This window comes from Aplidium turbinatum, chromosome 5 (assembly GCF_918807975.1).
Source record: "Aplidium turbinatum chromosome 5, kaAplTurb1.1, whole genome shotgun sequence".
NCBI lineage: Eukaryota > Metazoa > Chordata > Ascidiacea > Aplousobranchia > Polyclinidae > Aplidium > Aplidium turbinatum.
In genome coordinates this window covers 38,061,698-38,133,786 of record NC_137476.1, presented here as the reverse complement: position 1 = coordinate 38,133,786, position 72,089 = coordinate 38,061,698, and the positions used below count along the sequence as shown (strand labels likewise).

The 72,089-nt window shown below is 39.4% G+C and overlaps 2 protein-coding genes and 1 pseudogene across 2 annotated transcripts; 1 reads left to right on the top strand and 2 right to left on the bottom strand.

Annotated features, from left to right (window-relative positions):
* Positions 1-11,980: 11,980 nt before the first annotated feature.
* On the top strand, positions 11,981-34,695 carry LOC145770010 (ATP-dependent translocase ABCB1-like). Its single transcript, XM_082581590.1, has 26 exons — positions 11,981-12,059; positions 16,403-16,529; positions 17,237-17,436; positions 17,853-17,996; positions 18,648-18,752; positions 19,876-20,047; positions 21,467-21,591; positions 22,119-22,332; positions 23,461-23,643; positions 23,827-23,943; positions 24,418-24,630; positions 24,873-25,053; positions 25,138-25,368; positions 26,080-26,307; positions 26,547-26,725; positions 27,307-27,517; positions 27,737-27,886; positions 27,974-28,079; positions 28,443-28,583; positions 29,634-29,790; positions 30,410-30,607; positions 31,040-31,152; positions 31,264-31,357; positions 32,111-32,257; positions 32,476-32,645; positions 33,905-34,695. The coding sequence occupies exons 1-26, from the start codon at positions 11,998-12,000 to the stop codon at positions 33,942-33,944; spliced, it is 4,008 nt and encodes a 1,335-aa protein (XP_082437716.1). The 5' UTR covers positions 11,981-11,997; the 3' UTR covers positions 33,945-34,695.
* A 2,665-nt stretch (positions 34,696-37,360) lies between these two features.
* On the bottom strand, positions 37,361-55,632 carry LOC145771247 (phosphatidylcholine translocator ABCB4-like; annotated as a pseudogene).
* A 5,517-nt stretch (positions 55,633-61,149) lies between these two features.
* Positions 61,150-67,911, bottom strand: LOC145770795 (glutathione S-transferase 1-like). The gene is made up of 4 exons (XM_082582518.1): positions 67,679-67,911; positions 67,015-67,153; positions 62,491-62,626; positions 61,150-61,422 (listed from the first exon to the last, which is right to left on the bottom strand). Exons 1-4 carry the CDS (start codon positions 67,894-67,896, stop codon positions 61,238-61,240), a joined length of 678 nt encoding a protein of 225 aa, XP_082438644.1. The 5' UTR covers positions 67,897-67,911; the 3' UTR covers positions 61,150-61,237.
* Positions 67,912-72,089: the final 4,178 nt, after the last annotated feature.

Genomic DNA, 72,089 nt, shown 5'->3' with positions numbered 1-72,089 from the left:
CACTGCCTACTCAGCACTCGCATGGGCCGCATGTGCAACTTTGAGAAGTTTTTGGCTCTCCTTTCAAAACGTTTGCAACTGCTGAGTTGCACCGTACTAGTGTTGTTCTGTTATTAAATAATTTATATTTATTGATCACATGGACAAATTTATTTATTCTGTAAATACTATAATATTAGACAGTACCAGAGCTGCCCGACCCTCACTCTGAAATGTTAGACATTAAAGTATCATATACTTTGGTTTAGCAGTCTCCTACTCTCAACGCAATGCAGTTTTTCACGCTTACTTGCAGAGTTTATTAATCTGGTCCCTTGCTGCAATTAAAAAATGGTGAATATTTATAAAAAATGATAACAAATGGAATAGAAACCTTGAAATGTCTGGATCTTAGTCGCCCGCGATCCGCTCTGTCAGCTTTAATGTGGTTGCACTGAATTACGTCAGTTATGGGTTAATGAATTACGTCAGTTATGTACATTCTGAGGTAATAATGACATATTATGACTGGCCTGAATGTCATCAAATTAATGACTTGTTTGCTGATATAATAAAATCGAAGATAACTTGGCTGTAAAGTCGACGGTCGAATTGTGAGCTCACAGTTGCCCTGTTGCAGGTAGGACTGATTGTTATAGCAACTAGTTTGCTATTCGAATTATTCGAGCAAGTAAACCAAATAACGAATACCGAATAGTTTAGGGTTCATCGTTCTAGCACTGGTTGCAACGTTCATCTGATGAATGCGAAAGTAAAAGCATAAACATATACAGTCAGCTGTTCTGTGGCTTCACAAACGTTTTGCGCACCATGACAATAGGCATCTTCTGAGCGAATAACATACAAAACAAAACCTGCAAAGTTATATGGAGTATGAAAAAGTATGTCCTGGGCATTGTTACATAAACAACGTATTGTGATTTATTTACAAATGCTTCATCTATTCATCAGCATAACACAAGATATCAAACAAGCAACAATTATTTTATAAACAGATCAAACACAGAATTTGGCAAGAAGTCCATGCAGGTATTGGGACCAATGCTCTGGTCAGAGGTTCCAAGTAGGCTAAAAAACTTATCATTTCATTGTTTCAAAAAAGAGATCAACACGTTAATTTTACAAAGCTACAGTGCATCGTAAGTGATATGTTATGGAAACCAACTTGTCAGTTTCTTCGGAAACTTGATTATTATCTGCTTGCTTCATGGAATTTTGTGTTTTGGCCTACGTTATCATCAATATGTTTTTTTTTGTGCGTATGCTGTTGTTGAAGCGCGGGAACGTTTCAATTATTATTTTTCTCTTGTAAGCTTATTTTAAATGGCAAAATCGTAATTTCCGTAGGGTGGCAATTGACTAGTAAACCGTATGGTCGTCTCGTTGTCTCCCTGTCGGTATGGGAACTTGTGTAACTTTTGTACTGTGTATATTGCATATTTCAAACATGTACCTATGTTCCTGTTACTGACAAATAAAACATTGATTGATTGATTGATTAAACAAAGGTGAAAACTTTGGACAAAATGTTTTAAATTTTACTGCCGCTTGAAAATCATGAAAAATACAAATAAAAGTTTAAACGTTTTGTAAAACCATTGCGAAAACAAAATTTGAGCCTCGACTTCTTCCAGGCTTGGAGAGTGTTATATACGTCATCGCTTGAGGCTTTCGAGTGGACAAAATTAAAAGATGTCTGAAGATTTTCAAATTTTCATTAAAATAACAAAAAAATATTAAAAAAATAGTCATTTGGAACAATTGTAAGATCGTAAATTCCCTTCTGTTGAAAACACGCGCGATGTGACGCGTTTCCTGTTCTATTACTCACCGTGAAATGTCGTAATGATGATGTACAACATTTGAATAAAAGCTTTTAAAAAGAAATAGGCTACTGCAATAGCAAGAAAGTAACAACAGTATTTATGACTGCTCAAAAGTCGCAAAAGTAAAAATAAATTTATTGTTAGAGCAAGTTTTTTATTGAACTTTGAAAAATCTTGATCCCCCTTGACCTTGTACAAAATAATTTCTACCAAGCGAAACGATCTTTGGCGCTTGAGTTTTATGACGTAACAAAGCAACCTCGCTGACACATGCGGTTGGTACCACATGGATGTAAAGTTACTCATGCGTGGTTCGTGTTGTTACCACGTGGGATGTCGTAACTAACAACAATGAGGTATCGTTGAACTACTGCAAATCATTTAACGTAAAAGTAACGTTCTTTTGACGTCATAAACCTGGCATTGTTATGCAACAACTACACGGACGCGTATTTTTGACCCGCAGGTCGCTGCAGCAGAGGAGGTTTATGAACCAATCAGAAGACAAGATTCAAATCAGCTGATCGCAGTCATGCGCCTTAGAAAGTAAATGAATTGCACGTTTCGCCTTCGCCAGCGTGGCACGGAAGGTTAGGGACATGGAACAGTCATTTCGATGACGTGGGTTCGATTCCCACCCCTGTCATTACTCTTTTTTTCTTCTGTTATTACCAAACAAAGTTCAAAGCAAGAACCAATTCTCTGGCTGAGTGCTAGAAGGCTCACAATGCTGCAATCAGCTGGTTCATAGAGAAAATTGTCTTGTGTTAAAGTGTCTACCGGCCAATACACTCCATCTGTTGCAACGACCTACAGATTACAAATACGTGTACGGACATTCTTTTACTTTGGCGGCGGTGGCTTCTTGATTGTAGCTGATGAGATTCGGACAAACTAAAATTTGTGGCTATGCCAAGTACAGACGTGAACCTTGCTACTCAAACAAACTTTCTCAAACTACTCAAACAACTTTCCATGCTCGTTTAAAGCTATTCCTTCCATCGGTTGTTGCAGCTGGTTTTTAGCTTTTTAGCCTTGAAACCATCAACACACAAACTGAAAATATGGTGATTGCTCAAATGATCAAACACATTAAACCGCCATATGCATGTAAATAAGATGCTGATAATGTTGTGCTTACGTCTTGCCAACATAAGTTATTGGCCTGCTCAATTTAAAGAAGCGCGCGACGCCTCTGGCACTGAAGCAGCCTTCCCCTTTAACTGCCAGAGCGTCGCTGTCGTATGTGTGGAACTGTGTTAAGAACTTTGTTTTGTAGGCCTATGTTACCTATTGCCATTAGTTTATCGTTACTACTTATTGTTTTGTGTTTTTGTATTTCAGTGAATAAAATCCTCAACGTTTCAAAGTTTACCACAGGTAACGTTGCTACAACGCCAAGAAAACGTTACTGAGTCGCAACCATGTCAGGTCTATTGCCACGGTCAGTCCTGTCAGGGAATCACGTGACTTCAAGTTATAGTTCTTGAGAGAATCTTTTTGGATCAAAAATTTGTTTGTCTGGAGACTCAAGAACAAAACATTCCCGCTGCAAAAGATCGTCGTTCTATTGGGAAAATAGGATTTGTGACGTCACGCAACCAACTAAGTGGCGCGCATTGTTGTGATACAATAGCATAGCGCGATAACAAAAGCTTTTCATCACTGTAATGTCAGTTCACGTTTGCAAATGGAAATATTATTTCAATAATTTATATTATGTTGTGGATAGATATTATCACCGATGCGGGGAAATATCCTCGAAAGAAACGTGCACAAGCGTTCTTGTTACGTCATAACTACAAGCGACTTCTAGACTAGAGTTTGATGAAAGGACAACGCGCACAATGACACGCGTTGTCGAGCGAGTAATTGCATGATAGAGATTCACACGGTCACAATAGCTTGGTTGAAATGGGCAACAGATGTCTTCGTGTATGGTACTTGGGCATGGTTGGTAGTTCAAAGGGCAACCCTGCACAGTGGAGCCGACGAAAGGAAAAGTTTGAAAGTCACAACCAGCAGTAGATGTACAAAGATTTTTGTTAGAGTGATCACTGCAAGAAAACAAGTAGCGGTAACAGTGTACTCCAAAGGACAGACAGAGGAAGTGTGAGGTATGTTTGGTTTGTTTTGGTGCTTTCAATGGGATTTTGGGTTAGGGAGTGGACGTCGCTATAATCAAGATTAAGGTTTAGACTTGAAAGTTCCTCTTTTTGAAGAGAAGAGTTTTATATTTAAACATGAAATCAACAAAAGATGTTTGTTTTGACATTTAAAACTTTTGGTTGAAATCCATCGAGCTCCATACCAGAAAGTTCTCTCTATATGTTTTTTTATATTTTGATTCTAGACCGAGTCATATCAAAGAGTAGAAGCCGATTTTGTTATGTTTTGATAACTTTTGTTCTACAGCATTTGAGTGTGGAAGAGTTTTTCCCCAGCTGCTATACTAGCTGAAATGTTGGTAGCTGCGTCTTAATATTTTGAGGATTTCTGGAAGGTTTCTTTTTCAAAAACATTAGTTTTGCAGAAGATTTCATTGCCAGACAGAGTTGCGAGTTATTCCGCGGGATAGAGCTGCTCGTTTTGTTTCGGAAACGGGAAATTTTAGCACTCACAGTTTGTGCTGATTGATTTCGTTTAAAACTAAACTTTGCAAATTCAATTCCACTTTTAGCTAAAAGTTTTGTTTCTTTTACTTCAGTTAAAAACTTTCAGATTTTTGGCTATTTTGAGTTTGTTTCAACTGGTGAATGATTGGTGCAGCTACTGCTAGTCGTTATTGGGGCTGGGCTGAAAACACGCAAAAAAATCTGGCAACCTTGGTTGCAAGAGAGAGCAGCAAGACATGTAGAACAAATGCTGCGCACAATGCACAAATCAACATGGTCGATAAATCATTCATAACTTTGTGCGACAAGTAAGTCGTGAGACCACTCGGCATGCTACAACTCAGAATATGCTTCAACTCGGCAATTACATTTCAGCTACTGCCCAAGTCCGCAAATAAACTTTTCGCGTAGCATTGGACTTGCTTGGTTATCGCTTGCTAAACTGAATTTGCTGATTTGTGACATGCAAGGTTTTAGCTTGCTCAATTGTCACTTGCTGAGTTTCACCATTTTTCAGCCACTTGCTGAAATATTGCTAGCTCAATTGCTAGCACTGCTGACTTGTAGGAAACTCGGACAAGAAAGAAATGAAATGAAACGTAGAAATGAAAACGAGAAATGAAAATGAATAGAAATAAAAGCTCAGAAATGAAACGTAGCTTCTTGGTTTGAGACGTAACCACGGGGAGGGGGGAGCTTGAGAGAGCAATCCTTTTTCAAAATTTTATCATTACCGCCTAAAGAAGATGTTACTATTACGACGTATTACGACGTTTTATTAACATTGTATGGCTTGTTGAATAACCTTTTTTTTCTGGTGATGTCGATGTTCTGGTGGATGTTGTCAGTGTTTTGTTGCTTGGTCGCCAATCCTGCGCAGGTGCCTTCAATTTATTTCGTTTCCTTTTGGGATAGAAGCTAAAATAAGATATAGACCGAAGAAGTTGATGCTATGCTAGTGAGGTGATGCTATCCTACGCTGATAAACATCTGCTTGCATCAATAAGGAACATATTCGGGTTAGGACTTACTATGAATTCATTGTATTTGTGACAAGGGTCTGTTTGACCTTCAAACCAATTCTTTGTTTGAAGACCATCTAAGCAGTGGCGGCTGACCCGAAGCTCCTGACCTGAGACCCATTTGGCATGGTAGACTGAAAAGTTGTAGGCTACTCAGCGCGAGGCGACATAAGTTATCATGCTCTTAGTTCAAGCGCGAATATCCGATATTCGTAAGCAGTTTGTGTTTCATTATTTTATTGTAACAGTGTTTTACAAACAGTCAACATCTCTCTCAAGTGAAAAAAGCGATTGATTAATATGTTTCCGAGCGAAGACAAAGCCAATATTTCTCGTCGTAGTTTTGTTTGTGGTCGCAGAACAGAAACAATTGAGTCGCGAACAAAAGGCGTTGCAACAATGACTATTATCAGTAGACTAATAAAGAAGTGGAAGAAGCCAACTGCTGTTTCTAAGAGTTGTCATACTTTTAGACAATGTAGAGGTTCTTGTGGTTGCTCGGTTCAGTTGTAAAAAATCAGCGAAAATATGCAGAAGTTCGGACACATGTTCAGCTGGTGGATGCATTGTTGCAAGAGCAGGCGGCCAGGCCGTCATTATGACATCACCTTTCAAGATGAAAAGATACTTAATTCGCCTCGCCACGGCTGTAGATCAGATCTGTTGCTACTTTCCAACGCGAGGGATTTTACCTCGTCCTCTGCGTGAAGATTTTGGACAAATTATGACGCTCAAGAATTAGTCGCAGAAATGTTGGTAGCTTTTGTTTATATAAATTATGGCAGCCCTGCGAGTTTGCGGGAAGAGCATGGTGTGAGGTCAGAGGTCACGCTTTTCTCTGACTTGGTTTAATCCTCACAAACCACAACAGAGGGAACCATGGCTTCATGTTGTTGATTGTTTAACTTAATTGATTTTTAATCAAACTCACGGTCCCCACACTTTTATGAGTCGCACTTAAAATGAGATAAAAAGTAAACGACAGCAACAGAAGCGAAATAAAGCAACAAAGCTTTCAAACTGAAATAAATATTATAAAAAAAATGATTTACAAATAAAGCCAGAAGAAAAAGAAGAATTTACAAATCACTTGCAGAAAGACATATCGTCAAAGGTGTCAAGAGCAATTCCAGCAAATAAGTGGTTATTTAAACGTAAAACGTTTTACAGACGTTGAATCAACGTAAACAACGATTGATGTATTGTCTGGATAGGTTATTGTGGCCTGATGTTTGGTGTCCCTACTTCGCTCGTTGCGTATCAATAGAAGAAACAAAGAGATGAACGATCAGGATGAAAATTGGTTTCTTTCATTCTCTGGGGACGAAAGGTTGACCCTTGCTGGTAGGTAGGTGGCTGACGTTACAGTCGAAGCGCGAGCGAGCAGCGGCAGGTGCTGGTCCCTTCCATGCAGCGCCAGGTCGGGCAGGGGAAGCCGATAAAAGTTTTTATTGTCTGCCAACGTGAAGCGAGTTTCGCGATGGTTGCGCAACCACAAAGCGTGCCACATATTTGCTTGGTCATCGCTTTGATGACGTCACAGTGAGCACGAGTGCTGAGCAGAAGCGGAGTGACGAGGGCAAACAACACATGCCGGCGAATTGTGAACGGTTTGAGGTAGATTAGAACTAAGACGATTTTAAACACCAATCTAGAATCCGCTTGTAGAAATTGTCCTGGTGCTTTCTGGTCACGTCATCAGGTAGCCTACATGCGATTTATCTTTCCAAGGGCCAGTTGCGATGTCTTGGCAGTGAAGGACCTTAGCACAGAAGCGGTGAGTTACTATCTGATGTTATGCTTTCTCAATTGCTGCTTACCTTATCTTGCATCAGCCACAATGCGGGTAAGTGTCGGGTCGCTCGATAGATTGCACTCTTCAGGTGAATTGTTGGTTGCAACTTGTACTTAAGTGAAATTTAGAAAACATGAACAACACCAACTACAAGTCTAGCAGTGGATGTCTGGTACGCAATGCTTACCCAGACAGCAAATCAGTCGTTTTTTACATTAATTTAACGTCTGCAAACGTTCAATTAATGTATAAAATGATTGATGTGGCCGTGATGCGTGCAGACCGCTGTACCATCATTTTAGATTTTGTGGGAAGGTTTTTAAGCTGAAAAAACAGTTCGCCTAGAAATCTTTACAAAAAAAAAAAATATTTTTTTGACTTAAACAATTTCATTTAACAACCTCGTGACATTCAAACTATGCAGCCTCGCGCTATATTTAAGGAACTACGATGCTGATCAGTATCAAAACTGTTTCTGAAACAACACTCGACCCTGGACAAAACAAGGTCCGGTGAGGTTTGAATTAATATTTGAAAACGTTGCTGTTGCTGAAAGAGTTAAGATTTTGTGAGAACCAAATACAAAAATGTGTCACAATAATGAAAGGATTAATGTTGTGATACTTACTCTGCTGCCCCTCTATACACTCTGTTACAGTATAGAGTTGAGAATTAAAATAAAGTTCAACCAGCCTCATGTTTAAAAAGAATATATATTTTGCCACATAGTAATGAGCATCTTCAGTTCTGCAAACAAACAAACAAACAAATTACTGCAATGAATGCTGCATAAAGGGAAACTATGCTGTATCTATAATCAAAATTAAATGATGAGCAAAATTACTTCAACATTTACACATTAAAAATATTATTTACGTCATGGGATATAAAACCAATGTTCAAAGTGAAGAATAAAAACCAAGAATGGATTCGGCAAATCTTCTCTCGTCGGTAAATGGCAGTTCTTCCTAAGAGCTATCAACAGGTTAAGTAAATTGGTATCAAGAAATGCAAATCATTCAAAAGCAGCAGTTCAGTTTGTAAAATGAAAAATCAATTGAAATTGTTGATGTGGTTGCCAAGGAACAAATTGGTTTGCGAAATTAGTCTGCGAGCAGTAATAATGAAGCATATTTATGCGAATTATAAAGGTAATTAGGTCATACATTATAAAGGCGAAGTGAACATTAGGGAGGGGTTCGGTTCATTTAAAACAAGCGTTAATTACAAGAAATAGTAGCAACAGTGGATAAATTAAAAGCGTAGAAAACAGTAACCCTTGAAATTACAGTGAAGCCTATTATCATTTCTAAAAACATTCTATCTGATGTTGGGTATAGAGCAGGCCCGTAATTGCCGGGGGGGCTTGGGGGGCAATGCCCCCCCAAGCTCAAAGCTTTTAGTTGTTTCCTTGTAGAAACATAAGCATTTTAAAACGTTTGTCTGACAATCTGCTGCGTTTGGGACGCACAATGTCCTTTCCAAGCGAAAACATGCGTTCCACAGCCGCGCTGGATGGTATTGGTGTGTTGTATTTCAAAAACATGCCTTGAAAACGTTTACTCTGAAAGGTATCACTATTCTAAGCGTGCTGTGATGGTTTAGCATAGCCTAAATCTTTTAGTGAGGTCCACTGCACCAACATCGCTCTTTTCAGGGGCACAGAGCTCTTGAAATAAAGTATCTTCAACCTCCGTGATGACATTCATTAATTTTTCGCTTTCTCTGTCTGATCCCTCGTGCTCGATACTGATCCCTCGTGCTCTTTGTTTCAAAGTTCTAAAAATCCACATTTTCAACTGCTTAAAATTTTTATTTTTTGTTCTGGAAACACCAGGAATGGCATTTTAGAGCATATAAAAGTGCAAAATTTTCTGGGGGAGCATGCCCCCAGACCCCCCTAGGAGGCTCGCACCTTCGGCGCTCGTCCGTTCCTGCCACTTTATGACGTCATATTTAACATCACCATTTACAGCACCCCCACGGCCAAAAGTCACGAGCCGCCACTGGTGCATAGCCTTTTACTTCGCAACAGCTTTTGAGCCCCCCCAAGCTAAAATGTATAATTACGGGCCTGGTATAGAGTTGTGGTTGAATTACCATTTACGGTGGTTACTGATGCACAGTATGAGGAAGAAGCGCACGTTGTTAACAATAACAAACAAAACATGTTCAACGTTTTAGAATGATGGATGATGATGATGATGTTCGCCCTTCGTTTCCGAAGATGGCCAATGAGACTGAGATCAAGCTTCTTTTTTCTTTTTTTAGTGTTGACTTTGGTCAGTGTAGGCTACATGAGTGCGGAGATGGCTGATGAGGCCTATCTGTGCGGTGAAACTTCTGCTGCAGGATGGACATTGGAAGGATGGTTGGCTAGGGCCAGGGTCGTTTGAGGCTCGGGCCTTGCGATGTTCTCGTTTTCTGACAGCAGGTAGCGTACGGTGTTTCTCAGCTGATTCTGCGCCTTTATAAATAAGACTGCGCCATGTTGGTCGTTCTGCGGCTAAGTCTTCCCACGAATCTACGTCGATGGCGAATTCTTTCATGGAAGCTTTTAAAGTGTCCTTAAAGCGTTTTCTATGACCACCTACATGACGTTTGCCGTTAGTCAGTTCTCCGTAGAGCAGTTGTTTAGGACGCTATAGTTGTATAGACGCGTATCTGTAGCCGGCCTGCGTCACCAGCTTGCCGCATGAACCGTACAGACTTTGTTGTGCGCAGAGATCGTGATAGGCAAAGACATTAAGTTATCGAGTTACTGCTGGATACCCAACTCAGGATACTGAAGCATTGGTGTTTCCTGTTTCAACCAAATACTGGCGAACGTGTGTGAGGTTTGTTGGTGGATTCTAAGGTGCTGCAGCGCCATATTTTAACCTGATTGCTCTGTTCCTCTATCAAGCACGTTATAATATCGCATTTTGTCGCTTCTACCTTTTTTAGACCTCTGCTATGTGTTGAGTTCTGCTATGTGTTGAGCATATATTGTTTTTTCGTTGTGATGGTCACAAATAAAAACAAACTTAACTGATTTCTATTGCTTATGTGAAGTAAACTTGGTCAGTTAAAGCGGTAAAATTTGTTGTTGTTAAGATTTTGTGTTGGTCAGATTCTTCACCTGCCAAATCATAGAGAATCATCATCGTATTCATCAGTCGAACCTCAAAACTTTCCTATGCCACCACTGAGAGGATGCGTAATGCCTTTCTTTTAACTGACTATTGTAGGGTTTTCATAAAAGAATTTGCAAATATACAAAAAAAGAGCAACGATGCAACGGCTTTTATACAGGAACTAAAAGGGGTTTGGCTTCATTGCTAAAGTAGACATCGAACGGTGCAAGGAACACAAGTTGTTGTTATAGAATGCTCAATAAATATAGCCTATGATGCTCTGTTTTGGCATCAATAATTTATTTTATTACTTCCAAGTGTAGAATGCTTAAGGTTGAAAATTGTTATATTGCAAAAGTGTAAAAAAATGATTGTAGATGAGGTTTGTAAGTCTTGTAGGAATTTTTTTTTTAGTTAGTGTCTTGTTCGTGGAATCCGTTTGCCTAGCAGCTCCCACCTCCTCTTGCGTTCCATTATTTATGTTATTGATTACTGTATTTACGTCACATAACACAAACAGCTACTTCAAACACTGGAAGCAAAATCATGCAAACAAAAATTTGATTTCGAGTAAACGGCGTTCCATTTTATTTTATCTGCTAGTTGAAACAATGCCAGATCAGAGATCAACATCAACTGATGAGCAATGTCGGGAGCAATATCAGCGAAATTATCTCGTTGAGTGGCTTGCGATATTATTTTCATGAAAGAGCGAAGGTTAAACTTGTGAAGCCCAATGCAGGCCAATACGTGCCAACAGTTTGCACAGACGATAAATGACGCAACGTGAACTATATTGATGCGAGGAAGAGCAAATGTTACACGATTGCACTCTGCCATTCTCGTGCACGGACATTTTGCCGAAAGGACATTTTGCCGAAAGACATTTTGCCGAAAGACATTTTGCCGAAAGGACATTTTGCCGAAAGACATTTTGCCGATAGACAAATTGCCGAAAGGACTAAGGTTGTGAACGATAGACTAAAAGTCATTGTGGAGAATATTGATACATATAACCCAAAAATGAGTTTCGGAAAAATGTCCATTTAGCAAAATGGCTTTCGGCAAAATGTCCTTTCGGCAAAATGTCCGGGTACCGCCATTCTGACGCTCTTGTCAAATTGGCGTATTTCAATGGCGCCATTCACAGCTTACTCGTTGACAATTCTCCGCAAAATATTGTCTGTTAACTAGGTTATTGTGATTATTACTTGTATTGATTGTTTTTCGCATGTTTGGTAGTAAATATGAACCTATTGGTCTGATGCAAATAAATAATAAGTTTTGAAACAAAATTCTTTACAACGAATTTAATTGGAAACTAAATCAAAAAATACAGACTTGGCACTCAGCACTAGGAAGTGTAGGGTGCTCAGGTACTTTCCCAACGTCGTTTTCCATCGCTGAGCACTCTGTTCTCGGAGTCGCGGTTTAAACTAATTGCGTTCGAAAAATGAGGAGGAGGACTCCTTTAAAGCTCCAGAAGTTGATTGTAACTAAAGACGCTTCAAGGTTAGTCCTGGGAAGCACACATTGCCCAACAAACAAACAATAACGTCGGGATGCGCTCCTTTCACTGTGATTATAATTTCTGTTGCAGGGATTTTTATTGTTTTAGTTAATATGGTTTCAAAAAAAGATGAAGCAGATGGTTTCGTCATGAAATCCAATCAGAACGGGAAGAGGTGAGCTGCTACGCACTTGTGTTTGTTTTGGTTATCAAAGCTGTTTAATTTTGGACTAGATCTCTAAATTTGAACATTCCGTTCACAACTCTTTCCATGTAGCACACAACAATCATTAAGATATCAGTGTGTTGGAGTTGTGCATTAGTTTGTGTGATTGTGTTTCTTTTGTGAATGACAAAAACTGTGCCATCCTGCCAAATGAACCAAAAGGTACGCGTGCCTTGGTGGACGGGATCACATATTATCTGGTTTGTGATTAATTGTCAATGGGTCCACCTGAAACATCGCCAACATTGGCTCGTGAACTGGCGCATTCTTCCTCAGCCACACAAACTCACACTGCCTCGACTTGCAGAACGATTTTTTGAAATGGTTTATCGTACTCTGTCTTGTGCCTAGTGGTTGAACGGTTCAGACTGATTAAGTTATAAAAGTTTAAAAAAGCCGATCTTCCACTTTCAAGCACGCGATTAACAGGAGGGCACAGCATCTCATACCTATAACTGTCATTTTAGCATCTGTTTTTTTTTGTGTTGAAAAAGCGTCTATTGAAACCTGTTTGACGAAAAGTTAAAAGGGTTTCCAACAATAGTGTGATGCTGCTGGAAACGAGAATTATCAGGATCATGGTCAGAGTCATCTGCCACTGTCTGTGACGTCATTGCTATTGTTTCAATTTTTACTATTGTTTGCTGTGAAAGTGATAATATTTTTACGCTTGCACTCTAACGCTGTTTACTGGCTGGCTAGTAACGTACAAGTAACGTTGATAATGCATTGGTAACAAACATAGGAGTGCCGTATCCATTTACTCGGTTTGTTCAGATCTGTAACAAAAGACTTCAAAGTTTTGTTCGGGTGCACTTTTTGACTGGTTCTTTTAACGTTATTCGAATGCAAAACAATGTAATTTCTACTTTTTCTTGCTTCATATCCTTTATGCTGCAGACAAAAGGTTTTGTTACCTCACAAACATATCAAACAATCTACAAAAGGGTTTGTTTTATTGTAGCTATAAAAAGATTTGCCCGTTAGTCGACCTGACCACGTGACTGATAAGCGACTTGTCGTGGACATTCTACCACGATCACGGGATAAAAGGTTTGTCACACTTGACGATTGTTTGTTCATCTATTGTCGGTTGTGCCACCCCATGACTAATTCACCCCACAGCTTTCGATTCTTCACAACTTCCTTCAGCTCTTCTCCTCTCATCCCGCTGCCGTTACAGTATCGATTCATCTCGTTTTTAGGGTGAACCTTTCCTCTTCCTCCGCTCACCGGACTAAGCTTGATGTCTTTTTCCAGCAATGTGCTTCACACAACGTGGCCAAGGCCAACATATGAAAGCTCCTGCTTGATCACTCCACCTTCCAGGAAAACATCTGATTTAATTTGATCAAACATTTGCTCACTTGTTACTTTTGCTGTGCAAGAAACATGCTGCCTCCTTCTCCAACAACATAATTTAAACGGGTCAACAATTCGTCTTCTGTTTGTTCCGGTGTTCATGTTTCGCAGGAAAAGTTGTAATTGGTGATGAGGTTAAGTATAATGAGGGGTAGATCCAGCGAATAGCCTCAGAAAGAGGGGGTTGGGCGATTTCAACACAACACAATGATGTGGAGGTGTACACTAATCTGACCTTCCAAATTCACCAGGAATAAAGCAACTTTTCTATGTTTTTAGGGGGGCTATCGCCACCCCTTGGATGTGCCACGGAGTATAACATTTGTTGCTTTTCTCACTTCAAAAGTAGGAGAATTGTGAAGAATTTTAAAGAATTCTGTTCAATGAATTCTTTGCTTTGTGTTTATGTCTACGATCCATATTGTTTACCCAAGCGGCCGGATATGTCTTGTGGTTCTAGTTAGGAGAAACAACATTGTGGTGTGAACTGGTCATGGGATCATTGTCATGGGACAAGTCTTGCAACAGGTTCGGTGTCACTGTAAGTCATGAGCTTATTTCTACGTTTTTACGATGGTGACGTTGCAGTCTCGTTCGATTCTGCGCAGGTTTCTCAACCGGGTCGTGAATGAAGTGGTTTGCCATTGAACTGTATGTTACAAGTAAACAAAATTAGTCAGGTTTGGAAACTTGTATAAATTATTGATAAAGCTTTCTCCACCATAAAGGCGGCTTCTTCAGTATCTTCATCAAATAGAATCAAAGAAACCTTCTTGACGTGGCGACAGGTTTGTCTATAAATTATACAAGCTTCCGAATCTGACTGATTTTGTTTATTTCTTATGTTTAATCGTCCAGTTGCATCCTAAATGAAGGATCCTTGTGTAACTTTTCATCCTCAATAGCATCGAGGAACCAGAACAGAGGTTGGGAGACGTCAGCATATATTCCTTTAATTACTATAATATGTTGTCGTAAAGACGAAGATCAAAAGATTTTTTCTCTGCAGCTTTACGTTACCAAGGTCTGCTCTTGTTCCCAACCTGACGAGGCGTTTGTTAGGTCGCTTATCGTCAGTGACGCGGTTGTATTGTGACGAAACCTGATACTTCGCTTCACTTGATCGAACGATGACTAAACATAAGCTGTTTCCCTGGCGCTCAATTACATTGATGCAACGTCGAGCGAGTCATGGTTTACGTTTTTATTTACCATTTTCACTACGTCACGGTTAAACGGCCATGTCATCCCTGACTACCGTAGATGATCGCTTGGATGCGTTCAATCAATGTGAAAACACTTGCATAGAATCGGCACTGGCTGCTTCTCTTGCACGCAAGCAGCAATGGCGAGTGGTTAGCGCGTTGGGCTCACAGTCGAAAGCCTGCATGTTCGACTCCAGCCACCTGCACTTGCTGTTGTTTCTCTGGGCAAGAAACTTTACGATAATTGCCTCTACCCAGTGATCGATTTCAAGTAATGAGTAGTACCAAATTTAAGTCATAAGTATAGTCATCATCATCATCATGATGATGACTATACTTATGACTTAAATTTGGTAGACAACCGGAAACAGACATTGCCGTCGGCTGCAGCGTGGGTCAGGTGTACGTCGGAAGGCGTACACCGAAGCATAGCGCTCAAGTCCGCTTTCCCGCAATGCAGGATAAAGATAAACAAACAAACAAACACCCCCGTGAATCTGCTGAAGCGTGACGCTGACATTGAATGAAGAAAGTTTTGACAAACTATTCGATGCATATTTGATGAAGCACCGCGCGTAGCTCTACGAGAAATCAACAATTGTGATTTTTCTACAACGATTTAACTTGATGTGACCAATGCTAATCCACAGCCACTAGCAAATTCATTGCACAAATTTTGATCTTTTCTAGGGATTTTTCTTCAATTGCATGACGTCAACTTTGAAACATGACGTAACATTGTAAGAAACAGCTCGTTATCACGTCATCAGATATGCCGAGTTGTGGCTACTTTGCGAATATCGATTCTGTTGCAACTCCAGCACAAATCGAATCTTTTTTCATGGTTCGAAAAATCTTTTGACCAAACTTTATTTCCCACCGACAAGTTTGTGGCAGAGACGCTCGATGGATCCGCCTGTGCAACGTCACCACAAAGTTCATCTCGAGCTCAAACACTTTCCAAACTTCTGAGGCATATCAACTTCAACAAGATCACACCAAGGAAAAACTGATTCAAAACTTTCAGTGACGTCATTTCTACAAATTGAATTCGTTCAAATTGAATTCCAGGCAACAATAACCAACAGGTACTTTTTAAGAAAATAGTTTTTGATAAGCCGTGTGAACCCTGCTTGATTGGCCTTTTCAAGCTGCAAAATGGAAGGTACTTTTCTGAGCATCACAGCTTTCACCTTTCAAGTTTCGTGCTAAGGAATCAAGATTTATTTTGGTGAGGCAATGTCAGATACATTTGCACAAGGTGGTGGGCTACAGGGCGGTAAGGTTGTAGCATTGCAGAAGGTTCCCAGTTGGAGTGAGTGAGACTCAAAAAACAAACAAATTGTTGATGAACCGAATCTATCCCAGACAACAAATCAGTTCTTTTAGATTGATTCAACGTCTGCAAAAACGGCCGGTTTGTTGTCCGTGGCCTGTACCCCCATTTTAACCGGCACCGCCCACATAACACGTCATCAATATTTGACGAATTCAAGCTGGCTGAAAGAAGCAAAGCTACATAATGGACCCTTAACCACGCTACTGGTATAATCACTTAGCATCATCACCATCACTAAATGCAGACGAGTCCACTATTGTGGAGTGAACCGCTTTTTGAACGCACTGTAGGAACACCTGTGTTATGACAACATAGAAGACTTCGCCCCGCGATCACTCTTCATCAAGTTTGCAACAATAACTTATGAATTATTTATATGATTACAGCAATGGAGCAGCAGTTGAAGGAAATGGTTACACCAAAGGAATAAACAAGAAATTAGAGGACGAAGGTTCAGAGACAAGTGAAAAGACCAAAAAAGCGGATGTGCCTTCTGTCCCGTATCGGAAGCTGGTAAGAAATTATGGAATATTTTTTGGATTTGTCCCTTATCATTGCAAAAGATTCTTAGCCTACTTATTGTTTTAGACTTTAGAGGATTGACACAATAATACAAATTCAATTGAGAAGTCTCGACCATGTTGTCTGCAAACATTGTTTGCTGAGTTCGATTGTTTTGTGACGTGGCATGGTTCTTTGCTTCTCGCCCTTGAGCCCCGCAATTAGTTCAGGCTGCAAGAAGAGCTCTTACCCTTCCAGAGGCGCCCACATCAAGGCGTATTGACCATTATTAGAAACAATGCACCCAAATTGTTTCTTGTATGACCAAACAATGGTTCGTGTCAATTGTTTGCAATGTTGCTTTGTTTCTACTTGCTCATCAAATGCTCCTCTAGTTTTTCATCTGATGCCTCACCAAGTTTCCCCCCATCTACGGCTTGTTAATTTGGTTCGTTACTTTACTGATACAAATCTACGTTGCAACCGTCTTTTGCTGTATTTGAAACTTTAGTCATTTTCTTATCCCTTTCTTGCCATCTACCACTCCTGTAAAAGATTTCGGATAAATGTGGACCTGGTGTCGAGCCTTGAGGTTGTGGTCTGAAACTAAATCATCGCATTAAACAAAACTTTGCGACAAATACGTCAACCGCAAACGATTTTTGTGACTTTATTTCATCCAGCGTTGTTAATGACGTCATGGCAACTTCTCATTTCAGTTCCGGTACGCGAGCGGTTTTGACTACTTCCTGATCGTGGTCGGAACGTTGGCTGGGATGATCCATGGGGCTGGACTTCCTGCGCTCTTCATCGTTTTTGGGGAACTGACCACCGATTTCACTACGTACGGGCGCTACCAACAATGCAACCTGGACTGGGCCACTTGCGTCGCTGCAAACCTGACCAACCTGACCGAGACGTAAGCATCTTGCTTTGTTACGTCATCATGTTTCAAGGTGGGAATCATGTGCAGTGGGAATGCATAGGCCAATAAAAATTTCCTCGGGATTCCCTGCTGCCTCCTACGATCGTCTTTACATGATTCATACAAACTGGTAGATTTCATTGGAAGGTTGAAGATGTGTTGTTGACAGCATCTTGATTTGATAGACCTTAAGAACGTTTCTTGGAATCAAAAGACATTTCATATCACGTTGGTCTTCCACGCGTTGATATTCGGATTTGTGTTTCGATCGAGATTTGATTCTAAATAAAGTTATGACTTCTCCTAAAATAAGAATACTACTTCAAGTTTTCGTTTGCACGTTTGATTTTAAATGGAGTAAAAAATGAGATAATCCTCCGTGCACCTGAATGATTCATTGATCTATGCAGACAATGGAATGAACAGATCCTTCCAGAACTTCAAGCCTTCCGTGGAAACGCCGTCCAGTTTGTCTTGTATTTCGTGTACATTGCTGTTGCTGTACTGGTCCTGGCCTCCTTGCAGACCGGCTGCTGGTCCATGCAGGCCGCAAGGTAGGTGTAAAGATACTGTATGCCTGTAGACTTATTTTGTTGTTTTGCTGAAGGTTGCATGTTCACTATTCACGAAAAGCAACAAAGAAATGATTTGGTAAATTCTCTAAGTTGAGGTCAATGAAACTTTGGTTTGATTGATTGATTCTGGCTATTTCACTTGACACTTAACTCATCCGACGTCACAAGCCACAGCCAACGTCACACGACGTCACAAGCCACAACCAACGTCACAAGCCTTGCCAGTGAAGATACAGATTGTGAATACATGTTGAACATTTTGTTGGATGTGGATGTGAAGAGTAAGAACGCCTGTAAACCTTTCACAACGTTGTGTGTTCAAAGCTCACTGTGTGCACTCCAGTGCGAGGAACAAGACACGTCCTTGCCACCACGTTCACTTAATCCAACCCATGCCGTTGGTGCTCATGAACTTAAATAAAACCTAACCATCATGTGCTACAATACAATGTCATTGGTATTTTCTACTGTACATCAAATAAAAATTCCAAATCGCTTCTTTTTGTTGGAAGCAGAATGCATTAGTGGAACTGATCACATCAGGTGATCTGGTCATTGAATTATTTATTGTTTAAGTAAGCAGATATCGATTCCATTGTCAAGTTTGAACAGGCTATTATTTGCTCACAGGCAAATAAAACGTCTTCGTTCGGAATATTTCTACGCGATCCTTCGGCAAGATACCGGCTTTCATGACGTCACGTCGTCCGGAGAGCTGAGCGTGAGACTTAACGGGTGAGTGGATGACTGGGGGCGTGGGGTGACAGAGGGGCATATGGGGTGACAAAGAGCCATGTGGTGACAAAGAGGCATGTGGTGACAAAAAGGCATGTGGTGACAAACGGGTATGTGGTGACAGATTAAGAGTCACATTTGGGTATGAGGTTACAAAGAAGCGTGAAGCTACAGGGGAGAATGGCTGGGTTGACAAGAACGTGAGGTCACAGAAGAGAATGGAGGTTCTGAGGTGTATTGGGTCGTAGAAGGTGATAGGTCACTATGAAGTTATTAAGGACCATGTGGTAACTAAGGGGCATAGGTTACATAAAACCAATGGGCAGTATTGAGAGTGATCTATTTTTGTTTATGGCAACCCTGGGAAGGCGCTGGCATGTGTTCAAGTGATGCACGAGCAAAGGTTCGTATCTGGTAAAAGCGCCAGAATTTTTTTTGAATCGTTTATACGAGGGGTAGGCAAACTTTTTATCTCAAGAGCCGCATTCAGAATCGGAATTTGTTCGAGGGCCGCACTACAGTATAATTAAGATTATAAGCCAAAACATAAAATCTAAAATAGTCAAAACACAAGCTTTTCTTAAATTTTAAAGTGACTAGAGAAATGGATATTTTATATATTACATAAAATATTTACAAAACGTTTGTCTCAATTATTTATTTGAATACAACCCGCATGTATAATTAATGAGAATTGTGCAGTTGGTCAGAGTTATTAACCAACTTGTCAAAATCAGACATGAAGTTGGTCGTGCCGAATTTTTTGTCTTCTTCAAGATGAAATATATGAAGAAGAAGTTTAATTAAATTATAGTAGTAATTAAAATTTTCAAGCAATTTTAATATTATTTTTCTATATTATTGCTTCTGGCTATCGCGGGCCACACAGAATATTGTCTGAGCCCATAGTTTTTCCACCTCTGATTTATACAGTAGTGATCATTAATTAAACTGTAATTGATTTCATTAACAAAAGTAAAAATATTTTGAGATTTAACATCCGTGACGACACTTCCGGTTCATACTGAATCCACTAAACCTCCTGGAGAAATTTTCATTTGCTGACAACCAAATGATGATCATAATGATGATAAAATAATCAGGCTGCTTTTGTTATAACCAGTGACGTCAACAAAGTAAAAGATGGCATCGCTGAGAAAGTGTCGACCACCATCCAGTACTTGAGCATGTGCATCTCTGGCCTCATTGTGGGCCTGGTCTACTCTTGGAAGCTGGGCCTGGTCACACTGTCGGTCGCCCCTTTGATAGGACTTGCCTCCGCTCTGCTTCTAACGGTGAGTGAGAAGGGTGTTTAAGTTATGATTCTAATCTGGAATGGTCATAGAACGGGACTTATGGGAGCAAGCTTGTCTGTTGAAAAAGAAATCATTTTGGAATCAGAACAGTTCGATGACACGAACATTTTGCGATTGTCCTTGTCACCATGGCAATAAACAATGGAAACATTTTCTGCTTATTAAAGACGGCACATTATTTGTACAAAGCATATTTGTTGCGTTCTGTGGAATCTGTGATGATCTGACCACTTCATACAAACTTTCAAAAGTCGATTCAACTTTCACCAGGTCTGCAGATTCCAATGTGGAATAGACGATACAGATTTAAAAAAAACATTGTTAAGAAGAGGTGGCTGACGCTTTTAAGATTCCTTTTTCATTATAAATTATTTCATTACCAACAATAAAACAACCTACAAGACAGACTCATCAGCGCTGTTAAAATGCGGCTCGTTAGGTCGCGATGCGATGTACTGTCCGTACTCTATTATAGCATCCAATGTTGCACGTCATATCAGCTCAAAGCTGGTAGTCTGGAATGATTAGTAATGACCAACAAAACTAGACTACAAGCTTACCTAAAAGTTCTAGAACGAAACCCAGTTCCATAGGCCTACTTGGTACGTCTAAGAAAAACAGTTCATGTGAAAGTATTGAAATCTTCTAGCCTTCAAATTAAGCAATGTATTACTGCACTTTGGTGGATCGATGTTAGAGACGCGTATTCGCCCATTGATTAGCTAGATTATGTGTGTAAGTCAGTATGTCGGTACGCGGTTGGCGTATTTAAAATCTGCAGGTCGCTGCAGCAACTACGTGCATCTTTCCGATATGAAATAAATTAAACGAGCGATTTGGTAGCTGCAGATTGGTGTGTTGCTATGGGAGATAGTCATTGTGGTGACGTGGTCGATTCTCACAGCGTCATTATTATTTTTCTTTAATTACCAAACAAAGTTGAAAACAAGAATCAATTCCTGTCTGACAGTCAGCCTATTTTTCAGCCTAATTTTCCATATTTTTGTACCTTTAAGGTGTCTACCAGTTAAAACACTCCATCCCTGTTTTTTTTTTTGCTGAGAATTTTCGGTCATTTTTCCGAAATGACTTGAAAAATTCGGTCAATTTTATTTATTTGGGTCATTTTTAGTCATTTTGGTCATATATAGTCAATTGACTATTATATTTTTCGGACATTTTAGTAAAAAATCGATCAATGACCGATAAATGACCTAAAAAAAAAAACCCAGTACATCTGGTACAGCGACCTGCAGATTATAAACACGTGTACAGTTAACAGCAACAATTCCTCAACAAACGACCGGCAGTGGTGTAGCAAACACAACTCTATGGTAATGAAGTTGAGCAATGCAATCGCTACATTCACATGTTTTTAAAGTAACTTTTCCATCCAAGGTTTCTGCCATTTTTACCAAAAAAGAGCTGGCGGCGTACGCAAAAGCTGGCGCAATCGCTGAGGAAGCGATATCGTCCATTCGGACTGTGGTGGCTTTCGGATGCCAACGCAAAGAAGTAGACAGGTCGGTGGGTTGGAAATAAAACTACTCTCTTAGTCTTACCCATGTAATTATAAATTGATTCCACATCAGTAATTCACGCTTCAAAAAGATCGTAATTTGTTGTACCATACCTGTGTGGTTGAACACGCATCTCTAACGCAAGTAGGATAATGGCATGAGTAGCACTGGGCAGATGGCCTGATAGGTTTTATGGTTTACACAACAAATTTTTTATTGGAAGTAATATTCGGTGTTTTTGATATTTTAGTTGATAAGGTGTTCCTTGAAGATGAAATACTCGTAGTACAAACTACCAGGGCTTGGTAATAAGTTTTAATAGAAATAAGTTTCTGCGTTTTTTTCTGCTGAGCAACAGTTCAACAATAAACTCAAGATTTCTTATCGTTAAAGCTATTTTATTGCTGCATTGACGCAATAACCTCTCAAGCAGGCCTATCGACTCGTTGTTCTATCAAATATTAACAAAATGAAGGATGTCTAATTCTCTTTGTCTAATATTAAGATTTTTAACTAGTCTTAATTTTCAGGTACTATGATCATCTTGGGGAGGCAAAGAAGGTTGGGATCCGAAGTGGGTTCATGGGGGGATTCAGTATTGGGTTGCTCTATCTGACCATATTTGGCATGTACGGGTTAGCGTTCTGGTACGGCACCACTTTGGTCATAGCTGGAGAGATTACAATCGGGAATCTTACGACGTGCTTCTTTGGGATTCTCATAGCAGCTTTCTCCCTTGGGACGGTAAGAATGTGTATGCTTGAACGTTTTGAGAAGGGAGTCAGATAAACAACACCAGTGTGCATTAGTTCTGAACTCGTATTACGGCGGATCCCAACGTGGAAAGCCTCCCTTCAATTTCTTGTTATAATGTAACGTTTTAATCCTTTGTCTATCCTAGCAAGTTAAATTGGATTTCATTCTACAGTATGTCGTTGCTTTGGTAGCTCGGCATGGAGACCGAGACTTCATTGGTTACGGAGCGAAATAATTCTCTTTGCAAAGTGTTCTACCTTTGACTAACGTACTGCAAATATATTCCATGTACAGGTGATAATGACCGTAGACAAACACCGACAGTTACGCAACGAAGACATTGTATCCCGCTTTGTCATTGGGCCTCAAGGACAGAGGCTGTTACTCTTTCACCATCCAGATTGTACGATCTAAGACATACACTTTCCGCTTCACTTAGTGGATGGAAAATCGTACGATAAAAAGTGAATGAAAGAAACTACAAGATCAAGTGATGCTGGTTCGACTCTCGGGGCGTGCGCTTGAGCAACGCATTTCAAGGACAGCTCTTCATTCAGCAGCACTTACTGGATGGAATAATTTACAGACAACAACATTTTCACAAGCTGAAACTTCACTCTGTCAAACTCGCTCACTGGGCCTGCGTCAGAGGTTCAAAGCCTCTACAAGTATGCGAAACTGCCAGGATTAAGCTCTCAAAGAAACTTTCCCAGTCCGAGGATAAAGATTCCCATAGTCGATCGTTGGTGGTACGATTCTGTTCTTAAAAGATTGCACGAAGATGAAGATGTCGCTTTTCTTTGGTGCACGCTTGAATATGGCCGAAAGGCCGGATGCCTTGTGTTGTGTATTATGACGGTTGAGGCTGCACGTGAGCCTGTCTTTATAGCAACAGGCCGATGGGCAGGGTGTCGGAGTGGGGTATAAAAGAGAGGATCTTTGTTTTGTTAGGGTTTCGGTCTGGGTCTGATCTCCATTTATAGTCCACCCAATCATCCGAGAAGACTTTTGGTTGCCAGATTCACTGTGTGTGTCCTGCCACTTGCCAGCACACCGCAACTGTGAACATTATGTCTATGGTGATGAACTGATGATCACAGAGATCTGTACGTGCAGGTTGGTAGCAGCGCTGGAGCATTCTCCGAAGCAAAAGCGGCTGGAGCTAAGATCTTTGAGGTCATCGATCGAGTTCCAAACATCGATATCTTCTCCGACAGTGGCGACTCTCCCAGCGATTCCAGTGGAGAAGTTAGGTTCCAAGAGGTCGAGTTCTCGTACCCATCCCGACCTGAGGTGGAGGTGAGATACTGACATGCTTTGTAAAATTAAAACATGGCAGATACCGTTCTGCCAAGTAAAGTTATCTACAAACCTTCAAAGTAGCTTTTACACACAGTCTTTCCAGTTCAAATGACGTCATAATATCAATGTCCAATACAGTACTTTTCTCAGCAATCCGTCATTTATAAATTTTACTTGAAGGTCTTGAAGGGAGTGAGTTTGACGGTCGAGCACGGCAAGACGACGGCGCTTGTCGGTCAAAGTGGTTCCGGTAAAAGTACAATCATCCAACTCATCCAACGCTTCTATGATGTCAATGTATGTTGGTTGCGGTGTTAATATGTTGTTTCAATGTTGCGGTATTGACATAAATTTACAGTAGTTTTAAAACTAATCGCAAGTCTGATGTTAAATAAAAGACCAAATAGATTCCGACATTTCATCACTTAATTTTTTGGAATGTTTGAGATGCTGAGTTGTTGTTACCTGCCATTGCCAGTGCGGTAACGGTAGGCAATGGAACAAAATCGATCCAGGGATACAACAGGGCACGGTAGGCTGGTTCGATTCCGTACGAACTTGAATTCTGAATCCGATTTGTTTTGACTTCATTGTAAGCTTAGTTTCAATCAGAAGTATTCCATTGCTTCAAAACAAACTTCACTTTGTCTGTGGAAAGTATTTTGAAAATCAAAAGCAATATGCAGCTTTTGAAGTGTGGGTAGGTTTAATGAGGATGTAGTTGCTTTATCTAAAATTCTAGATTTTAATCCTCCGACTCTTCTTATACAGAAAGGTTCCGTGCTTGTTGCCAATAGCAACGTGAAGTCATTAAACGTTCGCCGCTACAGAGACCAGATTGGAGTCGTCTCGCAAGAGCCTGTTCTTTTCGCTACAACGATTGCAGAAAACATCCGCTGGGGGCGCGATGGAGTAACCGAAGAGGAAATAGTCGAAGCAGCAAAGCAAGCGAATGCTTATGACTTCATAATGAAATTTCCACAGGTAGATATCACTGTGACATCATTAGAGACTTGCTGACCCTCAAGCTTCAGCTCAGAAGCCAAATGAGTGTTGATTTGAGGAAGGCTGGTTTTAAAGCGATAATTTTCATTTCATTGTGACACAAATTAGATAGCATGTGAATTGCGTGCTATCCATTGGAAGTTATTGGCTACTGTACATGAACGTTTCATCATCAGTTAAATTCTTATCATCGTTTTTCATCATCTCTAAAATTTTCATAGAAATTCGAGACATTGGTTGGAGAAGGAGGAGGACACATGAGCGGAGGACAGAAGCAAAGAATTGCCATCGCAAGAGCAATTGCCAGGAATCCAAAGATCTTGCTCCTGGATGAAGCAACATCCGCATTGGACACAGAGAGTGAATCTATTGTACAAGCGGCGTTGGAGAAGGCATCAGCAGGTGAGATGCATCTTGTTAGGATCATTTTAGAAAGAGTTTGATGACGTAATTTCAATGAATTATCAATGAATTGTTCCATCACAGGTCGCACCACTGTTGTCATCGCTCATCGGTTATCCACGATCCGGAATGCCGACAAGATAATCGCATTCCAAGATGGAAGAGTCATAGAAGAAGGATCTCATGATGAACTCCTCAAGATCCAAGATGGAGTGTACGCCAACCTCATCAACATGCAAGCCGGAAGAGAAGATGAGGGAGAAGTCAAAGATGATGAAGACCACATGTCGGATGTTGATCTGGATCAAGATCATGGTTAGTTTCTTCATTTAATGCCTTGTAAAATTAGTTGTTTAAATACCTCAAGTAAGTTCTAGATTGGGATAAACTCCTTTTGGAAGAGAGTCCACTTCGATTCTCTTCCACACAATCTCACAATTGAACGCCATCCATTCAAAAGTGATTACATCGTATCTTGTATCAGCCAATCATGGGCAGCCACCACGTGCGGTGCGTTTGAAATGGGGGATCATCTATAGCCAAGTTTTGACTTTTTATTGTTTCTCTCATCACTAACTGATGGGCGCAATTATGTGTTTGTTTTTGAGTGTTTTGGTTTTTGTTTTGATGTAGGCCTATATTTATTTAAAAGTTTTGATCGTGCACCTGATAGAATGCTACATTTAATTCTGCAACCTTAAAGTTGCATTCGGTTAAAGTTGCATTCGCAAACAATATTGATAAACTTTGTCTAGTGTTGAATGAACAGGTTGATGATCTTCTTTCTGTAATACAATTTGGGTAGAGAGGTAACTCTTTTAAACCATCAACAGACATAACTAAGCAACAACACTACATTTAACATTATAAAAACAAAAAACAACAAGCGAACGTTTTCGGCTAGTCATATAGCCGAAAACGTTCGCTTGTTGTTTTTTGTTTTTATAATGTTAAATGTAGTGTTGTTGCTTAGTTATGTCTGTTTATTCTTTCTGTAAAGTTGCAAACCATCTTTGTACTCCTCAGAAGTGGCGATAGTCAGCAGTGGGAAGATGGTGAGAGAGAGGACCCTATCCGAGCGATCCAGTTCTAAATTTAACAGGGTTTCCTCGGCTCGTCAATCACAAAAGACAACTGGGATGGGAGAAAAAGAAGACGAAAAAGAGGAAGAAGAAGATGAAGAAGAGGACTTGCCTGATGTTGGCTTCATGAGAGTTATTAAAATGAACAAACCTGAGTGGCCCTACATGGCGTGTAAGATAATTAACTTTTTATGACATCATTTTGATGGGTTGAAATTATTGATTCCGCTGAAGATTTATTTGATTTTCGTTTGATAAGATGCTAAGTGATTAATTTGTGCAGTAGCTCCACTTGACTTTCGATAAATATTCAATCAATAAGCAATTGCCGTCATCGATTGCGTATTTGTGACCAATATCTCACTGTGATGTCATAATAGGCTATCAGTTGAATTTTTACCGCTATTTTAGTTGGTTGCATCTTCGCCGCTTTTGCCGGATCTCTCGATCCTGTCAACGCGATCCTTTTTGCGGAAGTGTTGAACATCTTCACGCTGAGCAGTCCTGATGAACAATTGAGCAGAGCGACTTTGTACGGACTCCTCTTCCTCGGTCTTGGAGGAATCGGATTCTTCTCCTATATTCTCGAGGTGAGAATATGATGAATATGTTTAGCCAATTTTCATTTGACAAGCATTCAGAACGTATGTTTTTAATAAGTACATAGCGTAGCAAGTTTCCAGAAGTCTTTGAAACTATAAAACAAATTGGTTCAACTTGTAATAAACCGCGTGTGGTCAGTGGAAGAGACTAAGATGTGGTTTGCTAGAAATCAAAAAAATTTGAGAAAGTAGCTTTCTTTGCGTTGATTTACTTCTTTCAAGTGGATCCTGCTTGCTTGCTTAATTGTCTTAATCCCTTTTCTCCATTTCACCCTGTCCCTTACATCTTCCTCCTTCAGTCCGACTTTTTTTTAACTCATCCTTCACTTGTTGTTTCCACGTTCTTCTTGGACGACCGCGTTTCCTCTTCCCATCCACCTTTAGATCTAGTGCCTTTCTAAGAAAACTTCCTTCCTCCCTCCTTATCACATGTCCATACCATCTTACTCCATTTGCCCTTGCCAGTTGGTCTATGGTCTCTCTCATCTCTAGCATATCCAACATATCTCTGTTACTATTTGAAAAGCGTTGTTCGCGTGCCATAGACAATAGACATATGTATTATTCAGGGAACTCTCTTTGCAAAATCCGGAGTGGAACTAACACTCCGATTGAGGAAGAAAGCGTTCTCGTCCATGCTCCGGCAGGAAATCGCTTACTTCGACGACCACAAGCACAGCACTGGCGCCCTCTGCACCCGATTGGCTACCGACGCGTCACGTGTTCAAGGCAGCACTGGCGTCAGACTGGGTTTGATCGTCAAGAACTTCTGTTCACTTGGTAGGTTCTTCACTCACATATTTTCAAATTGTTTAATATTGATTTTCATATTTGGACTCGAGAGCTATTACTGTGAGCTAATAATAATACAAAATGTGCTAATACTTACTGATGTGTGTTTGTTTTAATTTGTGTTGGAATCGCTCAAATATTTCTGGCCTCACGAGGTGGAACAGAATTCTCACATTGGAATTGTTTTAAAAGTTCATGTTTTGTTAGGAGTCGCACTCGGCATATCTTTCGCGTATGGATGGCAGCTCACCCTCTTGACCATGGCATTCATTCCATTCCTCGTGCTTGGAGGATTCCTGGAGGTCAAGCTGCTCACTGGGCAGGAAGAAGGAGAAAAAGAAGCTTATGAGGAGGCAGGTAGGATTCGGAATGATGCAGAGCTCGAGCGATTTAAGTCTGACTGCCAGTTCATTTGCACTGAGTGTTGCATCGTCGTCGTTTTAGGACAAGTGGCCGTTGAAGCGATAAAGAACATCCGCACGGTGGCATCGTTAACTAAAGAAGTGGTCATGTATGAGAATTACTTGAAGAAGTTGGAGGCTCCGTTCAAGTAACTTTTAAAGTTGTTGTTTGTTTATTCTCTTCAATTAGTTAGAACCAGTGATGGTGCACAATTGGACGTTATAAATCAGTTCACAACTTAAAATGTTGTCTACCACTGAAGATGGTTTGACATCAGTGGAAGTTTTTATTATAATTAAACGTGATATGCAACGTATTATGACGTTATCCTGCCTTCATTATAAATCTAAGTTAACCTGTTAGAGATAAAGTTACAAGAAACAGACATTGAAACTAAATCAGTGTAAATGTTGGCAATTGGAAACTATTTTTAAAACGTCAAGTGAAACTAATGAATGACCCGGATGTGCCCAATGGTCACATGACTTTATTGAATTCATTGTGACGTCAGGAAAGCGACAAAACGCTCAGTTATCATTGGACTCGGGTACGGATACTCGCAGTGCGTCATCTACTTCGCATATGCAGCAGTGTTCAGACTGGGTGTCGAACTCGTGATCACGGAAGAAATGACTTTTGAAAACGTGTTCAAGTGAGTCGGATGGATGGTCATTTTATTTTTGTTTGGATGCGTAACGCCGAAACATACATAAAACAAAAACTGACAGTGTGCATCCAATGAGAGAGTGCGAAAGACCGTAGCCCTGAAGGCGTAGGAGGTCGTCGAGTCTGCACTCTCTCATTCAAATAGTTATACGAAAGAAAGTATTGCGTTTTTAAATATTGTAGCAAATTGACACAAAAAAGAAGAAGGAAGGAAGAACAGAAAAAAAACAAATACAGATACTACAAAAAATAATAACAATTAACATAGTCAGATAGTGGATGTCGTTTTTATAGCTCTTGATTATTGAAGAAGTGTTTTTTGCACATTTTACTGAAAAATTTGAAGCCTTTTTTCATGTTTTTTTTCATATTTTGAGGTAAACTGTCCCATACCTTGATTCCCATGCATTTTAAACTTTTTTGAACTAATTGGGTATTTGCCTGTTTAGTATAAAGTGAATTGGAGCTTGAACGTTGGGTGTTATACGAATGAATAGCTGATACATGTGTAAAGAAAGTTTTGAAGTTTTCCGGTAGTTTATTATTATAAAATTTGTACATAAATTTGCTTATTTCTAGTTTATAAGTAGAATTAACAGTTAGTATTTCATTTTCTTGATAGAGTGGCAGTAATTTAGTTTTCATTTCAAATGCTCCTGTAACGATTTTAATTATCTTATTTTGTCTAACTTGAATTCTATTCAAGTATTTTGTGGGTGCGCATATGACGTCAACATAGTCATATTGCTGTGTTGTGATTATTCTTCACATCAAGATTGGACAATTGGTGACTTTGTTCAAACAAGTAAATGAAACCAACCAGGTTCGGAAACCTGCCTAACTTATTGATAAAGCTTTCGTCTTCGTGAAGGAGGCTTCTTCAGTGTTATATTCAAATAGAAATAGTTTTTAAAATTCGGTTTAGTTGTGTTTGGGAGAACAGAGAATTGCCGTCGACTCCACGACTTGCACTATGAACCCAACACAGGACTGATTAGGCGTATTAGACTGACACGTTTTAACTTGACATTTCCAGAGTACTGACGGCTGTGATATTTGGGGCTATGGCAATTGGGCAAAACAGTTCTTTCGCCCCTGATTATGCCCAGGCCGTCCTCTCGTCCAAACGAATGTTCGCGCTATTCGATCGCGTCCCGGACATCGATTCCTACAGCACTGAAGGCATATCTCCGGTAATGAAGGGACTTCTATAATCTGCAATTGAAATAATAACAATGCCTCATAACGTTATGCCCATTCATCGCGTTGTGAATTGCTGTCGCTGTTTTGTAATAAAGACAATGTTAGTGCAGATGAAGAATGGCATGATTATTCCATCATTCAAACCCTATTTCCTTTTCCTTGAGTGTCTGCCAGAAACTAAGGAAAAGGCCACTGTTGTAGAGGCTTTGATGACCTTTGATATATCGATATATAATCTATCGTTCACCTAATGATGTCCTGTAGAAGCTTATTCTATTTGAATACAAACCTGATGATCTCAACTAAAGGGTGAAACAGCCTGTAATGCTTTTTAGACACTAGTAACTGCATTTAATATAATTCGCTCTATTTGGATTTTTTGCTTGGCATTGAGCACTTTTTAGTAGCATATTAAAAATATTTATTGTTTCATATTGATATACTGTAGATCTTGTTTGATCACTTCTCTATATAAACGCCTTGAGGAAGTTTTAGACATTGACAGTTAAAAGTTAATTCAAATAATGAACTTCGTTCTTGTCTCGGCATTGATCTATGGTAACCACCAATGATTTATCTTGTGATCACAAGATGCTTTTCTTCCTCCAGGATCATTGCAAGGGTGAGATCAAACTGGAATCGGTGTTCTTCCGCTACCCAACTCGTCCGGACATTCCCATCCTGAAAGGATGCAGCATCTCGGTGAAGCCTGGACAGACACTGGCTCTAGTTGGTCAGTCTGGGTGTGGAAAGTCAACATCAGTTCAACTTATTGAGAGGTTCTATGACGCAGAGGAGGGCTCGGTGGTCAGTTGTTGATTTTTACTTATATGATTATAATGTTTTGAAAAACATCAACTGATGAATATAATTCTGACGTCAACATGGTATACTCGTATGGCGTTGGTTGAGTAATTTTCATTGAATGACGTCATAACATCACTACATTTGATTGGTTTGTGATGGAGAGTTACGCCATGTCTCAACACTGTGTCACAAACAGATCCAAATGTTAAAAGGACCGTAAACTATCGTTGTTGCAACGTTCATGCCGTGTTAATGTTAGGTACTTTTGACACATAAGGAATGAAATTATCTTCCTAGAAAAGTTTCCTTGACATTTACCATCATCGTTGAAGACTTTGCGAGCAGCGTATTTGGTGGATGAAAAAGATTTCATTCAGAGATTCTTTCATTACCAGTAGAACTACAACAAATAAAGTTTGTTTTAACTTCCAGACTTTGGACGGAAACGATATTTCGAAGCTCAACATTGGCTGGCTACGTCAGCAGATGGGGTTGGTGTCACAAGAACCTGTTCTATTTGATCAAAGCATCGCGGAGAATATTCGGTGGGTCTGGTGTTAGCCTACTTGGCTGCTAAGTTTCAAAAGAACAACAACAAATTAATCATTTCCAATGCTTCTTTGTGACGTCACCAATTCATGGTTTGTGTTTCCAAGGTACGGAGACTGCAGCAGAGATGCAAGTCACTCCGAGGTGGAAGATGCTGCCAAGAACGCCAACATCCACAACTTCATCGCAGACTTGCCGGATGTTGGTTGAAACATTTTGTGATTTTTTGAACTTTAATTTCAAATGTTTTGCTTCTCATTGCGAACATGTTGCTCTAATCTTAGCTTCCAGAAGATGAGCAGAAGTGGGAATTCGTTAGAGGGAATTTACATCGATGAGACAAGCCTTCTTTTCAAATATACTTTCTGCAATTTGTTTCTAGCTTGATGTGTCACCCTTGTACAAATTACTTCCTATGTGGTTAATTTCCCGGAACTCAAAAGATAATAAAAACAGTTTTGTGGAAAGTGCAACACTTTTTGAGCCAAAGGTCTTCCGTTAAATGTTGGCGTTACATCAACCACCACGATGATGATTCGTCTGCAGGGACATTCATCACAAGTGATAAGCTTTTTCACCCACAAACTTTCCAATAATCTTCGGAGATCTAAGCAACATATCGTGTCCTTCAGTTGTTTGCTTTTCATCTGCAGATCTATCTTTTCCATTCATGACGTCAGTAGGACGGATAATTGTGCCCAATGGTGATGTTAACTTCTGCTATTTGTCTTTTCAATCAATCACCACTTTTCAATCAGCCCCAAACAGCGGACCACCTTCTTGTTTGCCCTCGGCTTGCCACCCGGTGCAGTAGGTGGGACCTGTCAGTGTACAACTCCGTTGCGGAAGAATGTGTCAATCTGTGGTGTATCAACAAACTTTAGAAGACTCGATAGAAGAAGAATCAATCACTTCCATGAATTCGTTCTTTTCTAATTATGACATCACTTTCAGGGTTACGAAACAAGCGTTGGAGCTAAAGGGGGTCAATTGTCAGGAGGACAGAAGCAAAGAGTCGCCATCGCGCGCGCTCTTTTAAGAAATCCAAAAATTCTCCTCCTTGACGAAGCAACATCCGCTTTGGATGCGGAGAGCGAAAGGGTGAGGACAAACTTACTTTTCATATTGTGAGGAAATGTTATTGGGAAGTGAATATGACAAGTTACCATCCATTCTCCACATCTCGCTTGTAGCTGTTTCGCTTCTTGTTCCACAGCCTCATGCGCGCCTGTATTTGTGCTCTGTGCGCTTTATCATCAAAGTGTTTGCGCCTTCTCTCAGATTATAGTTCGCTTTGTTCAAGATTTTGTTTGTCCCAGATCGTACAAGACGCTCTGGATGCTGCCAGAGAAGGAAGAACAAGCATCATCATCGCTCACCGGCTTTCCACAGTGAGGAACGCCGATCAGATAGCTGTGATCGACAATGGAGTGGTGGTTGAGGTTGGAACGCATGATGAGCTCATAGCTTTGAAAGGAGCATATTTCAGGTTTGCCAATTATTATTTCTTGTGCTTTTCACCTCAATTGCATCGATTTGCAATATCCGCAGTGACTGCGATATCTCAGTAAATATTTACTCGTCTCTGCAAACGATGAAATATAATAAACAATCGACTGTTTCAAACAATGTTTCAACTGGCTGACAAATTTTTCCTACCTTTTATGTTTAATTCCGATGTCAATCCAACATAATTGTTGCAGCATTGCTCAGAATTGGACAACTAGAATTCTAGTTGTCCAATTCGAGGAATTAGAGCGAAAAGTCGATAATTTTAATCTTATTTGATAAAACCTTGTTTATTCTAATTGTAGTTCTAATCTAACTTCGGTTTTGTTAAAAAATTCTAGTTTGTGTAACATTATTTTTTAGCCAATGAAAGGAAACTGCGCTCTTATCAATCTTATGCAAGGAAAATGCCATAAAACGATCAATCTCAAAGTGTTATTCTGTCGCTTGTTGAACAGCAAAGTTATCAAAACTTGATTAATTCATCAATTCACCTACTACATCACAATGCTTATTGTGACGTAGTGATTTTGATGCTGTGATGGCAGAATGACACTTTGATCCAGAGTTGCCATATTGGAATAGCCATCCAAAATAGAAAAAGATATGTGACAACGGCGTCAAACTGATTCTAAGCTAGTTTAAATTCTGATCTAATTTGTAAAAACATGGGTAGCTTTAATTCTAATCTAATATGTAAAAACTGAAATAGCTTTAATCATATTCTAATCTAATTTAAAAAAGACTGGTATTGCTGTAGATTGATCAAGCGACTTCCGCACTCAAGTAATATTCTCTGTAATCGAATGCAAAAAAATGTCCAGCTGTTTATGATATGAAGAACCATATGATGGCGCTATCGTGACGCGACAATTTATCGAAAGACAATTTATCGAACGACAGTTAATCGAGCGACAGTTTGTCTAACGACAATTCATCGAAACGACAGTTCATCGACCGACTGTTTATCGAAACGACAGTTTATCGGACGACGAATCTCCCGAAACAAATTTTATCTAGGGTTAGGGTTAGTCGTTCGATTAATTTTCGTTCGATGAACAGTCGTTTCGATAAACAGTCGTTTCGATTAATTGTCGTTCGATAAATTGTCGTTTCGATTAACTGTTGTTCGATTAATAGTCGTTCGATAAACTGTCGTAGTACCGGCGCTATGAGGTGTTTAATTAAATTGCACCGCTTGACGGCGCTATAGAACTTAATTTTTGATGTTTTTTTCAGTTTGGTAAATGCCCAGCTTTCTGAGAAGGACAAAGAGTGATGGGGATTTGCTGAAAGTCTGGGAATGCAGGACTGTAGTAAAAACTCTAAGTGATTGGGTTTAACACAAATGAGCATCCAAGTCTGCATATCGCAATCCCATCCGATGATGATTTTAAAAAAGGTCACTTTCCATTTATAACATTTTTTTGTTTAATCTTTTCGCTTTGAATCAGAAACGTATCAAATGGTTTTTAATGACCAGATGCGACCACCAGTGGACCTACTTCATCGTTTGTCAAGCGAATACACCATTTTTTCTGCCAAATGAGATAACCTAAGTTTGATATTGCACTATTTCTGACAATAATATTATCATAAGTACAGTAAGTATCTAACCTTCATTCATTTCCCTGTCAACTTCACCTGTTTTAATATTGCTTTGTTTTTTTGCGCTTTCATAAAACCTAATTTCAACTCGTTTCTATGCTTGTGCTGTGTGACTCTGGTTCAGTCAAATATGTTTGCACTGACGACTTATAGTTTGCACTTGGATCTTCCACCATAGGCCTTACGTGTTGCACAACAATGAGAATCGATGCATTGTATTGTTGTGGGCTTATTGTATGACTCTAGCTTCGTTGCACTTCCCAATTGGACGCCTGATGCTTTATCGGTCTACATCTTAAATGGTTAAAGTTCGAACAAACTGAGGTGCAGTTTGCGCATGAAAAGGTTTCTTTGTTTTCGTGTTTATTTTCTTACTTTTTACCATGAAGTTGTTAGTGTAATAAACTTGTGATTGTTGTTCATTGTTGGTTGCATTCTGAATAAGATGGTTGTTTCTGAAATGTATAACTACAAATAAACCTTGTCAAGGCTACGGAGTAGGAGCCCGCAGCCGTGGAGTGAAGCGAATCGAATTGTCCGTCCGGATAGCTCAGTTGGTTTGCGCTTGACTTCGTGAACGAAGAAGCTTCAAGATCAAGCGGCGCAGGTTCGACGTTCGGAGCGTGCGCTTGAGTAACACATTCTGAGGACTGCTTTCCATTCAGCGGCACCGAATGGATGGAATAACTCTTCATCAAAAACATTCTAAAAAGAGGCTGAGCAGTGCTTTGGAGCTGGAGCTGGAATCACAAATTTGTAACAGCTCCGACTCCAATTCTGGTCAAGAAACTCTGGTTAGTTTTAACAAATTTATAGAATGTGGTTGAGAAGTGACCAGTCATGTCACACTTCGAAGCATTTACTAAGCAAATTGCTTCAGCACAGACCAACAAACTATACTAGGCTACAATAAATAAACGTATGTAGATGTCGAATCAGTAAAAAGGACTGAAAATTTTACTAGCGGAGTGAAATAATGCGCAACTCGGCATTTGTGTTGTGAAAGTGAAGTGATGCGCAATGAGTCACCGGCAAGCCGAGAGGCTAGAGCAGTGGTCCTAGCTGGGAGAATTCTTAAATAAGCGTATGTAGATGTTGCTAAAAGCTATAGAACAGTGGCCCCAGATAGGAGAATTCTTCAAGAAGGACTTTTTCAAGGAAAGATTTTATAGGCTAGTTTAGATATTTGATATCAGTATATTTTTTATAGTTGTTATTGCATTACATGCAACCTGCTGTATTGCATCACATGTTGCTAAAGTATCCTCAGTTGTCTTCCTAAGTTTTTATGTGTCGGTCGAGCTTCGTAACATGCCTCCGTCATCCGTGGTTTGTGCAACGGCAGAGGCTTCACTTTGATAAACCCTGGAATGAATTTACTAACAGTCGATTATTCAAAGTTGCAACAAGCGATGGAAAGGGGGCCAGAGGAGGGTAGTGGTTCAACCTACAACAGGCCTTAAAATGACACTTTAACATTCCCGTCTACTTCTTCATAAGCGAGAAATAAAAAGTGCGCATCGGTTGAGAACCACTGAGCTAGAGTATGAAAGGAAAATGATAAAATCACGCAATATCTGAAGATTTTATCTAGTAATGTTCAAGAGACATAGCACAAAAATGTACACTACGTAGCTGCTTTGCTGTGACCCACCAATTATCTGCATCCAACCTGCTGAGCTTCGTCGCGAAGAAGCCACTCTGTCCCTCGGTCGACGGGCACTGGAGCCTAACCATCTTCTCCACCACAAGATCTCTGCCTTCCCAAACGGGCACCCCCGCCGACTGAAATCAAGACACCCATTCGTGCCAGCCGCTCGGCTTCTGATCAACGAAGCTGATGAACAAGACATCTCCGCGGCTACTTGGGCGGACCATAAATGGAATTCTGAATGGAAGTCAAGCACCACCAGACTCCATTCATTCATCCCCGACGCCGACACACGCCCCATCGGCCTGACACTACAGAGACAGGCATGGGTGCGCCTCAACCGTCTCTGTACGGGCGTCGGGCTTTTCCGCTCAACCATGCACCAATGGGGAATGGCTTCTTCCTCCTCCTGTGAATGTGGTGCCGAGGAACAGACAGCAGACCACATCATCAATGACTGTACCATCTTCAAACCACCTAACGGAGTGGAAGGTCTGCGCGTCATGGATGATGAAACTAAAGACTGGCTGCTCTCTAGCAGCCTTCCAGTGTAGTCCGGGAACATCGTGAATCTGGGGTGGTAAAAGGATAGACCCTCGGCCCCAGAAGCTCAGACGACGACGACCAATTATCTACAAGGAGGGTTGCCATAACGACTCCGTTTCTAACATTTCTCGTTAGTTTGAGGGGCAGTGTCAAAGAAAACACCATTGAATTTAATTTTAAAAGTATGTTTATTTTAGAAATGCGTCATCATTTTCGGTCCGGATTTGGAACCACTGATGTAACTTATAGCCTAACAGCTCTGGATCTGGAGCAGGCTCCTGATCTCTTTTATAATGACTCCACTGCGGTGCTTAGTCGGTGTAGCCAACGATTCATCAAACGTCACCAAAGCCTGAACGTTGAACTTTTGCATACTGACCGTGAACAGAAGAAGGTTGACTGAAGCTATTCCGGAGAATATGCACAACACTCAAACATGTTGTCAGGAGTGATATCTTGCAGATTGAAATACTGCTAAGTGGTTCAAATGTGCAAATTATTTTGATAAATTCTCAACCAAAACAATCCTCAAACATAAAAGACTAATTTGTACCATTCCAAAGATGGAAAGCCGGGAATCGCAGCGATTTTGCAATTGGCAAAGTTTATTTCGGTATCACTGCCCAAGATTTTGGCTTCACATTCCTCATTATTTCTAGACAAACATCAAATCAATGAGTTATGACGTCACAGCTTGAATTAAGAAGAAATATCTTGCGAGTTTACTTCATTTAATGAGCTGTCATTGATCATCATGCAATAAAGAAAAAGTTGTCAGTAAGTCAAAAATAAAGTTGCACGAATTTACTGCTCATGCCTCATTGGCAAGTGCAGCCATATTTGATAATGTCGTAGATGAAGCACCGCAGGAGGTCACCGCAAGATGGGAGTCATGATTGATTAGATGGAGGACGGTCATCTTCGAACATTTGGGCGCTGACCAAGCTGAAGAATGTAAAGTATTTGTCAAGAATCACTATCTACTTAATGCGATGATGTAATAATTGGCATAGTTGATGTCATCGAAAAGTCTCTCGTATTACAGAATGTCACGATTTCTTTCTATCTCTTACCAGGAAAAAGACTTGGAAAGGTTCAATGACGTAGTTTAATGGGTATAACCGAAAACCAGTCAATTAAATGGTCGGATAGTTCTACTAGTGAAATGATATATATGAAAACGCTTGAAGGACTCTAACGAATGGTTCACCACTTCCAGCAATTAATCAAAGTAACAGTAAACAGCAATAGATTCCAACGCTTGCGGCTTTTGATCGAGTCTAACGTGATCCACTCACAGCTTCTCATACGATCCTAATTTCAATCAGAAATTATATTAGCATCAACTTTGCTTTACTTGTATTCAATACTTCAACTCTCGATCAACAATAATCTTTGCGTCTATTAACATCTGCTACTACTACAACAATGATCTCTCATCACCAACTCATAATAATAATCAACTCATCATCAACTCTCAGAAGAATAATCATTACGCAAATTACACCACTATTTATAGAAGGTTTGTTCGGTCTAGTAACTTCGAGAAGGTTACGTAAGGTTACATCATAAAGAGCCATTGTTCTATCAAGTTGCATTAAATGTAAACAAGCAGAAGCTCAAAGAAGTTTAAAGAATATCACGTGGTGTAGAAGATTCTTACATAATAAATATTTCGCAATCGGACATCTACTGATAACATTCTTATGACGTCATGACAAAGGATATTTGGTGATTGATAAAACAACAGAATAATCGAGGTTCGCATCTTACAAAATGGTCCAGAACTACGTTACATAACAAAGATTCACAATCAAAGGTTACTGCAGGTCATAACCGATAATAACACATCTCACCAGAATTGCCCCCAACAACAAACCAAACCTTTGAGATAAGACAATACTCGGAAATGTTTGACAAACCTGAAATATGCTCCTTTCAAAGCGATGAGCTCATCATGCGTTCCAACCTCAACCACCACTCCATTGTCGATCACAGCTATCTGATCGGCGTTCCTCACTGTGGAAAGCCGGTGAGCGATGATGATGCTGGTTCTTCCTTTCTTGGCAAATTCCAGAGCGTCTTGTACAATCTAAAAACATACTTTCCTTTAATATACAGAACAGAGGCATTGATAACAATTACATCTTCAACTTCAAAAAACAAAAACAACTTCAAATAGATCATTCTGAGGTACTTTCAGCCTAAATAAATAGTAAAACTTCGTTAAATGATGTTGGAACAGAGTGATCAATGTTCATTTAGAATATTTTGGGAGGGAGACAATTGCCCCTTTTCCTTTCTGATTACACCTCTGGATCTTATTTTCCAACTTGGAAACCTTTTCACAGAGAAGCCAGACCTCGCTTTCCATCATTTGTCAGTCAGTCATTTATTTTTGTTTGGATGCAAAACAAAACGTAGCCACATGAAAAAAAACATACAATGTGCACTGTGCAATGTGCATCCAATGAACGCGAAAGACCCCAGCCCCGAGTAGGCATAGTATCACCTGCGGGAAAAAAAACTATCTGATGCGAAAGATTCCTCCTACCCTTTCGCTCTCCGCATCCAGAGCGGATGTTGCTTCGTCAAGGAGGAGGATTTTTGGATTTCTTATAAGAGCTCGCTCGATGGCGACTCTTTGCTTCTGTCCTCCTGACAATTGACCCCCTTTAGCTCCGACGCTTGTTGCGTAACCCTGAAAGTGATGTCATAATTAAAAAGAGGTTGTTTCGATGCTAACACAATTTGTTACATCGTTAACTTATACCAAGTTACTTTACAGCTTACTTCTGGTAACGAGTCAATGAAGTCGTGAATGTTAGCGCTCCTAGCTGCGGCTCCCACTTCTTTGTCCGATGAGGTTTTTGTACAATCTCCATACCTAAAGATTAAGCATGCCAGCAGATATTACCGATTGTAGAGTACCAGTAACATTGAATTGCGTTCTAAATTGTATTGTAGCCTTTTAAAACTTGCCTACCTAACGAATTATCAATCAGTGTTAGGGTGCTGATGACGTAGTTGGTTAAACAATAAACACCCAATTTTGTAAACAAAGAATCCGTAAACAAAGAAGCTCCGGTGCTACGTTTGTTGTGAGCGGTTGAGCAACACACATTGTAAAGCTGCTCTCCATTCAACGGTTAAAAGGAATAATTCCCAGATAATGCTTCAACAATCGGAGAGTTTCTAGCAATCTTGGTGACCTGGCCTGTGTCAAATGGTTCAAAGCCTTTAAAATCCTTCCAAGATCAAGTTTTAAAAGAGGTTTTCTCAAAATGAGGATCAATATTCTCACAATGAAACCAACTTTGAGGAGTGTTTCAAGTTAATCGTGACCCACCTAATATTTTCGGCGATGCTTTGATCAAATAGAACAGGTTCTTGTGACACCAACCCCATCTGCTGACGTAGCCAGCCAATGTTGAGCTTCGAAATGTCATTTCCGTCTAAAGTCTGGAAAATACAAATTCAATTGTTATACTCTTACTAGGAATACTACTTGCAACTCAGATGTTCCATGAAACAATTTTCTTTGCATCTTCACAATCTCACAACATCAGTTGAAAAACCTGAAAAAAACCTGAATAGAAATTTACACAAGTGAAATGCAAATAGAACACATACTGTCACATACAACCAGTGTTGTACGTTGACGCCGTCAATTTGACGGCGTCAACTTTTTGTTGACGCTGAGGCTAGCGCCGTCAATTTATTTTTCAGTTGACGGAAGTGATAGCGCCGTCAACTCTTTTGCCGATTTTAAGCGTCAAGCGCTATGCGTCATTTTTTGTTTTCATGGAAAAAAAATGAAAAATCTCGTTTCACAATAAGAATTTCACCTATGGTGTCACAATGTATTCTGGCCAGCGCGACTCATCCGAATTACCGGCTTTTGCGTTGGTTGGAATGGCTCCCTGGAATACACGCGGAAGAAATTCGCCAAATGGTGATCAGTCTAGGGCCATTTTTATTGTGACTTAAAAAAAAAATTTTTGACTTTATTTTTATCAAATTTTGACTTTATTTTGACCTAACGAAATTGCTTATTTGTAAAGGTCACATTTCTTCCTTGAATTGATACTAGTTATCCAAACATAATATTTTGTCGATTTCAGACCCAAACGTAATATTTTGTCGAAAAGTCAAGGTTTTTATGGATTATAAAAAGTGCGTCGTGTTTTTCGGCGATAGGAAAATCTCCACAAATCTGTCTAACTTTTGCTGAAGACGATTTAGCTTGGCTATTCCTAAAATCCAAACTGTTGATTTTCGAAAAGACTACGTTTGTGAAGATGGTGCTTTTTATAAAAAATATTTAAATACGTAACAATGAATAAACAATGGGCAATTTGCGATAAAAGGTAGGCCTACTGCTGATCCGTCAGCATTGTGACATATTTCCTGCTTTTATGGGTTAATATGGTTTAATTGTGTCGCAGTTCCTGATTTACAATGCTTCCACGAGGATTTTGACAAAAATTACTTTCAAGAAACACAAAAAGTTTGTCAAAAGCCATAATTTGACAAATTGTGACTTTATTGAAAATTTTGACTTTATTGTCAATTTTGACTTTATTTTGACCTATAAACTTCTTAGAAACAGTCCCCTAGGTGCTAAAAATAACTTTATTCTTGGATTCGTGGATAGACGAGGTCCTTAAAAATGTTTGACTTTATTGACTTTTGCGGGCCCCAGTGATCACCCATGTATTGAGAACGAGAGATCAGAGACAGAAAGCGAAAAATCCATGATCGGCTTCGCGGAACGTTGAAGACACTTTATTTCAAGAGCTTTATGCCTCTGAAAAGAGCGATGTTGGTGCAGTGAACCTGGTTAAAAGATTTATACATGCTAAACTATCACAGCACGTTAGGAACAGTGATACCTTTCCGAGTAAACGTTTTCAATTTATTTTTGAAATACAACACACCAATACCAACCAGCGCTGCTGTGGAACGCATGTTTTCACTTGGAAAGGACAATAGCCTAGGCTATGCGTCCCAAACGCAGCAAATTGTCAGACAAACGTTTTGAAATGCTTGCTTTTTCTGTAAGGAAATAACTAATAGGCTAAGCAGCTAATTACAATACAGTCTCAAAACATAATATCTGCTCTTTATTTTTAGCTATTGTTAGCCTAAACTTGGTTGAAATATTTCCGTTTTATGAGACGCTGGCAAAAAATAGCGCTAGAAATTAGCGCTGACGCTGACGCCGTCAATTTCTTTAAGAGCTTACGCAGTACTTTACGCCGTAAACTTTTTAGGCAATTTGCGCTGACGCTGACGCCGTCAATTTATTTCAATGACGCGTACAACACTGCATACAACAATTGACAAAACCAAGTGCATTATGTCTTGGATAAAACTAAAGTATTTTCCAGGTCTCCTTGTCACAGCTCCCCACTCAGTACTCGCCCAGGTCCCCATGTATAACCCCTACTCACCACTAGCCCATCCTGGCAGTCGTAGAACCTCTCGATGAGCTGCATTGTAGTGGACTTTCCGCTTCCAGACCGACCAACCAAGGCCAAGGTCTGTCCAGGTGTAACCATCAAGTTTATATGACGCAACACTGCCACGTCTGGTCGGGTAGGATAGGAGAACGCGACGGAATTGAACGATATCCGTCCATTGCAGTGCGACTGGAAGTACAGTACAATGATAACTTTGTTGAGTTCCATGCGAAGAATGAACCAACCAATCAACAATTGGTCAAAAATATTTACAACTGATTAGAAACCCTAGCAAGTACTAGATGTCAATCAGGTGATCAATATTTTCAGTAAGATCATTGCTCATTGAAATGACGTCACGTACAGTGACGTGGATCTCTAACTAGACGAGTAGATCCAAGTAGAGCTGGAGGCAGTTCTTGTAAAATCTGTGCTTTGATAAAAAAAAGATTCGCAGTTAATTGGATTAAACGCCAACCAAACTTTCCATTAAAAACAATATTATGAGCCTCTGTTAACACAAAACAAAGTTGCTTTCAAATAAAACTTAAAAGTCTTCACAATTTGAAAGTGGTCAACTATTCAAACTACGTTACAAACACTTTAATCGACGTCCCAACCTGACAATGGTCAATCACGTGATGACATCATAAAAAGTGGAATTATCAAACCACCAACCGGTGATAGTCCGTCGTCGCTGTAGGCGTCCATCGTCGGAACGCGATCGAAGAGCGCGAACATTCTCTGAGCCGACTTTTTTGCCTCGTGGTAGTCAGGAGCGAAAGTGCTGTTCTGTGCAATTGCCAGCGCTCCAAACTGAATCGCTATCAGCACTCTGGAATGCGAAAATGTTCACTGCGGAATTGAAGATTATTGTAGAAGCACGATTGTGTGACAACTTGTCTATTGGACGTTTTGTTTCAATTAGCTTTTGTATACATAGGAGGAGTTAAAACTTTTGATTCATACGTCACAATTGAATTTTTATCTGATTCAACGCAGGCGACTCACACGAAGACGTCGTTGTACTCCACGTCTCCAATCAGAACCAAATAGATGGCAAGTCGAAAAGTCGCTGCAAACGCGAAAAGTATGATTGCTTGTGAGAAGCCATAGCCTGCCGCCGCTACGAAGGATTTCCAAAATAATTTCCTGTAAGCAGCTGAGTGTTTCATCAAGAAAGTGTTCCCACGCCATCACACTTATTACGTCACCAAGTAATTTCACCATTGATATTAAGACAAATCAATATCAGATTTTTAGTCAGAGATGGTCGCATGCTGTTACCATACGTACTTTTGATGCTAAATTCAAAATAATCTGTTTCTAGCACATTCAGGTTTTTGGGATATTTTATTATCATTGTTAGGACTGGACCTGCATGGCTTGCCAAACATACGAAGGCTTGTCACATGAGGACGTTGCCATTTTATGGTTTACATCAAGGGTCTCAAACTCAAATTGTTCTTAGAGCAAAACGAATACTCATAACATATCCCCAGGGCAGCAACACACAAAAATAAATCAATAAACAAAATAAACACAGTTCAAACGCAATAAAAAAGGTACTAAGAACACACCAAGAACGTTAGATCGCAAGAAAAAGTAGTAAGAACAAACTGATGGAAATACACTGTACGAACACAAAAATCGCAAACGAAAAACAAAAAGAATGCAAATGAAACAACAGACCTGGCGAGTAAACATCTTGCCATCAAATTTCAGAAAGCGGGATAAAACTAAACCCTTAGAACTGACTTCAGCAATACCAATGTTACTATTGCGATAACGATACAATATGTGAATAGGAAATGTGATTGTGATGTAACAATAGGAGTTTCTGGCAGTTTCTTTCAAAGTTTAAAAAGTCCTCGCAGACCTCGCGTTTGAGACCCTTATTGGTTTACATTATTTCTGCTTGTTATCTTCACTTTTGTGAACCCAATGGAATGAAAATGTATTGAGCATTTTGATAAATAATCCAAAAAACAAAGTTTGGTCTAATTCATATTTGTAAAAGATTAAGTACAAATATTTTGAAATCCTATAAGGAGAAATGAACGCACATTGAGAATTAGAGCAAAACCTGGAAAAGTTTTCTTGTATCTCTGATTCAAAAAGTTAGAAATGTGTAGACCAGTGTTTTGAGATGACGAGTTTGCGATAATTTTTATAAGAATTTATAGTTTCGGGAGAGAATTTGCTTTCTTGTACCAAAGACAGGCAAGACACAACAATACAACAGGGTTGAGCATTATAACAATATATTTTACATATTTACAAATAGTTGTAACAGTCGAACGTTTTCGGCTTAACTTAAGCCTTCATCAGGAATATGAAAATATTTTTTAAGATGCAATAAATTTCAACTTCTTGAAGGTGGCTAGCTAACTGACTATTAGTACCAAGAAACACGCAGCGATTAAAAGCAATAGTGTGAAAAACTGATAGACAGAAAACAAATTACATTAGGAAAAGGCAGTTCAGTTCAGTTTATTGTTTTGCTGGCGATAAACAAACAAAAAGTACATACAAATTGAGTGTCTATCAGCACAACAGGATGGCAACAAAAGGCCTGTAAGGTCTTCTATGTCAGCTGCCACCCTAGCCTGTTGCAGGTAACACAGTAATAAAAACAAACAAACAAAAACAACAAATAATCACACAAAAAAACAACAAAAAAAACGGAAATATTAACATCAATACAGAAAAAAAGAAGAAATATCAACATGAAAGCAAATACGAATTAATTACCATATTGACTAAGAAGAAAACACTTGTAGGCCTACTTAGTTATACAGACATTGTACATATGTATCATCTTTCAGCTCATTAAAAATGTCACTCCATAACTTCACACCAGTAAAACATAACATTTTTTCCCACTATTTGATTTAACAAGCGGTAAAAACAATGTACATTTTTTGTGATGGCGAGTGTTATAACTATGGATATTATCTAAATTGGTAAAGTAAGCATCATACAATTTTGGCAACATATCATGCTCAATTTTAAACATAAATTTTCCATATTCAAGTTTAATTAAGTCTTCAATGGCAACTACGTAACTACAGAAGAACTTGCACCACGGGCTGCGTGATAAATCTAGTAAATGTTGAGGAGAATGGACCAGCCTCACGCAAATAATTGTTGGTTTAAATTTGAGTTGTAGCGTTTGATTAACAGCGCTTCCTGAATTTTTGTGTCAAATTGCGATATGTCTTTGCGTAAAATTTTAAATGATGGTGGTGAGATGGCGCAGCGGATGAGGCTCTGGTGTTCCAATTATGCAAACCTGGTTCGACTCCCAGTTAAGCTTATTGTTGAAAACACTGCTCACCTCTACCTAAGGTGTAATAAATTGGGTGGGCATAATTGCTGCAGGAAAAGCGGCGGAGAGAAAGGAACTGGCCACCCTACTCTCCTTAGTGCCGAAGGCTTAGTACAATGAGAACATAATCTTCTCATACCCAACACTTGATTCAAGTATGGGGGACCACCTTTATCTTTTACAGTCAGTTAGCTAGTTACCTTCAAGAAATTGAAATTTATTGCATTTTTATAAGACTTTGTGGCTACATTGTGAAAGCAAATACCTTAGAGATTGGTAAAGTTTCCCGGAGTAGACTTGAAGCATCTTTTCCTCTTTCGTCATAGAGGCGACTGTTCTAATGTTCTTTACAGCTTCCATCGCGATTTGTCCTGATGTGTTTGAAGGTGATAATCGAATCAATAGAAAGCCGATAATGGGAAGTAAGTAAGAAGCGAAACAGATAAAGTACACTGAAGCAATTGTGGCATTGCCAACATCTTTCGATTTCATTTGAAACGTTTTCAAGCGTCAGGATCAACAGAGTTCCAAACTCAAACAAAGCTTTTTGAAATAAGAAATAAAGGATTAGCTTCAAATGTTTAAGATCAAGTATAGCGCAAAAGAAATCTTTCTAAGGGACTTGCATGGAGGAATTTGGTTTTGTCTTTTATTTGTAAGTTATTCCTTTCAAGTTCCGAATATTATTTTTACCACAAACGACTGTACCTGCCGATTCCACATGTTCTTCTTTTCCTTCATTGTGTTCCACGATTTCCCAATCGATGATCCCTCCCAAAATCATCAAAGGAATAAAAGCAATTGTGACCAAACAAAGTTTCCAGCCATACGCGAATCCAATACCCAAGGAGATCACTAAATTAAATAAAGTTCAAGTATTGTGGATAGCGCGATGCGAAGCCGCTGTAGCCCATAGTGTACAGCGCCTTCAGCACAATGGCTGGTGCTACCAATCCTATCATGAACTACTGTACCAACCAGCCTTTCATATTCAATGCCACATCTCCTTCTTACCTAACGTGGCAAGGTTCTTCATTATTGTACCCAACCTCACTCCTGTACACCCCTGAACCCGCAGAGCGTCAGTCGACAACCGAGCACAAAGAGCTCCAGTGCTGTGTCTAGGATCATCGAAATAGGAAATGTTCTGACGTAACAATGCACTGAGCGCGTTTCGTCGAAGCCGAGCTGTCAATTCCACTCCGGACTTGGTGAAAAGTGTGGCCTGATTGATCAAGAAGATATGAAAGTTTGTAAAATGTTAAAGTGATTCTATATCTGAATCCAAGCATTAAGAGATGAGATAAAACCTTCATACAGCAACATATAGATGTTGCTGGAACAAATTGTTTCCGGAAAAACAATATCATGTGATATGTCATGGCTCCTTTGATTGCAAAGATTTGTTAAAAAACGTTTTTTTCGCTTCCTATGAAAATTTATACTTCTGGTTGTCTTTATATTGGGGTCTATGTCAATGGCAACCCTGATTATACATAAGACGCCAGGATACTATAATGTTACAAAAGGCATGGTCTTAAGTGAAACGAAATAGAAATGCACATCAAAAAGTATCTAGTCTACATTCTAAACTATAGCGTTGAAAATACTGTATTTTGTTGAAAATACTGTATTAGAAGGGTCTTATTCAAATAAAATATACAGTCCACATGGAATATACTAAGCCTTCGGCATTGAGAGTAAGGGGACCTGGTCTTTTCTCTCAGCTGCTTTTCCTACTGTAACTTCGCGCACCCAATTATTCCGCCCTGGCTAAAAATGAGCAACGTTTTTCAACAACCGCTTGAGTTGTACATTTCTCTATATTAAGCCTTCGGCACCAACGAGAGTAAACTGGCATTGGCAGGTGTAAAACTTTGATGAGACACTGGGGGTATTCCATGAGGAGCACAAGTTGCAAATGCGGACAGGAGCAAACAATGCAACATCTACTCGAATGGCCCGACTTAAAAGCAAGATGCTCTGCACAGGACTTTGCCGAATTCAACGAAAGAGCAAGAGCTTGATGCTCGGTGATGCTCCGGGCTAAGGCCGTGTGACACACGATGAAGAAGACCAACCAGAGTAAAGGGGGCCAGTTCCTTTCTCTCGGCCGCCTTTTCTTTAGCAACTTCGCCCAACGAATTTATTGCACTCGTGGAACCAGGATTGGAAAATCTGCGTCACAATTGCTGTGCCATCGCATTGTTTGTCAGTCTATAGTGTAGTTGCTATCATTGTGTAGATCAGGTATTTGCAATGTAGATGTTATTGTAAATTCAGTTATTTTCGTTACTTGAGAAGGGCTAACTTGATTATGGCCGAAAACGTTCGTAGTTTATAGTTTTATGGTCACTCTAATTGTGTGATATCAAATGCCGTGTGGTTGCTTGGTTTTGTCTGTCTATGGTTAAAGAAAGTCACCTCTCTACCAAAATTGTAGTCTATAGCTTATTTAAGACCGGAGTTGTCAAAACAACACCCGATTCAAACACATACAACAGAATATTGTAAGGCCAACAAATAGATCAGTATGGTGTGTCGATGTTTCAGTTTAGTAAATTTTTCTTAAGAGTTGGTTCTGGGCCCTCTTTTGTTGCAAATTCAAAATGAAACCACGCAAGGAATAAAACATATTATTGACCTCAAGAACAAATCCAACAAATACGATGACTCCGAGTAGAAAGAATGTCAGTCCAACGAATCTTGCGTCCTGCTCCTGTTGGCTGGCGTCAGTAAGGGAGAAGATGGCGAATGTATGACCGAAGATGATTGCACTTATGGGATCCCCAATACCAGTCAAAAACGAAAACAAGCACCCACCTGAAAGTCAGAACATTAGATATTTACTGAATCGTCGGTGGTGATAAAACAAGATGCTTTGTGAGTTGTTGATGTTGATAGAAATTGTTGATGTTGTTAATGTTGATAGTTGTTGTTGATAGATGTTGATAGAAGTAGTTGAAAGTACGAGATTTTTTTCACCTGCAATGTAGCACCACTCCGATTGATTCAAATGCAGAATCCTGAAGAAGGACGCTTTGGGAAAGTTTTCTTCCTCCTCATCTTCATTTCTGACATTTTCATCTTTAATTTGTTTTGGAACGTTTTTCATTTGATCCAATGAGTTAGACAATGAATCTAATGGAGTTGAAACAACATAAGCAAATCAAATAATATCATTTCAGTGAAACAAATTGCAAGTTAAAGTCTGATAGATAATTTCATCTTCATAAACACCCATCGATTTATATCTTGTTCAGTCCAAAATGCAAACAGGCATCTCTCTACCAAAGAAAGTGATAGCAGAAATGAGTCGCAGTCGCGCTGCACCTCATCGACATCTCAATGAACAATTCACGCTTTCACAGCATGAAAAACTCACCAACTTCCGCAACTTTTAATGGAACATCCATTTCTGTCTCAAAATTTGTTTTATTTGGAGATACTTTTTGCTGCATTTTAACAAGTTTAGAATATACACCATCTTCGATCTTGAAGAGTTCATCATGCGATCCTTCTTCCATGACTCTTCCAGATTTGAAAGCAATTATCTTGTCGGCATTACGGATTGTGGATAACCGATGAGCGATGACAATAGTGGTGCGACCTGTGATGGAACAATTCATTGATGAATTGTTGCAAATGAGTAATGGATCTCTTTCGAAGATAATCCTAACAAGATGCATCTCACCTGCTGATGCTTTCTCTAACGCCGCTTGTACAATCGATTCACTCTCTGTGTCCAATGCGGATGTTGTTTCATCCAGAAGCAAGATTTTTGGATTTCTGGCAATTGCTTTCGCGATGGCAATTCTTTGCTTCTGTCCTCCGCTCATGTGTCCTCCTCCTTCTCCAACCAAAGTTCCGAATTTCTATAAAATTTTTACAAATAATTAAAAAACCGATGTTGAAGTGTTAACTGACGAGGAAAAGTGGACCGACGAGGAACAGTGGACTGACGAGGAAGTGTTGACTGATGAAGTGCTAATTGACAAAATATCAAACAATAACATTACTAAATTTGCAATTTGTGCAGTATTTTTCAAACTGCTGTTCTAAACAAATATAGAATAACGTCACTCCGCATAAGGTGGATGTGATGTTTATTTTTAATTCGGAAAAACCAGCTAGATTTTTGCTGAGCGATTTCTATAGTGTGGCATACGCTAGATTATCGGATTTTACATCGCAATATTTCGCTGTAAATCTAGAACGTAATTTTCTTGCCACAAAGTGTTCATTGAAAGTTTGGAGCTTTCTGTCTATAAATTTCGTGGATGGAAAATTGTTTGATCAATAAGAGATTTGGCTGATTGCAGTAGATAAATGGGTTGGTGGGAGTATATCTCATTTTATATATTTTAAGAGAATAAATGTATCTTACACATGCACAATTGCACAATGTAGTATGTGGCCAGCTTGTTTCACGATTAGTGAGATCTGCGAAAGGTTCTTAAATACGTTAAAAATAAAAATATTAACCAAACGTAGTTTGGAAATATCTTGATTCTGTCACCGGGCGAAGATTCGATGAGATGCAACTTTCGTAACATACCTTTGGCAACTCCATTATGAAGTCATAAGCATTTGCTTGCTTTGCTGCTTCGACTATTTCTCCGTCAGTTACTTCATCGCGTCCCCAGCGGATGTTTTCTGAAATCGTTGTAGCGAAAAGAACAGGCTCTTGCGAGACGACACCAATCATTTGGCGCAACTTTCGAAGGTTGAAAGATTTTATGTTTTTCCCGCTCAAACAAATAAAACCATCCTAAATAAACATGGAGGAAGAAGATCGTGAAACTCTTTCACTTCCTTCCATACCCTTTGAGGTTAATGTGTTGTATGTCTAATTGTTATTCATTCCTTAATTTTGTATTAATAATTTTCTGATTTTATTCAGCACGAAATCCATCGATTGCTTTTCATTTGCATCCATTGGGAGAATATAAGCTCAAATGGAAATATATTAAAAACACAAGACACAACAGACCTTTGGTAGCAAGGATCGACCAAGCAATCATCCAATAAGCTGCTCTCATCTTGAGGTATGTACAGTAATATTTGTATATTTTTTGTTAGCTTCATTAGATTGTGAAGATTCTTATTCACCTTCAGCGACTTGATAGCAACACACAAGCTCACATCGCATAGACCGACTGCTGATGAGTTTTCAACAGGTATAAAGAATGTCACAAATACATGATTTTGTTGTTGCAAATTTGCAATTTAAATGTCCAGACTATGCAAGACTTTGCAACGTAACTTACTTCAACGTCATAGAACCTTTGGAGCAGCTGAACGATTGTGCTTTTTCCTGCACCACTTTCACCCACCAGCGCCACCGTGCTCCCTTCAGGAACCGTAAACCAAACCCTTTCCAAAACCTGAAGAAGAAATTAGACGGTTGTCCAGTAGCAGCAGCAGCAGCAGCATTGCGTCACATAAGAATCTACAAACTTGTAAGCAGGTTAGAAACTGAAAATAACAACATAACAATATGAACGTTTACTTGTTATTAAAAATTGTAGCATTGTCAACTAACTATTGCGCGTGAGGCATTGTTACCTTTTTGTCTGGTCGAGTTGGATAGCTAAACTGTACGTCATCAAACATGATGTCACTGCTGAGGTCAGAAGGGTCGTTGCCCTTTTCTGAAAAGATGTCGATATCTGGTACCCTGTTGATGACTTTGAATACTTTCGATGCGGCCGCGATTGCCTCCGATGCGACGTCTAAGTAGCTGCAAGCCTTGGATAGAAGAAGATTATTATGTAGTAATGCAACACGAGACGGTTTAGGTTACCGAGACAAACTTGATAGCCGATATACCTCGTTTCACTGTTGCATACAGATTTGATCACTCGCAGTGTTGTCCACTGTCAATCTATGGTCTGGTGGCTGTCTCATTTTGTGCACGAGACGATCACGTCTTTGTGCGCTAGAGCGACGGTTTTGAAATTTACAGCAACCAGAGACCCTTATATTAGAGTTACGTAAAAAACATGTCGTTCATGATTGATTTACTCTAACCGCTAATTATACTCGTCTCTTTGTGATATCACACTGAATGTTTAGCTATGCTACATGCAATCTTGAGATAATCATTAAACAATAATTTTATTAGTTAAAAGAATGCAGTTAATTTGCCTTCTTGGGATAAGTTTGAATAAACACAAGCGAGAGGTTGTCGCGCTGTTATTGTTGATTCTTGTCCTCCAGTGCCACGGTTCGACATCTCTTACACGTCAAGAGACTTTGGAAAGGTTGATGACGTTGTTTATTGGGATATCCGACGTTAATCAGTCAAATGGTCGAATAGTTCTACTTGTGAGATTATTGAAAGAACTTTTTGAAGGGCTCGAATGGTTCATCACTTTCAACAAATAATCAAATTAATTGTAAACAGCAATAACTTCTCCATTTTTATAATTCCAACACCTGCAACTCTTATCATCGAGTTCAGCGTAGGCTACTTCACTCACAACTTCTTACCTTCTAATAATTTCAACTTCAACACTTTCAACTCTCATCAACTTATAAAAATACTACGCAAATTACGTCACTATTTATAATCAGTTTGTTTTCACAAGAAGCATCCAGAAACTGCGGTAATGATACGTCACAAGAAATCACTATTTTGGTCAAAATTTCGCTGCAGGTAAGTATGTCTGTGACGTCACAACAACATATATTACGTCAGAATGTTAATTCAAGTTGAAGAAGTTTCTCGAATTGCATGAATGCAAAATCTTCTTGAAGCAAGTTTTGCATGAAGATTTCATAGTAAAGGTTACTTTAGGACAGTAATCGATAATAACATCTCGTAATAATTACAAAAATAAAATAGGCCACTTGTTCAAGCACATACAATGTAGCCTGCCGTGGGGCCATACCTACTGATTTAGACAGTAAGCTTCTTTGTAAAAGCTGTTATTGTACCTGACATACAATCAAAGCTTACCGTGCCAAGCAACCATGCTCCTAAGATGATTTCATAGACAACAGTCACAACTGTTCCAATTGTCATTTCTTCTCCTATGACCAAAGTGATCCCATACCAGAAGCAAATTCCATAGATGGACATCCATGATAAAGTACATCAGTCCCATCACCAATCCACTGAGGAATCCACGGCGTATCTCTACATCTCTTGCATCTCCCAGCAGGTTGGAATATCTGTTTGTGTAAAGAAAATATCGGTTGCTTCGATGATAACGTAATGTTTGCTTAACCTTTTATTTACATCCAGCTGTGAGAAAACGCTTTTAGTGCGTTATCCCGCTTTTGTTTGTGCATTTCAGAACGCATTAAATTTGTTAGACATCAAATTTCTTAACTACCAAAGAGAAAAGGATCTGATTTAGCATCTTTTCCCTCTGAACCAAAAAACCGCTTCAACATCCAAACAAACTTCCTGATGTGACATCAGGGTTTTATTTCCAATCCACCGACCTGTCTACTTCTTTGCGTTGGCATCCGAAAGCCACCACAGTCCGAATGGACGATATCGCTTCTTCAGCGACCGAGCCAGCTTTCGCGTACGCTGTTTGTTCTTTCTTGGCGTAAGTGGCTGAAATCTACTTGCATCAAAATGTTTTCAACAGACATAAATGCGACTATGTTTCCGTTTAACTGATCGGAATATCAAAAGACGAAGATGTTGCAAACAGACGAATACATAGAGCACGAAAGTAAATTTATTGATTTTCATAACTTGTGAAACAAAATATATATAGGAAGTATCCCAATTGAATCTGTAGATGATGATGATGATAATTATTGCTTTACCGTCACAATCAGCATAGATGGAATAACCGTAGCGGGGCAAGCGGCGAGGGCGACCAAAGATAATTTCCACGAGAAAAAGAACGCGACGATCAAGCTCACCATGGTACCGGAGAGATACTGAACAAACATAGACGCTTTCTCGCCACTGCATTGACAAATCTTCACTATATCGCTGTAACGAAACGAGACGTATGTTATTGACACAAAGTATTCTTAATGCTGAGGTGAATTAAATGGCTGCTTCAGAGTTTCCACGTTCAATTGAAAGAAATTCTCTTGACCTCATGTAGTAATGGAAACGATTTAATTTCAATCCATGTTTCCACTAATCCATGTGTTTCCTGATGAGTTAATTCAACTCTTGGTTCTAAACATTAGGCTACTTAGTTTTCATAACAAATGATTGTAAGTGTTTTTGATTGTTTATATAGTAAGCTTGTCTATTGGCTGCAAGTTATTTCACATGAATAATTTCTGTGCGAAAAAATAAGTTATCTCTTGAGGTTAGTCTCACTTTGTCAAGCTTGTGTTGAGTTGTCCAGCTGATGAGGAATCATAAAACGCGATGTCTTGGCGGAGGATCGCTTTCAAGTAAGCGATGCGAAGTCTTTTCACTTGTCTGCAACGTTTGTTAGTTATATAATAACGTAACGGTGATGTTACAATAGTCACTGTTTGCGATGGCATGGGCATATGGAAGGTATGTCTGATGACAAGGCTCCAGTGATGGAAAAGACATTTTTTGTCCAGGGAAAGAAAGTGAGACCAAAAAAAAGATGGCTAGCTTTGCTGAGAGACAAGATCAGTGCAAGGAACTTCGACAAAATCAACAATAACAACAGGGAAGCATGGCGAAAAGGCTGCGAAAATTGACAGACTCCCGTAGCGGGAACAAACGCCAGGTCTCATCTACTGAAGAAGTGACAAACCTATGGTGAGGGTAATGAACAATGATGTAACAAGGAAGTGACAATGAAGTGACAATGAAGTGACAATGAAGTGACAATGAAGTAACAATGATGTAGCAATGATGTAACAATGATGTAACAATGATGTAACAATGATGCAACAAAATGATGTAGCAATTCCACTTCGATCAATTGCACTATAAACCATTCAGTACTTCATGTGAGTGAATCAGCATCAAGCATCTTAGCTACAATATATACAGTAGTTATACTCGTTACTATATACAGCAGTACGTTCCTTCTAAAGTTCCAGCCAATTCTACTGACCATGGCCCATTAGGCTGAACATGGGGTCTAGGTAATAATGGAACTAACTAACCACCCAGTTAGCTAAGGGTGGTCACTCTATTGCGAGCAGAATTATTGCGAAATGCTTACTTCACAATGCACATTAGATATTAACGACCTGTACCAGCCTGATACTGCGAGTTCGCTGTGGTAATGGCGAATTGCGCTTGCTTTCGGAACACAGTTCCCTAGTCAAGTGCTATGACGACTTTAGGGACAATTTCGTCATAGCACATGAGTAGGGAACAGTGTTCCGATAGTTAGTGCAATTCGCTATTACCACAGCGAACTCGCAGCATCAGGTTAAAACAGTTGTTATATCTACATTGTGACGTAAGCAACGATCATGCTGCTAAAAGCGAAACTCAGTCGATCGTATATTGTCAAATGCTTCGACATCTTCTCGGTACCTGTTGGCTTGTAGAGACCAACAAAATATTTGGATTCCAGAAGCTACGAAAACAGCGCATCCGGCATACAGGAAGTTATAAACAATTTCCAAGCTTTCCTTCTGGAAGGAATCTTTTGTGACGTCAACTGTTGAATTCCATTGTCTGGAATAAAATGTATCAGTTGCCAGTTATTGTGCACATGATTTTATTAAAACTCAAATGTTTTTAAGCCCGGTTTTTAATTGAGAAGCAACAAAATAATCATAATCACTCTACATTGCAGCAAATCATCCAGAAGTAGTGGTGATAAAAAGCTGCCTTATTAAATAATTAAGAAAGCGGTATGATCAGAGCACAAAATTGATGATAGTAGTTAGAGTGCAAACTTGCGTCCAAACTCTGTTTATGCTAAAATTTCAGAACACACACAATAATGTGTAAGTGCACTGTGAAATTGGGTGGTTCTTGGTAAACCGGTAACAGAATGACCGGTAACAAAATTAGCAACATTGACAATGTATCATCGTGTATATTAAAATTAATGCGAGTGTGACTCTCTGCTTTAGATCCGTCTCTCCCTCAAACTACGGTCGATCAGACGATAGGAAAACAACGACGTGGTTGACCACGAAAACCTTACAACAATTTGCGGAAGTTTGTGTAAGAACCAACGCTGTACAATGCACAAGGACTTACATACCAGGTGACATGAAATTCAATTACAGTATAACTATGAGCTAAAAATGTTTAAACTTACTCTAAGCTAACCGAAGTAAAGTTTTCCTCCAAGCAGGCGGAATAATTGAAATTGCACATTTTGTAGCGACCAAACTTGGTAAACACGTCAGAAATCTGGCCGAAGATCAGGAACAGAATAGGCCAGGCGGCCCCACAGACAACGGCCGCTAAGGTCCCAATCGATATCATTATGACGTCCCAACCATCAGCGAATGTAAACTGACAAAATAAACGCGAAAAGATGAAGTGGCAACAGCTCTCAATAAAAATGTTTTGCTTTTGACGACAACGCTTTGAGTAAATTGCATGGCGATGATGTATGTGCTAATTGTGAGACGTGATTTTTCTGTAAGTGGAGTAAGAACTTAACTTCAAAAATATGATTCCTAGCAATACAGATTTGATCATCATTCCGGTACAAGCGCTTCTCTCAACGGTTTCTCAACCGTATACGTCGGTAACTCACCAGAGCAAGGAAGGACACATTTGCATCTGAACCATCTGCAGCCTTCAATGATTCAGCAACTCCACTTCCGTTTCCATCTTTTCCTGACAAAGCGTTTGGGCTAAAAATAATTAATTAATAATTATTATGACTCATGATATAAAAGCAAGATTTGTCTCATTATTTTTTATAAGAAACTGGAAGCATAGGTATAAATTCTATGAGGATTGAAAAAAGGTTTTTAAATCATATCGTCCATTCTTTTGTGCATACGCTTTGAGCCACTAACATGAACTCGATCAGCGATCTGTGAGTGTGGCAAGAAGTAACAAACCGCAGACCACATCATCTGTAACTGCGTCATCTACCATGCGCCAAATGGTGTGCGTGGTCTGCATGAACTGGATGACGAATCAATTCAGTGGCTGCTTGACACCTGCCCAAACGTCTAGACCGAGTACAAAAGTTTTTGATACGGTACACCTCTAGTTGAACCGAGCCAGATTAATACCAAACATATAGACCGAGTCACCACCACTGCTCAACGGTGATAAAAGGCAGAACCCCTCGACCCCTTGGAGTGATAGAGAAGGTTCATACAGCGAGGTATACATACGATACACCTTCAGTTGAACTGAGCCAGCCTAGTGGGAATTCCATCAGGATAATTTACGTTGGTTTTGCAATACGTTGTGGAAACCATTTCCTCCTGACGCACCCGGAACATGGAACATACGGTTGTAACGTGAAACCGTTGGAATTACAGATTCGCCATATCCAACTCTGCTAAGACAGTTTGTTGCTGGACAATACGCGGCAAAATTTTGTCCCTAAATCTGGAAAAACCCTTAAAGTTCTACTAAGAGTGGCTGCTTTCATTTCGATATTTTTGATGATACCTTTACTATTTTGTCACAAAATGAAAGCAAGTAGCTTCACGGGATCATTCGCGCAAGAACCAATAAATGTACAACAGGTAACGTTATACCTTTTAGAGTTGAAAGTGTTGTATTCTTCTGACTCATTGCCGAGAAGTCGTTGTTTGTCTTCATCTTGGGAACTATTCTTCGGCTCCATGCTTTCGAAAACCACAAGATTTTTGTTCAAAAATTAAACGAATGGTTTGTAGTTCTGAAGCCCAAACCTTGCTTACAGCACACAATCTGTTACAATAAACAAAGTTTTAGCAGCTTTGAAACATAAATTAACTGACTGCAGAAGCTTCAGTGTTTGATTTTAGGCAAGTTACTGACAGACGAGCCAACTTAAGCGGCTCCTAAAGACTTTCTTACCACTTGTCCAACCATTAACTTTCCAACCCTCCAGACAACGACAAGCTGATGGGACGAGTGGCACGCGAGAGTAACGCGGGATGAATGGCATCGCGCATCTCGATTTGAGAGCAGCTGTTCTTTGAATTTGGTTAGTTTTGTTAAATTAGCGTATAATAAAAATTTTCCCTGTTTGTGAATGGACTTTACAAAACGCTTCATCAAATAAATTTGAGAATTTAAGCTTCATCAACTCCATCCCTTTGAGGACCGTTGGTACATATGTGTACCATGAACTTTTTCCACGATGTCTAATCATTTTCTTGTAGTTAATAAATAGTATTTGTCTCTAAACGTTTCTTAAATAGATAATATATTTATAAATAAAAAAAATTTGGAAATTGTATTTTGTTTTAGCTTTGCTTTAACTGGTTTTGTTTGGTGAATTGGTCAGGGTTTGAAGCGGTAAATTTTGAAAGATCAACAAGACCAGTAAAAAATAAAAAAAATATAACTTTTATTCTACATCAATGTTTAGTGATTAATCTGACTTATCCCATCAGTAAAACTATAAAAAAATTAAAAAAACATGTTGCTAGACAATGCTAAACTTTTGTGGTACACATATGTACCAAAGGTCCTGAAGGGTAAATTCTATTAGTCTAATGGCGGGATATAGTGATGTGGGAAAAACTTAAAAATTAAGACTGTTGATGTGAAATTTTAATATAAATAACACGTAATATTTTAAGAATGTATTTTAGATCTACATGCAAAGGTAAATTTAACTGATAGCATTACTTCCGGTTGAAAATTTTCAATAATTTGGCGCGAATTATGTCGATAGGCCTACTGTACAAGCAATTATGATTTTCGTCGTCGTCGCCGTGTGAGCCTCTGAAAACAGCCCCACCTAACCGAATAACTTTACAGACTTTTTGAAGCTAGTTTTTATGTAGAAGTGTAGAAGTTTGAATGTAGAAGTGTTAGCTGTAGAGTTAGGGTATTGAACAAGTTATAGGAAGTGCTAGTCCAGCCTAGGGCATCTCAAAATTACTTGAACCTTGTATGCAACGGCTAGGCTAGTCAAGACTAAGCTCAATACTAGTAAAGTTTGTCTCCAAAGCAATACTAATAGTTTTTTTTTAAATACAGCTTAGAAATATCAACTTTTCAACAAAGTTTGAATGCATTTTTTTCAAAATTTGAGGTAAAAACATGCTCAGAACGCACCAAATTTAATGTGATTTTTCAAATTTTTCTGGGAGGAGACCCTCCAGACCTTCCGCGAAGTCGTTCGCCTTCGGCGAACTCAGCGGCGGGCTTCGCCCCCCCCCCCATTATTCATTGCAGCCCCACTGCTCACAACACAGCACCAGCCGCCACTGTGTAAAACCATACCAGCAATGATACTAAACACATTACCCTTAAGGACCAATGGTACACATATGTACCACAGCGTAACTTCTATTTGAAATAAAAAAAAATCAATTTTTTTTCAAATACCTCTTTAAAGTGATAAACTTGTTGCAAAAATCATCAATATTTCAATAAAACATGTCTCAAAAGTTTATGGTCCTCAAAGGGTTAAGAGCAATTGTTTGCTGGATATGTTGTAATTTCTTTCGTAATAATGACGCTTTTGTCGAAAAGATGCTAGTCAAAGAAAGGATCAGGCACTGAGGCACTTCCTCTATGGGCGATCACAAATCTAAAACTTGAACGAATCATTAAATGATACAAAACTCTAAAGTTTTTGCTCGAAGTAAGTTTTTATGCAACCGACGACTAGCTATCTCTATTTGGACAGACTTAATGTTCAAAGCAAAAACAGCCATCACAATGAACATCTACCGAAGTATACTAATTTACAGTACTTAGATAAGCAATGAAAATTAATAGACGGTATTGTTATTAATATCAATTCAATATGGTTTCAGTGATTATAATACAACGTAATATAGTAGCGTCACTAACCTGTCGTCTGTCAGCTACCGAGTGAACATTTGTAGTGAAAATTACCATTCGTGTTTATGTTGTCTCACTACTATAATTATTCAACAGGTGTCACAAAAGTCTACTGGATCAAAGTCGCGAAATGATTTCTTGCGTTCTTCTGATGCTTACAAGCTACGCTGCCACAATACGTTGAGAAGGATAACCAGATGTATTTTCGACCTAGTTTTAAAATGGTTCATCTTCTCTCCAAAACGTCATCACATCGTTTCAACGAGAAATACAACTGACCGTTCTGCCTTCATTCGAAAGCTTCACTTTGCTATCCCAGACAACAAAACCCGTCATTCTTACATTGATTTAACGTCTGCAGACGTTGAATCAATGTAAAAATGACGGATTTAGTTGCGAGAATAGAAATTGGTCTGAAGAATTTTAGGCAAAGCAAATTCTTTGATGAGTTGTGTGCTGTGGGTAAATTTTGAGTAAGTCTTTTCTTTGATAGATGTGATATCAATGTAAACCTAACGAAATTTTAACGTTGCGATCTTTTAAATTTGAGCCATGTTTTGTTACTTGAACGAGCAGGTCTTTTAGCCAGATTGACTCGCATGGTAACTGAGTAGCTAACCAGCTCAGTGGCCGAGTGGTTTCGCCTTCGGCTCTGGTGCTGGTAGATCTGAAATCGATTCCAGGTCGGGTCAAACCGAAGACTTTAAAAACGGTACCGATTGTGTTCTATCCTGCATAGCGCAGTGAGAATGAGTCGGGTGATAATGTGATAACATCGTAAACCTGATATAAATTAAAAATAAGCCTTGTCGCTAAAAGACCTCTGCTGTTGTAGAGCGACAATAAATAAAACCATAACATTATTATTAACTGAGTAGCTGCTCTCCTACCGGCTGGTTCGATTTGACACCAGGTCATCAAATAACATTGCAACACTCATTCAACTTTGTCAGTATCGCACCAGTATCTTCATCAGTATCGCACCGTATTCTTGCCGGGAAGAACGCCCCTTTCTTCACATTGCAACACTTATTCAACTGTGCTAATTCTTAACATTTTTAGCTCACAGTCAAATTCACAGTAAAGTAGCGTTTCATTTTTAACAAATGAACAACGTGTGAGAGGGTTAGATTGAAAACCACCCACATGTGATTCGTCTCTTTTGATGCATTCAACGTTTAATTTTCATAATTTAGTTGACAGTTGCTTTTGCTGAACCAGAACTGGGCAATTTCAAGCAGCACAAGGAGAGAGTCACATTTTCGCGGCATCTTCTAATAAGACGACGAAATTAATCCACTGTGTTATTAAAGCAAAAGATTCGTAGCGAACACGTTGAAGTTAACCACAGGGCATTGTTGTGGTGACATCATTGTGGTGACGCACGCTCAGCATCGTCTTCCCTCATATCACCTCAGTCATTGGGTAGAAACCCTAACTTATCTACAACCGAATTCTTATAACATCCTGGGGGAATAATTGCTGCACCACAATAAACTATATATTTTCATTTTCAAAGAATAATTGCCTATGATATCAATTTAAAGTAAAATCATCAATCTCAGAGAGCATGTTGTTGAAATGTGTAGATAGACAACACAAGCAATAAAACCACTAAAGTAATGCATTCTTGTTATTAGAAAACTCTCTCTTGTTCTTTCTGTAGCCTCCTTTTGGGTTTATTTTCATCGGTTACAACATTAAGGGTTCCCAGATCAATGTAACAGTTTGTCTTCTGCAAAGCAACGTTTCAAATCCTCCCATCCTGTGTGGCAGACCTTCCTGAGTTGTTCCCAGAAGAGTTAGGACAACGGGTTGAACGGTTCGATAGATAACCTACTGTAGCCTTCAAACACATGCTCAACTAGCATGTCCCCCTAGGAAGGCCGCTATGAACGCAAGCTTCGTTATTGGACGATGATTATAAGCTTATCACTGTCTCCAATATAAACCTTGGAGCTATGTCTGGTGTAGTTTATTGTGTTTAGTGTGGTCATGAACCCAGCCAGAACAACCAAACGATCTTGTCTTCGCAACTTTGTATTTTCAATACGTCATAAATAAAACGCAATTGTTAAAAACATGACTGTGTAGGTGTATATATCCCTAATCAGTTGATCAGTTTGATGTTGGATTGATACACTTTAGTAACTTCGTTGGACGGTATTCCAACACATTCGTCATAATGCTGCAACTTCATAATGGACTCTCTCCATGCTGCCAACTTAGGGAAATCCCCATACCCGGAATATCCGCAGTAGTCCAATATCGTCAGAGCGTTCACCGAAGAAAGATCTGGAATGAAAACATGAACATCTGATAAAATTGAACATGCAGATCAAGGTTTTGCTACCCCAGAGACGAGTTTAGGCAGAAGATAAATATTTACACAATTATGTTACATCGTGTAAGGTTGTGTATTTTTCCTTAGTCGTATCTGTATAGGAAACTTTTAACGGCATCCCTTTCAACTAGCTGCCGTTTGATTACCGGCTGTCTCAAACCAACTAATATCATGTCGCTACACACTGTTCTTGCTCCTTCCAACAGTAAAAGAAGCGTGATCAGCAAAAAGAAAAGATCTTGCCAGGACATGGATGTGAGGCATCCACTACATGGCCAAACCCCAGCACGCAGGCGATTGAAATCAAGCAAAAAAAAAGTTTCCTTGCTTCAGTTGTCTCACTGGGTCAAGATGAGGTCGCCGCCAATGTGCGGGTCCAATTGTGGCATAAAGGGCTGGCAGCCGGAACGACATCGGTCAATATGGTGCTTTTTCCCACAGAAGGCTTCTCCCAGGAAAGCGTGAACCCTGGAAGTATTGGCGATGCCTCAACCGCTTAAGAGCTGGTATTGAAAGATGTAAGACATTGATACTGGGGATAGTCTTCGGAAAGAACAAGTTGTAAATGTGGACAGGAGCAAACAATGCAACATCTCCTTGAATGCTCTGTCCTAAAATCAAGATGCTCTGCACAGGATGTACCGAGTTCCAAAGACAGAGCAAGAGCTTACGTGATGCTTTGATCTACGGCCGTGTGACACATGACGAATAAGAACTGGTCATGTCCAAACCGAATGCATCCATACACAATGTAAAAAAATGCTTTTGAAATCCAAATATCGCCTCAAGGTTACATGTACATTGTAGGCTACACAGGCCTATAGGGTATCGACAAAATGGCATATCAATTTTTTATTTCGGTATTAGATGAAGCAATCACACATAACCTGTTATTAAAACAACAAGTTGTCAAATTAAGAACTATTTTGTAACTACGTAGGCTATTCAATTTATTCAATGTCTGGTCACTTTGTTAAAAGATGTTTTGACATTCTTGCAATACGCTGGTGGAAAATCACCTGCCAAAGTCACGTGATCTCCAGCAAGGTACTTCGACGTTGAAAGGAAATCTTCATAAATTTGAAAGATTTTTCTCAAGTCTCCGTCGTCATAAGTGTCTGGCTTCCCCTTCATAAACAACACGAGAAATGGTTTCTGCAATGAATTAAAAATAATTATGTTGTGTCCTGATGTCATCATGAAACCCTGAGATCTATTTTCATTGGTTGCGTGGTTGAGTGGTGGGAAGACCTGTTCGCCACGCTTCAATGCACACAGCCGTGTCTTGACAAGACGCATAATGACCAATGCCACAATAAGGGACTCAGCTGACTCGATGACTGCATGTTCCTTCGCTGCTTTCTGTTGAGTTGCATCTGTGGTCGCAATGTAATGCATGCCCAGCTAGAAGTTTCACGTGTATTACACGTAGATTCTACGTACCTTGGGTCGTGTATTATACGTTAATTTTCACGTATAATACACGCATATGTGTAGACACTATTTCACGTGCATTACACGTATATCTGGTGGTGGATTTTACGTGTTTTACGCCCGCATTACACCTAATTTCCTCGTATCTGACAACACTAATACACGTGTTTTCCACGTATATTTGGTAGTGGATTTTACGTGTTTTACACCCGCATTATACCTAATTTCCTCGTATCTGACACGTAGATTCTACGTACCTTGGGTCGTGTATTATACGTTAATTTTCACGTATAATACACGCATATGTGTAGACACTATTTCACGTGCATTACACGTATATTTGGTGGTGGATTTTACGTGTTTTACACCCGCATTACACCTAGTTTCCTTGTATCTGACACGTAGATTCTACGTTCCTTGGGTCGTGTATTATACGTTAATTTTCACGTATAATACACGCATATGTGTAGACACTATTTCACGTGCATTACACGTATATCTGGTGGTGGATTTTACGTGTTTTACGCCCGCATTACACCTAATTTCCTCGTATCTGACAACACTAATACACGTGTTTTCCACGTATATTTGGTAGTGGATTTTACGTGTTTTACACCCGCATTATACCTAATTTCCTCGTATCTGACACGTAGATTCTACGTACCTTGGGTCGTGTATTATACGTTAATTTTCACGTATAATACACGCATATGTGTAGACACTATTTCACGTGCATTACACGTATATTTGCTGGTGGATTTTACGTGTTTTACACCCGCATTACACCTAGTTTCCTTGTATCTGACACGTAGATTCTACGTTCCTTGGGTCGTGTATTATACGTTAATTTTCACGTATAATACACGCATATGTGTAGACACTATTTCACGTGCATTACACGTATATTTGGTGGTGGATTTTACGTGTTTTACACCCGCATTACACCTAATTTCCTCGTATCTGACACGTAGATTCTACCTTCCTTGGGTCGTGTATTATACGTTAATTTTCACGTATAATACACGTATAAGTGTCGACACTATTTCACGTGTATTACACGTATATTTGGTGGTGGATTTTACGTGTTTTTACACCCACATTCTACCTAATTTCCGCGTACCGTATCTGAAATCAACACTTTAACACAGCGTTTCTTAACCGGGGGTGCTAGCACCCCTTGGGGGTGCTGGAATAGACTGTAAGGGGTGCTAAATGCATGCAGTATAATATCAAAAAATGCCATAGGCTATTACTTTTCTGCGTTTTTTCGTTTTTCTGCCAGTATCAGCAGTTGTCATATCAATGATTGCTGTTTCGAAGTAGCCTACATGATTTACCGTTATTGTGGTCATCTCCCAGTCCAGTACTCAAATTGATCCTGAGTAGATTGTGCGAACTTACCTGGTGGGTGCTTTGTTGTAATATTGTTGCTCACCTCTCGCTTCTAGAAACCACCATAGCAAAATACGTTCCCACAAATCACTCATATCCAGAGTGGATACAGCAGCCCTTCTTGGCAGACATGAGTGATGATAATAGACTAAAGGAGGAGCTGATTGATATGCAGGTGAATCAGAGTTGTCGGACAAAAGTTCGTCCTTCCGCTTGCTGATTTCTGGTGTGATCAGTTGACAGCAAATCTTGCATTGGCACGGAACAGCATTGGAATTGATCGTTCCATTTCCGACTACCTTCCTATGTGAAAAGGCGCTTTCCACCATGCTCCAAATCAAAACAACTGGCCGGAACCGCCTTCAACATGGGTTGCTCCACGATATGAGAGTGGCTTTGACCAACACGAAGCCTCGAATTGAGAAATTGGTCACACATAAGCAACAACAGAAGTCACATTGATACATATGTAACTAGTTAGCCTACCCAGCTAGGTAACTTGAGTTTGTCCATGTTCTTTCACTATTCTCGGGTTTTCCTATTTCTTTTATCACCAATGACAACAGTAGTTTTAAAGAATAAACAAAATGATCAATTTGTACATCACTTTCCTTTCAATAGTGCAGGCCAAAGTTGAATGGCGGCGCCAAAATTTCGACATGCTTTTTGATCGCTGGCGGTATATTTTGTATTTTTTGTCGCCTAACAAACTGTGCTGTTATTTTAAGAGAGTTGATTCACTTATATATGATTATAATATTGAATTTCTGTTGGTGAATGAAAGTCAAATTCCAAATCCTGAATCAACTTCGTTAAAACAACTGCACAGTTTGTGAAACAACAAGAGACTTCATTACAAAATAATTATCTCGCCAGCGATCTGAGGGCATGTCAAAATTTCGGCCTCTACCAAACTTTTGGTCGGCACTGTAGTAGTCGGTGTCCGACGTTTTCTTCGTAAACAGTTCTTCGTAAAGCAATTCTTCGTAAGCAATTTTTCGTAAAACAATTCTTCGTAAAGTTAATTCTTTGTAAAACAATTCTTCCCAAAGCATTTATTCGTGCATGCAAAGGAGATTTGATGTATACGAAGAAATGCTTTACGAAAAATTCTTTTACAGATTTCATTTCACCAACAACTGTTTACGAACAATTGTTTTACGAAGAATTGCTTACGAAGAATTGCTTTACGAAGAATTGTTTCCGAAGAATTCGCCTATAACCGTAGTAGTCGTATATCAACGATAGTTAGGGGGTGCTAGACTGTTCAGGCCTGTTTACAGGGGTGCTAGAGTTAGAAAAGGTTAAGAAACGCTGCTTTAACACATTTGTATTTATTTAACACATATTGTTATAAGAGGCTACTGTCCAATTGTGACCCTTCTAGCACTCATTCGGAGAGTTAACGCTTGTTTTGAACTTTATTTGGAATTAGAGAAGAAAAAGAGCAATAGCAGTGGTGGGAATCGAACCCGCGTCAATGAAAGCCAACCAGCTGACAAAACCCCTAAGCCAACCAGCTGACAAAAAATCCATCACTTAATTTGCTTTGTATCATCTTCTTTTCGCCATTTTTACGTCACTTAAACCAGAGCTTATGATTGGTTGGCGGTTTCATTCAGGTCATTTTTCGTGGCAGAATTTCGACTTGTTAAAGTGGCTACCGTACCAAACCTTAGTAAGTAATTGTTTAATATCAGTAAGCGAGACCACTTAAATTTACACTAAGAACTATCGTTAAAAGATCACATTAATTTGCGACTAAAAAATGTCATGAAGTTTCCTTTTTACATAACGTAATAAAAACGTGTAAAAATACCTACAAAAACACATAATCTAACTTATATCCTAAAAAATGCGGAGGAGCGTGGTTGACACCAATCCACTTGAGTGGAGAATTCTTTCTGTTTATACCGTCCTTGGGAGGTAGTTTTACCTAACACAGATTAAAAATTGCCCAAATGAACGAAAGAACTTCAACACGTTTAATATACGTGGAAAACACGTGTTACTTTTCAACAGATGGAAACGTGCAATACACGTGGAAACAACATATAATCAACATACAAAAAATTCCGGTAAAACATCCTTCTGCTCGGGTAAACATTTCTTCTCTTTTGTATGCCCTCTTCTGGGTGTAATTTTACCTTATATACCTTAAAAATTAGTCAAATAATCATAGGAATTTGAACACGTGTAATATACGTGGAAAACACGTGTTATTTTTGCAAGAGTTATATTCAAAAAAGAATCCCTGATAAAACTTCTAGAATCATATTTACACACTAGTCATACTAAATGATAGCTAAAATATGTCTCTAAAAAAATGTTTTTTAAACAAGTGAATTTGTGTTGGTGTACACAAACTCCTTAATAACACCTGAATTCTACCTAAGATACCATACTACCTAAAATCAACCAAAAATCAACGTGTAATATACGTAGCTTTCTAGCTGGGTGGGTGTCGCAATGGGCGCAAAAAACATGTTTATTGTTATCACGTCAGTAGACACATTTTCCAACACAAACGACTTCAAATGATGTTTTTCAGTACCGGTATGTAAGTTACACTAGTAATTTGTCAATAGCATTAAACGTTAACCGATAGTTATAGCATATCTTGAATGTATGTCCGTTTTGCGCATATTTCTGCCACTCTACAACATTTATCAGACAATGTGCATCAGAGACAGCTTTCGAAACCTCAGTAAGCTCACCGAGTAGTTGTAGCAAGCTGCGAAAAGTCGTTCATCGATGTATAGAAGCTGGTCTACTCGTGCTCGCTTGGTGGCGTCCTTGGGGTACAAGGCCGTGTTGTTGCCGTACTTGTTGCAAAGGTAGGTTGCTATGGCCCGGCTGTAACGTCACAAAACATCAACTGTTGCGACAAACAGAAACATTGACAACGACTTGGAGAAAATGCAAAAACGTTGTGAGGGGGATGCGCCTGGCAGGGAGGGGGAGAACAGTTGAGTTGGGGTGGAGCGTAAGAGAAGTAACAATGATCGCAAACAGTAAATATTTTGATCTTAACATAAACAGTAATCTAGTTTAAACATTTTTGTTTTATAATCAATTTTCATGCAAACCCCTTATGACTTGGCGTGGTAGTATTGTGCATTAAACTGTCGTTTAGTTGTCAGATGCTCCATTGTCCTTCAAACACAAAAACCACCCGCGATGTCTAATGTCTATGACGTGGTAATTCGTTCAGGGTCATTTCATCATGGTTGGAACATTTTCGATTTTGTTGACAAGAGATTCTGTTCAGTGTAATTTTTAAATGCTCTTTTTGAACAACCTACCTACCTTTGTAACAGACGAAGCGAGCACAATTATATCTAAGTTACACTGTTTATATAATGAAATAAAATCAATCACCTTTCTCCCAAGCAAAAGCTTCCATCTTTTAAACCAGGAATTTTTCCGAAAGGATTTATCACCAAATATTCTTTAGTCTTGTTCCCTCCATTAACGAAATCAATAACTTCTTGTTTGCAATCAAGATTCAGAGATTTCAGAACAAAATGCACAAACCTGCACGGAGGGCTGAATTTATTGGTGAAAAACGTCACATTTTCTAGATTTGTTTCCGCCATCTCTTTTTGCAACTTTTGAACCTGACCAAAAAAGAAATTATAAATAAAATGATAAAGCGATCAACTAGCCTTAGTAGAGTGGGGAATTTTCTTTCTTGTTCTAACATTGTTTTTGTCCACTGCACTACTTGACACCTTGCCCAACCGCTCTAGTTGTAACTCATTCCTGACGCTCAACCGGGTACAAACACCTGAGCATTGCAAGCCCGACCTGGCATCACTTGGTTAACCATTGATCACCACCAGTGATGTAGAAAAAACACACAAAAACATGAATTGAGTTCAAACAGCGGGAAACTCGACCGGCTTTGTGACGTCACCGTATCTATTGACATTACAGAGCGCACGTGACAAGTGTCCGTGATACTGCATCGTCGTAACCAAGTATAGTATAAGAGAGAACAAGGGCATTTGTAGATAAAACAACAATGTGATCTATCTCATAGCAATTGTTCATATTCATCAACTTTCATTAATGATTCTCTGCGACCTTCTCTGTCTCAAAACTTCTACGGCTTTTTCGCCTGAACACTTTTATGATTTCTTTCCGGAAGCACAATTGTTTTTATTTCATGACCTCATGACCTGCTACTAAACAATGCACTGGCACGAGACGGCTCCACCTGCACCGTGGAGTCGCTTGCATATAGATTACGCCGTGAATTTCATGGGACACCATTGGTTACTCAGCATTGTTGTCTTTTCCACGTACCCATGTATCTATGTTACTGCTTTCTTGTCTTGACCACTACTAAGCCTATCAATCTGCTAGGATAAGAATTGTCACGTTTTGGCTGTCCCTATACTCTAGTCACCGATAACACTGCTGCATTTAAATCTACAGAGTTCTAAACTTTCTGCAAGAAGAGGAGTATGGTAGACATTAGCACTAGAACGGCCGAAAAAAAAGTATACCTTGAACGGCCGCTGGTGTCGAAATCGACACTTTTCACAAAAACTTTATTTTTTCCGCAAAATTAACAGTAAAAGTTTGTTTTATTTTACAGTGATAAAATTATCTGAAGCACTTATTACTTTTGTCACCTATTTGCGCTGTTTATTTTTTGGTTTTAGACGAAAGTTATAACGTAGGCTACCAGGTTTTGATCAGTACGAAGCTTGACTGTATCTGTATCTTGACTCTGTACGATGATCTAAAAATTCAACAGAGCGAAGACATACTGTAATTATCATAAAAATAGCACAAAGTTTACTTATTCAGAGAAAAAAAAATCAAACAAACCAACAAACACTTTACGCAGTGTAGCCTTTGCACTCTGTGACTTTCCAGTCACCATTATCACACTTTTCACAAGTTGGTTTTCGATAGTGGCGGCAAATGATAACTGTATGGTTTCTACAATTATGTCCAGCCCACTTTATGCTTTTTCTAGATGGTCGTCCCTGCTCTTCTGCTCTCTGCAATGTCGGCTTTCGTTTTAGCACATGAGCAGTTCTCAAGCTCTCAATGAGCTGGAGGAGAAAATCACGTCGGCTGATGTTGTTGCCGGAACGTTTTCTAAAAATAATCCAAGAGTTCAAAGCTGCAATATCTAGCATATTTGTCCAAACTGCAAGAGGCCATCTTTTACTTGCTGCATGTGTGGTGTATTTTCTTACCAATTAGTCCAACACATCAACTGCTTCTTTGTTCTCGCTATAAAAATGGTTCACAGAGGGTTTCTTTTTCTCTGTAGCATCGACACTGGGGCTGTCATGCATTGTAGAAAGGACAGTTGCATTTTTCTTTTGTTTGCACTGATAGTTTACAAGCATGCAGCTGTTCGTTGGATTGTAGAAGAATTACGGGAAAATCTTTCTCCTCCACCCTTGGTCATCTCCTTTGTCCGTCCTTTACTGTTAGCTCAAACAGTTCCAACAATGGTTATACCGGTATTTCTTTCCTGTAGCAAACCAGCAAGATTCACCCTAGTAAAGAAGTTAACTGTTGTGACGTTGTACCCGCCTTGTCTGTGTAAATTGGTGGTAATCCTGATCACTACATCCTCGGGGAGAAGCCTTCCATTTCGTTGCTCTCTTTCAATAGCTCCGAGGTACGATAAGTACGGTACGGTATTGCATACGTATTAGAAATGAACCTCGGCTAACACCCAGAATCTCATATCAAACTTGTCTGTTTTTTTTGGCCTGAACACGATAAAAAGACATCTGTTTTTCATTGGAAATAGCTGTTCATCGATTGGCAGACTCCAATCCGGAGTGTAATTGTTGATGCAGTTAGCAACAAGTCCTTCCAGTGGCTCTCGAATATGAATAAACTTATCTGTTGCAATCGCTGATAGATTTGTGGAAGGTATTTGTAAACTCAGTACAATGACCTAAAATCAAGCCGAGCGTTGGACAATTACCATGAGAAACGCTATAAATAATTGGGAAAACTATTGAATTAGTTTTTTCACACAGCAAATCTTTCTATACAATTAAATTTGTATGAGGTGTCGATTTCGACACCTCGGCCGTTGGAGGTATATCCGCACATTGTAGATAACATAAAAAGATTTTTTAGAAAAATAATACGGAACTATAAAGTGTAAGCATAATTGGGAAGCTATTGAAAGTTTGAAAACGTTGCGATAACAATTAAAGCCCAAAATAATGCATTAAATTTCTAAAAGTGTCGATTTCGACACCTCGGCCGTTCTAGTGTTAAGGGTGCCCGTACCACCCGGAAATCAATAAAACGACATTTCAAACCCGGTATATCCCTGTTACGTGCGTACCCTTCAGTCCAAGACGGAGCTAGGACCCTTGCTGGATTCCTGCCGAAGTAATTAAGCGCCATGGCAGATGAATCTTCCTGGTACGTCTGCTTCCACATGGTCTGACCTGGAAGCACCATATGGACCAACTACAACTTCTCCACACATCCTCGTAGGACCATGAGCAAGGAGAAATTCCTACACCAACGGACAACGCAAAACGGACGAGGCACCTACTGTGCCGGAATACGGTCTACACAATCCACAAAGGTCGAGTGGCTCCCGCAGATCTCAGGTTCGTTGCAGACATTGATTGTTATTGCTTAATTCGGTGTCGCGTTTTTTTTTTTTTTTTGCATATAAAAGAAATATCGTAGAGGTGTTGTAGTCTTGCGAAAGTAGAACCTAGTTTTTATGTCAGCCCCATTAGCTCAGTGGTAACGCGCCCGGCTCAAAATCACGCTGCGCAGGTTCGACTCTCCGGGTGTGCGCTTGAGCAACGCATTTCAGGACTGCTCTCCATTCAGCGGCACCTAATGAATTGAGTAATTTTCCTGCATCAACACTTTAACTATCGGAAAAATTCACTCTGCCAATCTTGGTAACAGGCCCTGCGTCAAGAGCCTCTACAAGTATGCGAAACTACCAGGAATGACCTATCAATGCTTTGTCAGTCCGAGAATAAAGATTCAAAACCAACCAAACCATGTGTAAGATTACCCCAGTGCTTGCATTTTCCTGTACAGGATGCAAACGTCTGATTTGGTTATTCGTGCTAGGTTTCAAATCAGCGCTATATCCCGTAATCAACTTTGATTCCATTGTGCGACCTTTCACATTATATACTGCTTGGCGATGTAGTTCAGTTTAGATGACTCTGCAACCACCTCAGTGGCCGAGTGGTTTCGCTTTCGTTTTAGTGTTGGTCGATCTGAGATTGATTCCATTTCGAGTCAAATCGAAGACTTTAAAAACGGTACTGATTGTTTTCTTTCTTGTATAACGCAGTGAGAATAAGTAGGGTAATAATATAATGACATCGTAAACCTGATGCAAAATCAAAAATGAGCCGTGTCGCTAGAAGACTTTAACTGTTGTAGAGCGACAATGACTAAAACCATAACATTATTTTTATTAGATGAGTCTACGTTGTAAAGTTGCAACTCTATTCTCTTCGACCTTTCTATCTCTGTTATTACATTTGTGTTTGCAAGACCATACAGTAGAAGAGGCGAACGTTCCGATGACTGTTGAACAAAAATACACAATCAATTTTAAATCTAATTTTTATCGAAATCAGTTCAGATCACTACTGCTGTGTACTCCATATTTGCATTTAAATTCGTACACAGTGGTTTGAGATTAACCCATTAGTGCCCGGTCATCGTTCTAGTCGGAATATTTTTACAAAAAGTTTCATGTCAGGTCCTTATGGGTTGAATATGAATATTCAAAAGAAAATTTTCTAATGTG

Excerpts from the sequence above, each read along its gene's own strand:
- LOC145770010 (XM_082581590.1), top strand. The coding sequence starts at position 11,998 with ATGGTTTCAAAAAAAGATGAAGCAGATGGTTTCGTCATGAAATCCAAT. Across the intron at positions 18,753-19,875 it reads CTGAGCGTGAGACTTAACGG|TGACGTCAACAAAGTAAAAG; the intron begins GTGAGTGGATGA and ends TGTTATAACCAG. Across the intron at positions 24,631-24,872 it reads TCATAATGAAATTTCCACAG|AAATTCGAGACATTGGTTGG; the intron begins GTAGATATCACT and ends AAATTTTCATAG.
- LOC145770795 (XM_082582518.1), bottom strand. The coding sequence starts at position 67,896 with ATGGCGGAAACAAATCTAGAAAATGTGACGTTTTTCACCAATAAATTC. Across the intron at positions 67,154-67,678 it reads AGCTTTTGCTTGGGAGAAAG|CCGGGCCATAGCAACCTACC; the intron begins GTGATTGATTTT and ends GTGACGTTACAG. Across the intron at positions 62,627-67,014 it reads CAGCTTGCTACAACTACTCG|AAACCATTTCTCGTGTTGTT; the intron begins GTGAGCTTACTG and ends AATTCATTGCAG.